The following is a 66,614-nucleotide window of genomic DNA, read 5'->3' as shown; positions in this document are numbered from 1 at the left end:
ACTTGGAGAAGATAAAGGAAGCTCAAGGCACACAACAGAGAGTATATTACTTAGTGTGCAATGGAAAGATAAGATAGCCCTAGAGTGATGGGTGTATATAGAATGCACTGGAGAAGAAAAATGCTCCAGCGGTCCCTAAGTGTGTTCACACACATCACTACCACATGTATATGTAATAGTAGACTCAAAATAGGATAGATTATGCTTATTGAAAAGGAAAATACAATCTTAAGGGTGATATCATGGCTATCATGGGATATTACATCACCACATGCATCATCATCCTAGATGTAAAGCTACACATGCTATCACATGTATTCTTACATAGGTTCTGGTTGGACAAAAGGTTGTGCATACCAATATTTGGGGCATAGGCAAGGCCCACATACCCAACACCAACATATAAGCAACTTCCTCTCACTAAATAAGATTTCCCACAATCATATTCTTTAGAGAAGTGACTTCCACAATAAGCAAAATATGCTAATATGGGGGTCTTACTAGGGTTATGCCTTAGGTCTTCATGAACAACGCACCGTATGCTAACATGAGGCAGTCCTACTCAAGGGATATATAAGGTTTTCATAAGGAATGCTCCATATTGACCAGTAGAGAACTCTCATTAGGGTTCTGTAGTAGGTATGCATGAAGATGCTATTTCAGAGGATAGAGGCAATTGCTTAGAGGCCTATAGTGGACGAGCCCCGTATTAACTTTGCATCAGTGTAGTTTGACCAAGGCTTCATTTTAGTGCCCCCCCCCCCGCCCCCACCTCAAAAAAAACCTCTTCTTGGGTGGGGGAGCTCAAGGGCCATGGCCTCGAAGCTAAGAACATTATGTATTTTATTATGTTATTTTTGGTGTCATTTTATGCTACAAATTGGACAAAATCCCCATGAGCTGAAGGTCATACAATTGTGGTAGTTTGTGACTCCCTTTGTATGATGTAATTGTATTGCCACAATAGTTTATATTTGTGTCACAGTTCAAGGATGAAAGGCCTTGACTAAGAACGCTAGAAAAGTGTTTAGATTATAGAAAAACATATGCCACGTAGAACTCAACCAATTTTGGAACCTTATCTATTCTGCTATTTGTTGATTTATGGTCTTCATTCTTGATGCTTGGCTCTCGCGAAAAACCATACATGGAAAGTCTTAGTACTAAGGTGGCGACCTCTTTCTTGTACCCTTAGGGGATTCGCTCCTTATAGAGAAGTACATGTCATCTACAATATGGAGATACTAAAAAAACCCCCTATTTATATGTTGTATAAGATAAATATGACCTCCTTTTTTAGCGCTTATATGATTTGCAGTTAAAGATTTAGTATAACAAGCATATATAAGGTTTTCTGTGTTTGTATAAGATAAATATGACCTCCTTTTTTAGCGCTTATATGATTTGCAGTTAAAGATTTAGTATAACAAGCATATATAAGGTTTTCTGTGTTTGTTATATGTAAATTGATGTCATCTTTGTGTCAAGCCATGAGCTGTTAGACATGAATCATGACATAAACAATTATTTTTTTAGAGTAGAAACCAAATCCATAGTTTGGCTTGCTAACTCCCTATTAGAAGTGTTGGGAGATGCCAGCTGAAGACCATAGGAAGCGACTACACCAATTTTGATAGGAATCCATCTTTATTAATATACGTTCTCTATGTAAAAGCCCCAAATATAATATTGAGTTGTATTATCGACTTTAGAGCTGTATCAGGTGCACCCATGGTATAAATTTTGATTCTAGGTCACTTAAAGTGAAATAAGCCTTAGGTATATAAACAAGTTTTTAAAACTCGATGGAGAGTAGAGTTGCTGGAGCATAGAGGGTGTAACCACTATAACTTCATCCTTCCCATGTAACCTTCTCATTGGTAATACAAACCCTTTTCAATCCATTGCTATTGTGTTTAGGTTGATTTCGCCACAATTGAAGTGTCATTAAGTTGTGGTTAACTCTCTTCCCCTCCACCTACTAGAGATTATAGGTTAAGTTTTAATTGTTCAATTTGAAAACCATTTGCAAACTTGGAGTCATGGGTTCGAGTATAGTTTACGCATGTATTGAAGGTTAGCATGTGTGTCATAAATTTAATATCTAACTTTATCAAATAATTTTGTCATCTTAAACTGGCCATTTAAAATTGGAGGATAATGAGAACAAGAGTTAGAGTGCTAATATGTGTTGTTAGGCATATCTGTAAAGGGGAGCAAGAGGAGAGATAGTCTACCAAAGAGCAATGTGAACCCAATGAATCTTGAAATGAACTTAGATTAAGCTTCATTAAGCCTCCAAAAGGATGGTACTAAAGTTCATTGATCTTGGAATTAATGGGAAAGTCTAATGCCAACTCTAGGTATTTTAGACTATCTAAAATGTTTTCTAAGGTCACCATGAGACCCCAAGTGGGCAAGTGGCACCCCCCACTTGCAAGGAGCGAGCCCTAGATGTAGGGAGTTGAGAGAGAGAACACACACACACACACACAGGAGAAGTCACCTGTTTCGTATAAGGCATAAAGGACACATGTTAGGCTCCTAGCTATGTTACCCACAACCAAGACTGAATCCTATTGGATAGCCAATATGAAGAACTAATGAGGATTAAGCTTTATAAAAGAAAGCTTAAATCTCATTGGATAGCCCACAAAGAGAACCAATAAGGATTGAGCCCCACATGAGCTAGCCTTGATCCCATTGGATAGCCTACTAGGGAAACCAATGAGAATTGAGCATCCCATGAGCTAGCTTAAATCTCATTGGATAGCCTACCTTGAGAGCCAATAAGAAGTTAGCTTCATTAAATTAAAGAATTAAGCTCCCTTTTCAAAGAGGGATATAAAGGACACTTGTCACAAGACTAACCCTCTTGCTTGATATGAAGAAATCCATTCATAGACTAGCCCCAAGCCTTCAAGCTAGTGTATTCTTGGGAAAATCTATGAGAATACTCACTCTTGCACCACACACAAGCACACTCACAAGGTGAAAGTCTCCTTCTCATGTGTGAGAGAAGTGGAGAAGCCTACACCAACATCACTTGGCTATGGAATGAAAATCCAAGAAAGTGCCAAGCTCCAAGCATGCTCATCTTCTCCTCCATCTCCATTACTAAGCTATGTTATGCTCTATGAGTGAACATATGTGAGAATAATACTTCTTTCTAGTAAGAATACTTGGTATGCAATCCTCGTCAAAATTTATGGTGCTCCTAGGTAGGAGACTTTACTGCTTTTTTTGTGCTCTTTAGGGTATTAAGCACATATGAAGCGTAATCAATTTGCATTGGTTCAGTGCGGCTGTAAAGGCTAATGCCATAGTGTAGTTGGGGGTTGGTGTACATTGGCAACCGTTTTGCTGAGAAGTTAAAATATTGATGGTAGAGTCGTGTGGGGTTTTCAGCAGGCTTGTGAATCATGTTAGCAAAGGTGGCGGTGGCAATGTTTTTAGTGATGTTGACTTCAGTGGAATACCCTATGGAATCATGTCAGTAAAGGTGGCAGTTGCACTATTTTTAGTGATACTGACTTTAGTGGCCTACCCTATGGAATCTGTGATGCAGGTTGTGGCATCCTCCTGGATTGTGCTCAAAAGTTCATATGATCTTTGTAAATCCACTCTGCATGGCTCCATCTTGTAGAATGGGAGCAATCCCAACATGTGGCTTGCTTCTTTGGTCTCTAGTACCTTGGCTACATCATGTCTCTTTGGGCAGAAGCAGCAATTCCACAGCTTGGTTGTCAACAATTCTGGACCTGCCATGGAAGATGACTACATGATGCTCTTCTAGTTGTGCTTCTCCCCCATAGGTCTCTTTTGCCATTGTAATACCTCCTCCAATTGGTAGGGTGGGAGTTCCTATAGTTTTTGCTTCATTGTTCTTTTCTTTTGAGCAACAACTGGCACGTTGATTGCATTGAGCCTATAGGCACACAAGATTTTGCAAGCCACTTATATTTTAGAGTTTTATATTTATTTCACTTCATCCTTTAACCCCTAAAATGCCAAATTCAATTTCTTGGCTTAAATATTATCACTAAAACACATGAAAATAGGATACAACTTAAAAACCACTTTTGGACAAAACAATTCAAAGCAGTATAATAATCGTGATTATTATTTAGGGCTTGATATGAAAATTGGATTTTGGCTTTGCACATGGGTTCAGGGCATCATACATAGGCAAGATTTGGTTTTTGGGAAATTTTGGGTGAATTGATGCCAAGCTGGGGCCATTTTTTGAACAAAAGGCTTATAAAAATGACTAACTATGAAAGGGAGTGCTCTGGTAGTCCAAATTCTTTCAAACTTTGTGTGTGGGCTTGTGATGACATGATAAAGTTGTAGTAGGTGACACGAAAATGTGAAATTGGGTCCATTCTGGCACAAAGGATAATAAGTGTGATTGATATCTCCTTGCACTTTTGCAAGTTTCACCTAGTACAATGTTGAAGCATGATGTAATGAAACCCTGAATGTGGTTTTGGTAAAATTTGGAAATTCCAAGTGCCCCTTAAGTCAAATTTTAGAAATTTGAAGCCTTTGTGTGTTTTTTTATGAAGAGACCAAGAGAAAATGGACTTTTGTAGTTTTTCTTGACCTATAGGTTCAATATAACATTTACAAGCACCTGTGATAGGGGTTTGGCAAAGTGAAGCTTATCTTGGCAAATTAATAATAAGCACGATTATTATCAAGGCTTGGGAATCTTTGCAAAAATTGACCTTTCAAGTTACAAACATGTTCACTAGGTATATTACATAAACTTTAGCCCTTTTGAACTTGAATTTGGATCCCCCCACTTTGCTCTATGATTTTAGTGGTCTTTTCCTGTCTCTTGAAGGTGGTGACTTTTTCCACTTTGGATTGCATGGTCTTGTCTCATAGTGGGTTGTATAGATCCGCTCTATCAAATTTGGATCACTTTGGAGTCAATTTGTGGCCGTAGGTAAAAAATGGAGCTTTGCACACTTTCAATTTGTTTTCTCATGCCACAGGCATCACTTAATGTTTTTAGAAACTCCCAAATTGGGTTTGCATTCAGAATGCATCCCCCCCTCCTAGTTGGGAGTCCTCTGGGATGGCACTGTGTGGTCCGGGTCATACTATGCATGGGTAAAAAATTTGTGTTTGTGCATAGCCCAAATTAGCTCTACCATGCTTGTGATGTCAATGCATTGTAAAACACTATGCTATGCAAGGGGAGGGTCTTGAGCAATTTGCTCATGGCATCCAATGTCAAGGTTTATTGTTGATTGTATCTCTTGAATAGAGGATTTTGTAGCAATTGAGCACGTTTCTTAATAGTCAGCTACAAACCACCATCTTTGTCATGTTGAGATCAATCGGTTGCGAGATTGGCTATTGCTATGACTATTGAATATTTAGTGGTTGAAGCTTCGACACCCAATTATAAGACAATTTGACTAGTTTCCTAACTTTTGGTCGTTTCTTCGGCTTCCAAGACCATCTAGTCGTAGTTGATTGCACTCTTTGCTTGCTCTTTAGAGTAGATGGTGGAATTTCATGCTTGTATGTAGCTTGGTTGCTATGGAATAAATCTTGGGTACCCAAATTTTTTAGGATTGAGCACCCAATATTGTCTGGTTCCTTGCACTCTTGTTTGGTGAGGGTAAATCTTGTGGTGAACATTGAGATGTGGATTGCCATTTGATATATGTGTAGTGCTTTGACATGGTTTTGTCAACTTGGAGGCTTTTAGTTCATCCTTCCATTCCTCTTTATTGTAGGCAAATGGTACTTTTAGTTGTCCACCCTTGACAGAGAGTTCCAAGACTTAGTGTCCCAATCTTGAACTGCTTTGTACATCCTCATCCAGGAAACTTCCATACCATGTCTTTGTTTATATGTTTCTTTGGGATGTAGATAAAAGTGTGCAGATAGGGAAATCCATGCATGAGAAAGTTGAGGTTGATTGTACCCAAAGTCGGAGCGAGTTCCTCGTGACATGCTTTCGCTTTGGCTTGAAAGTACTCCAAGAATTGTGTAGTGGCTTTCTTGTTAGTGGAATAGCTTATTGCATTGATCCTAGCACCTGTATCATCTAAGGTATCAACTCTAACTCCACCTTTCAATGTCACCGTGATTCTCATGTGAAGTCTATCCAGCCACTCATCATCTATTTCTACCTCAGATTTGGGGCTAGTCGCATTGCTAATTTTCTCTTCAATGCCCTGGTGCAAGCTACTTCTTGAGATTCATCAATAATTTGTTGGTGTTTGATCCTACATATTTTTATTGCACGCGTTCATTCTAACAGTTCATTGGTCAGTAACATATTATATTTGTGTAAGCGATAACCCCTTATCAAATTTTCCATGACTTCTTGTAATAGCGATGTTTCCTTACATGCTCCTGATACTCTGTTGGCGGCAGAGTTTCTGCTTCTAGCTCATCCATAGCATCATAGTAATGGTTGGAGAAAACTCGTGGATTGTCAAGCTACACTATTGATTCAATTTCAACTACAATCTTAGAATCAAATTCTTGGATGGGTTTTTTCAAGACATCTGATTCTACTTGCTTCTAATACAAGTAGTCATTTTCTTAATCTTGGAGCAATCGAACCTGCTCATAAAGGGTCATTGTAAAGTGATTTCATAGTTCAGTTTCATTCTAAAAACTACAATGTAAAAAGTATGATGGTAATCAATTCTGCAAGTGTTGACTATCACATTTTTCAATAATCCCATTGGTCCTTCAATGTGACCATTTGCTGGTTGCAGTTTCATTCTTCTTTGCCTTATTATTGGTCTACCCCAAGATTCCCATATTGCTTTGTTGGCTATGGCAATGCAAGTGCCATTATCCATTACTACCATGGTTTTGATTCCATTAAACTCCACAAGAAGAGTTGGATGCCCTTTGTTTCCTCTGCAATAGTCTCCTACCTTGTTCATCAGAATAGATTTAACAAGTTTATCTCGAGATTCTTCTGGTTGTAATGCTTTGGTTTTTTCCTTCGTTAATCCGATAATTTCCACTTTTTCCAATGTGTTCTGTAAATCTTTCCATATATAAGGTCTGATCATCAATAGTTCTATCAACGTAATGGTACACTAGATGAGTGTTGACATTATTTACTGAAGGTTTTCCAATTATGAGGTTTATTTTGCTTGAAACTTTGTGGCCCTAGACAACATAGATTTTTCTTCGTTGTCTCCTACATATGAGGGTAGAGTTTTAAACGTTTGGGCTTTAAAGAGGCTTGACTGCTCTGATCCCCAATCTTCATACACAGATTGTATGTCCAATTCTATAAATGGATGGTCTAGCCATACTTCTTCAATTGGAGCTAATTTCAAGGTGAGGCTTCTATGAATAACCTCTCACACTTTTTTGCATAGATTTTCAAGCCAATCTTCATCCACTAAGGGGATTCCCTCTAGCCCATCTTCATTATCAGGCCCTATGATTTCAGGTTCTTTCTTTCCAACTAGAGACTCCCTCAATTCTTTAGTGTCTTTCATCTCCGTAGATCCCGATTTTATTTTGCCTTTTGCAAGATTTCCAATTTTTTCAAATTTTGTCTTTTGTGCTTCAAGCATTGTTTGTGTGATTCTCACTAGATTCTAATAGGCCTCCAATTTTGTGGCTTCCATATCATGGGCCGAATAATTTTTTCATTTAATTTCCATTATTTGACCCGCTTTCAATCATGCTTGGAAGGCTTCCAAATCTACGTTGGGTACATAGATTTTATCGACAAGTACTGAACCACTTGATTTTGGTTTTGGTTCTTAGAACTTTGTCAAAGTTGACTTGGTTCTTTCTTGAAACAATCTTTGAGCTTTTGGTCTTTGAACTCTTTCAAAGTTGACTTGTTTCTTTTAACTTAGTCGAAGATGACTTGGTTCTTTCTTGAAACAATCTTCGAACCTTTTCCTTGATTTCCCTTCTATGTTTCTGTTTTCTAAGCTCATAATATTAATGTCTCCTTCTCTTGGAATCTTGAGAGGTTTTTTTATTGCTTTTTGACTCACTTGCACTGTTTTGTTTGTGTTTTCCATTCTTGAATTAGGTATTTGTACCATCATGGGTACCTTAGGCCCTTAATTGGCAATGAAGTACATAGGTGCTGCTTTTGGAGGTGCCTAGTAAACTGCTTCAGTCATGGTAGTTTGTGGGTGATTATACCAACCTTCGTCTGCTAGCGCAATAGACGACCTAGCTTCATTATATGGTGTGCGTAACCAATATTATGGCTTTCTCTTCCACTTTTCCTTCAAGTTGCATATACTTGATTGGTATTGCATTATTTTTTGGTAGTGGTGGTTCTTGACCTAGCAAAGGTTGTGATCTCCACAGCCATAGGTGGCTTTTGCATTTGGTCCATGTTAGGTGGATACATGCACATATGTTGTCCTTACAATCTCACTCGCACATATTGAACATTTCCATTGTACTTTGACTAGTAATAGCATTCATTAGTCTCATGGTTGTCCACTTGCCCTCTAGAGCACACCTTGTAGGTGGCCTTGTTGGTCCCATGGGTTTCCCTTGTGGTGGACCTTGTCTTGGCTCTCTCATCGGGATTCCTTGCATGTTGCTCATCATGTCATTCATTTGTTTGATCATATCCTCTATGGCATCTAGAAGAGCTACCATAGTCGACCCTACTTGTGCTGGCATAGTAGATGTAGTCCTCACACTTTGAGTGTCTCTCACAATGCTCTCTTCATTGAAAATATCACAGTTATCTATTTTGTTCAACAAAACCGTCAAATTTCTCAATAATAAAACTCCTTACCTTTTTCCAAAGAAAAACATCACCAGCTTGTATTTGTGGATGTGTATAGGTACCCATCCACAAGCTAGAGAGCCACCTGCTTTCATACCAAATGTAAAAGACACTTGTTCACAAACATGGAAAACTCATGGACTCCCCTTGCTCTTAGAGAAAATGAGGCAAGAATGTGAAAGATGGGCAACTTTCACTTTCCACCCAACCATAGCTTATATAGAAAAAACCTTTGCCCTTCTAGAACAATCCATTAGACCTTGCCCTTGAGGCTCCCCTGGAGCATCCTCCATTACCCCTTGGAATTTTTGTCCCATTTTTGCAACTCTTCCTTCTTATAAGCTCCCCCAAGCGTAAGCCACTCCTAGCAGTTACTAAAGCCCATGGCTAATCTTGGCAACTTTGTCCTTATGTGTTGTTGTCACACTTGACATGCCTAGCAATATAGCCTACTTACACACTTGCTCTTGGTCTATCTTTAGGACCTATGCCTTGTCCAAAGACCCTAGATATTTCTAGATCTTGTAGATTTTCTAAGTTTTTACCGCTTGTCTTTGTAATATGCTACGTTTTACCAGATGTCTAACAAACATGAAATGGGAGGAGCTTTTGTTCCAATCCCCCTATGGACCCATGTTAGAGAAGAATGATGGTCATTTAGCGATTCAAGGCTACCATGACCTTACTTGGTGAGAGATCCGATGCCTATAAAAAATTTATATACTCACAATCACCACCAAAATAAAACGATTAAGGACTTTACACTTCCTACAGCCTAGGAATCTACCACCTATAAGAGGATATTTGTGCTCTCTCAAAGCTATTTAGATTGAAAACTTTTAAGGAAATGATTCAAGAATACATAGCGTCTGGTGTTATCTTGAGTATAGATATGAGAGGTTAAGAGAAGAAAATATGAAGCGAGTGTGATGGAGGAAAACCGTTTATATAGTCATACAATTGTTTAACAAAGGAAAAAATATCAAATCATTTCAACACAATTAAAATCCTAAGCATTCAAGGGTATCTATTGGTGTAGTGGATCCCTAGACCATTTAAGCACCAACTGGGTATCCATCCAACCCGCTTCCCTATTGATAAGGAGAATTTCACTTTGCTGGGAGCAAGCCTATTCATCACCTATGCCAATTTGGTAATAGATGCCGCTTCCCCTCCCTCCATCAACCCAAGCCTTAAGAGGATTCCAACACCCATATGTGGTAGGAATGAATATCTACTGATGAGTTTAGGCATCATCCTCTTCGAGGATCACATGGAGTGTAGCTAATACTTTACAACAAAAGAAGGGACATTAACATGTATATCAATTGCATGGTGTATATCTTCAAACACCACTTATAGTAGGTATCTATCCACTCTCTTTTACCAACTATGAGTGTAAAAGAGAGTGTACACGTGCAAAGTTGTGCATAAGGATGAAAGAAAGGTATATACAAGAGAGATATTCATTTCTATGAGCATAATAGGTAGCCATGCAAAGAGCTATGTTGGTAGAGATGAAAAACTGCAACATGTGTAACTTATGAGTCTCTCTTTTACCATCTATGAGTGTAAAAGAGAGTGGGCACATGCAAAGTTGTGCATAAGGATGAAAGAAAAGGTATATAGAATAGAGATATTCATCTCTATGAGCATAATAGATAGCCATGCGAAGAGCTATGCTAGTAGAGATGAAAAACTGCAACATGTGTAACTTATGAGTCTCATTCTTCCTTCTTGTATAGCTTGAGTTGATTCAAGAGAGTATCTACATACATAAAATCACTCTCCATGCATAATAAAAGCTGAGGAAGACTATGGAGATGGGTGAGCATAGAAGCACCTCTAGAAGCCTTTGTAGCAAGAGGAGGAGTAGGCCTCATGAATAAAGAGCGTGACTTTTTTTGTCCTCAATCCCTATTTATAGTTTTCAACCCCATAGTTCACATTGGATATCCATGCAAGTGAAATGACTCATTTTTTATTAGAAAACAACATTTTATAACCAAACAAGTGTTTTGTCTAGTGTGAAAAATCTGGCATTGTGGGACGTAATACTATTAATCCATAATCAGTAATGTTTTCCTGTCATGGACCTTGAAACATATAATTTACAGGTTTCAATTGTCTAAAATACAATTTTTGCCATCTAGTGGTTTTTAAGTCTTGCTTGGAAAATTATTGTATATATTTGAAAATCAACATAAAAATTTCTAAAAATTACAAAATTGCGCATTTATACAAAAGCAACTTGATTTCTCTATTTTTTGGTCAAAAAACCTATTTTCAAGCTTTTTCTATGCAAATGTCTAAATATGACTAACATCCAAGATCATCAACAATATTTAGACATAAAGTGCTATTTGATCTTAAAAAAGCACACAAGCTTTTTCTATGCAAATGTCTAAATACGACTAGCATCCAAGATCATCAACAATATTTAGACATAAACTGCTAGTTGATCTTAAAAGAGCACACAAGCTAAAAAGCAACTAAGAAAAGAAAAAGTCAAACCTTAATGTCGAGCTCAAACTTACTTTGAAATTTTTTAAGATTTATTTTAAAATAATTGTGAGATTGCTCATACACAAATACATTGAGAAACACATGGAATAGTCCCATTTGATAATTGGAATGCACCAATTAGGCCACCCAAGTTAGCAAAATTGTGCAGCCTATTGATAATTGGAATGAACCAATTAGAATTGTGTTTTGATTCTTGTCTTATGTTGCTCTCTTTGTGTGTTGTGATTATTCAATCAAATATTTTGTTGAATTTATTTTGATGTAATCAATCAAAGTTGTGTTGAAAGTGTTTGGGAGATTTCAGGAAGCCAACATCGGTATCAAAGCTTTGAAAATGCTATAGACAACATGTAGAAGCAAAGAGTGCTTCGTGTGGGCAAATCAAATATATTTTGGCTTTAAGACTCTCAAGAAGATCACTTTTGGAAGGCTCTCTCTTTGCTAAAGATGCAAGAACAACAAGATTCCTCATCTCAATAGTTTCGATCACAATTACGATCAACTTATTTTGAAGAAAATGATGTAAGCGGTTGAAGAAAAGCAACAAAGACAATTCATGCATCTCTTACACTCTTAAAGAGCAATCACAAAGTGTTGAAAATTAGCCTCAAAGTCAATCAAAGTGCCAAAAATTACCAACAAAACAAGAACACGGTCTCTTACCTGCTTTTATCCACTGTTTTGGATTGTTCAAAGGCTTTGTATATTAACTGGAAGTGTTTTTGAAATTTTTTTGGCTTGTTCAACATACACATATATCATCTTATTCACTTTCTTATGCTCTTTTTCCTTTTTGAAATTTAACTCTTGCATACGATATTTTAACTTTTCTTTTGCTTGAGTTAACCAGCTATGACCACCCAAGATTCTCCTGTTATGGATCAAAAGATTGATCTCCTTTTTGAAGATATTGAAAAGGAACTCACTGCACACACTCTCCTTCAATAAAATCTTGAGAAGTTACAAAAGCAGAGTTTCCACGAGCATAATCATAAGATGACAACAAAGACAAATGGCTTATCAAAGTGATTAAGCATACTTTGGATGCTCAAGCCAAGACAAAATAAAACAAGATCTCGAAAGAGGTGTTTACTTTTACAAAGTATAATGGAAGAAAAGATACGCATATATTTCTCTCTTGGTTATATCCTTGGATGAACACTTGCAAAGAAAAAAGTTTAATGAGTGAGACAAAATCAAGTGTGCATCAAACCAAATGATGGAACATGCTTCTCTTTGGTGGAATGTGACTCACAAACGACCACGAACTTGGAAGAAATTTCAAAGAATGGTAATGATGTACTCTATCCCTTCTTAATGCAAAGAGAAAGTTAGGCATGCATGGGATACTCTTCAATCTAGAACATGGAAACTATTACACAATACACATATAGATTTTGGCAAATTCTATTTTCTCTTCAAAATGTGGAAAAATTTTCTGACTCTACTATCAATCGCAATATATTGGAGTACAGTTTGTGTGTTGAGGTCAATAAATTTGGTCCTCATACATTGGAAAGAGCTAGTTCTTTAGCTCCTGATGTTGAAGCTACGAAAGGTAAAGATCCAACAATTCCAATGGGGCAACAAATCAAAAAGGCTTATTCTTCTCTTCCACCACCACAATGTACAAATCCTATTATGCCTCAACTAAGGACCAACTGCACCAATAGACAACGATGGATGCAACATTACAATTGATATCGACCACAATCAAGCAATTCCAATGAAAATGGTTTTGAACAAAGGAAGTTAGATAACAATGGTTTAAGTAATGCTTCTAAACCTTCATCTTTTCCTTTCTTGAAGTCACAAAACAAGGCTCCACATAGTCACAACAACAACAATAACGGTAACAAGAAAAATGAAAAAGTCAATGTGAAGATTGTTGTTTGCTACACTTGTCACAAGATTGGACATACAACTAACAAGTGTCATGAAAGCAAGTCAGCACCTTCCTCACACTTTGTTGAGGGGATTGAAGAAGATAGTGATCATCAAGTGCACAAACATGGAGATGGATGTCAACATTGCCAACACTTTTGAAGATAGCAATCAAGAACCTCAAGGTAACTTGAACTATTAAGATTATACAATTACTCCTACTTCTCAGCTACATAGTCTTTCACGTATGCAAGTTAAGATTGGTGATGATGATTTTAAGTTATTACATGATGATGGGAGAACACATGATTTCATTTCTACACGTGTTACACAAAGGTTGAAATTGCATATGACTCCCACTAATTATAAAGTAAAAGCAGCTTTCTAATAAAGATTGAAAGGTTAGCTCAAAAAGTAACAAATATTTTTTATTCTAATCAATAAAATAACAATATATGAAGACCAATTGTTTTCTATTCAAGATTTTTTTTTAATGAAATACAAACAAATTTTTACTGAAGATTTACCTTTAGGATTGCCTCCTTATAGAGTGGAAGACCACCTTGTCAAGTACCATTTCATCAAAATCAAATAAAACAAAGAGAAATTCAACATCAAATTGAAAAATTATTATGGTTTAATTAAACCAAGTAGTTCACCTTTTGGTGCACCAATTCTCTTAGTCAAAAAGAAAAATAGTACCTATTGTTTGTGCATTGACTATAGAGCACTTAATAAAATCATGATAAAGAATCATTTTCCTATTCCTTTTGTTGATGACTTACTTGATAAGTTAAGTGGTGCATCCATTTTTAGTAAGATAGATCTTAAATCTAGATATCATCAAGTGCGTGTGATAGAAAGTGATGTTCATAAAACTGTATATTCTGAACGCAATTTGGTCATTATGAATCCCTTGTAATTCCTTTTTTTTTAACAAATACACCTACTACATTTTCATGCATGATGAATCGTATCTTTTTGAAGCTCAATAATGTGTTGTGGTTTTTTTTAATGACATTTTGGTTTTTAGTAAGAATGACAAAGACTATTATGCACATTTGATTTTTTTTAAAAAAATTGTTACATGAAAACCAAATTTATTTGAATCCTAAGAAAAGCTTATTCTTCAAAATTGAAATCAAATATTTAGGTCACATTGTCTCTGGCGAAGGAATCCGTGTGGATTCAAAGAAGATTCAATGAATCAACGAATGGCTTAGACCTGAATTTTTCATAAGATTTGTTATTTTCTTTGTTTGTGTAGCTATGATAGAAAATCCATTCAATATTTTTAATACTTGGCTTTACCACTTACAAACCTTTTGAAAAAGAACACATCTTTCCCTTGGAATGACCAACATCAAAAATCTTTTGAGACACTCAATAATGCACTCACACATGCCCCTATCTTACAACTTCCTGATTTCGAAAGACCCTTCTTTTTGTTACAATTGATACTAGTGGGCGTGGTATTGGTTTTGTACTAATGCACGAAAATCATCCCATTGCATATAAAAGTAGAAGGTTGAAACCCAATGAGTTCAATTATAGCACTTATGACAAAGAATTGCTAGCTATTGTGCATGCTTTGAAATTGTGGAAACATTATTTGAATTCTTCATTAAAAATTATCAACAAAGCATTCATCATTTGCTTTCACAACCAACTATCTTTGATCGTCACATTTAGTGGAAAACATATATTCGAATTTTTCATCCACTCATTCAATATCAACCAGAGCATGAAAATAAGGTTGCAGATGCACTATGTCGCATGCCATCATTTAATAACCTTTCTGTTGTGTCTACTAAAACTTTCTAAAAAATGATTGATAGTCATGCTCATAACTCCAACTTTGCTGATATTTATGTTTACTTTTGTAACCATACATCCTTTGTTCATGCACAATAATATTTTCATGATGGGTATTTTTTCTTAAAAGCGATTGTGTATAACCATTGCATTTTGTCAACTTATACTTAAAGAGCGTCATGAACCACTTATATAGGCCATCTTGAGATTGCCACAATTATTCACATTGTAGAGTCAATTTTATTTGTCGTCCCTTCGAAAAGATGTTGTTATATATGCTGCAGAATGTTTTGTTTGCCAACGAATCAAGTGTCATCATGGTAAGCTATAGGGTTTGTTGATGTCTTTATATATTCCTGACTCTTCTTGACAACACATTCCTATGGATTTCATTATTAGATTGCCACTCACTGTGCACAAAATGATATGATTTGAACCATTGTAGATAGATTTAGCAAGCAGACATACTTTTTACCTTATAAGAAGAACCTCTCAGCTAAGCAAGCGACTCTATTGTTTCTTAAGCATATATTTTGTTTTGCATGGAATGCCTAAAATCTGTCAAATTTGATTGAGATAGATGTTTTTGCAATGATTTTTGAATGACGCTTTTCACCAATTTAAGCACTCGAATGGACTTCAGTATTGTATTTCATCCAAAATCTAATGGAAAAACTAAAGCAACCAATAACACCATTCTAGATCTTTTACGAACATACACTTATGAGAGGCCAAGAACTTGGGAGAGATACATTCACTTGCATCAATCTACATACAACAACACTCCTCATTCATCCACAAAGAAAATCACCATTTCAAATTGTATATGGGTACTCATTGTCTACTCTTTTGTCTCTCACTCCTTTTAAAGTACTATGTGCATCTGAAATTGCTTGACAACACACCCAATTCTTAGAGCAAGTAAAACAAGCAATTCACAAAGCACAACATGCATAAATCATACAAGCAAATAAAAAGAAACAACCCATGGAATTCAAAGAGAGAGAGAGACATCTTAAGAGTGTAGAGACCAATCCTATAATCAAACGAACCCCACGGTATTATGATACATTTAAAATCACTAATCGTATTAATGCTAATTCCTTTCGATTAGCTCTTCTTGACTCTTGAAAACTTCACCACACATTTCACATATGTCTTCTTCGTTCTTTCAAAGGTTCTCTACCATCACTCCCTATAATTGACGATCCACCTTTTTTAGAAGAAAATTTTGAAATCCTTGTACTTGAGACCATCAAGAGACTTTGATACGCAGTGGTATGTTGTATCATAAGTATTTGCTTAAGTATAGGAATCATGGCCTTGAAAGCGCCAAGTGGATGCCAATAAGGTTTTGCCGCTTTCATCCTAGTGTCCTGGAAGCATATCAAACTTCTATTAGCTTAAATTTTTTATTCTTTACTTGAGGTTTGCCCTTGGGATGATACCTGTGGGATTATTCAATCAATTGTTTTGCTAAATTTATTTTGACTTAATCAATCAAAGTTGTGTTGAAAGTGTTGGGAAGATTTTAGGAAGCCAGTAGAGAATCTTCAAATGATTCTAACCAATTCACCTTTTTTCGAAAATCATGTGGACATACCTAGTCCTACGAGTACTTAATACACCACTTCATTAACAACTACAATGGAGTTGAGGAAATGGGAAAGAAAAGAGCAAGCAAACTCCGAGGTGATAAAATTAAGAGGCTTGCCACTTAGAGAGAAATAGTGGCAAAGATTCTCCGCTTGAATGCAACACATTTATCTCTTGCCACAATTTCATTCATACAACCCTTCAAACATCACCCAAACAATTTTTTCTTAAACATGGTCTAGTGAAGACAGTCCTATCTGTGAAGTGTGAGCATTGTCCTAAGGTGTGAGTCAAGGAGAGGAGAGTGGATTTATCCCACATACTGTGGAGCAAGGCTATAGAGCTACTTAAAGCTCATGTCTTGAATCAATAAACAACAACTTCATTTTGCACTACATGCTTGTCTATGGTGAGCTTGTGCTAAGCTAAGTCAATACTCAAGACTGTGTTTATGAGTCCAAGCTAATTCTATCTTGGAACCTAATTCACTTGAGTGATAACCTTGCTTACACACACTCATACACTTGCACCATGTTTCTCTTTCATCCACCATAGCTAGCACGATCCCATTCCTAACATATGGTATCAGAGCTACGGTGTGCTAGCTAGGATTGTTGTTGTACTTTTGTGTGTTAGTTTGATTGGCATCTCCTAATCATCATTAGGATCCTTGGTATTTCTCTTCTTCTCTTCCCAGTGCATACCTTGTGACTAATTAGCATCAATTAGTCAGTGGGAGCACGCTCTTGGGTTTGATTCACTTGGGCCACTACTCTCCTGGCTAATTCTGAGGTTAATTAGTATTATGCTTAATTATTAGGTGTTTCTCTCAATACTTTTCTTACCATATTTTGTGTTCCATTACTCCCAAGTACGACACTACCTTGTTTGTCACTTATGAGCATCCATAGTCAATGTCATGAGCTTCGGAATGCATCCTCCCATGCTCCAATTGGACATCTTATGAGGAAATCATTGCTTAATTAATTGTGAAAGTTTATGCTACTATTTCTTTGTGCTCTGTAGCAGGGAAGTGTGTTTAGGTGTGTGTGTGTGCCTAGAAGAGCAGGGAAGTGTGTTTAGGTGTGTGTGTGTGTGTGCGTGCGCGCCTAGAAGAGCATTCAATGCTCACCACCCTTTGTGGAAAAACAAGCCTCAAATAGCCTTGCACGTGGTGGGAACACCTTGCTTAGAGGGGCCTTTGACCATTTTTAAAGGGCGGCCACACTCAAATAGGGCGTCCACTAGGTGGACTTCAACCGGCGCTCAACCGCTTCGAATTCGAATTTCGGGTCCGAACGAACCCCGACCAACTACCTTTTGCGTGCGCCCGTCCGACGACAATTCTCACTGGCTGGCCACCGACTGCACAAGCGCGCCCCTCCGACCGGCTGACGAAACTCAACCCCACGTGCTCAACCGCTCTTAAGAAACTTTTCGGGCCCCCCCCTTTAGGGGGCCCCTTCCCATGGCGCTGCCTCAAGTGTCTCAAGGGCTTCAACCTCCGCCCTTGTTGGGCCTCCCTTCCCACGTTGCCTCAAACTCCGAGAGTCCAAGAAGCCCAAAGCTTCCAAGCTCAAGGCCCTGCTCCCACCAAACTACAGCAAGGCAACCGAAAACTTTCAAAGCCTCAAAGGAATCAAAGAACTCCAAGTGGAAGAAATAAAGCAACCAAAGGCGAATTTCAAAAGGATTCATCAAGATTCTCCAAAGCACTCAAAGAAATTCTTCAAAGCATCACCAAGCATCCAAAGGAGCATTACCTCCCTGTGAAGAGGGGCTTCACCGACGCGACGGTGAAGAGGAGCTTCACAAAAAGGGGGATCTCTCTCTCTCTCTCTCTCTCTCTCTCTCACACACACACACACACACACACACACACACACACACAATGAACCCTTAAAATTATTGCAGCGAAGCACAAAATTTTGCAGATAAATTTTTCTATCATCAATTGTGCACCGTCTAAAGAGGTAGACACTGGCTAGGAGAGTCTCCTAAGCTAAGACCCCTCTATTGGCACAAATGGGGGACAAGGGAATAGAGAAATTCAATGGGGAGGGATTTCACACTTGGCAAACGAAGTTAAGAGTCTACCTTATGAAAAAATGTTTGTGGTCTGTCATTAGCACTGCCTTAGAGCAACAAACCGAACCTGATGGAGTGCACACTAGGGCATCTACACTCATAGCAAGTGCACAAAATTTGTCCAAAGATGAACAAGCATTGGGAATCATCATCACCTTCTTGCATGACAACTACGTGCATTTCATAGATGAATGTAAACATGCACATGAAGCATGGCATGTCCTAGAAAGTAATTTTGGAGCTAGGGCCAAAAGAAGCAAAGTTAGTCTTAAAAGACACCTTCACAAAGTTACTATGATTGAAGGGGAGGACATTGCTAGCGTAGTGAACAGGCTTAAGAGCATTGTCACACAACTCACTTACATCCAAGTTGACGTACCATAAGATGACAAAGTGGCCATACTGTTAAGTGCACTTCCACCTTCTTATGACCACCTAGGCACAATTCTTGAAGAAAAAGAACCAGCACCACCATTCCAAGATGTCATCAACTCAGTCCAAGCAGAAGAAAGAAAGCAAAGAGGTTCACTCACCTCATCAGGAGGAGTTTTTATCGCAACATCTTCAAGGGGAAGGCATTCGCCATCAACATCAACAAATGGAAGAAAGTATTATGAATGTGGAAGAATGGGACACGTAGCGAAAGATTGCTACACAAACAAACCTTGTAACAAATGTGGTAGGAAGGGACACCCTCCTTCTCGGTGCTACTCAAGTGGAGGTAGTAACAGTGGAGAAAGCAGCAGCAGTAGAAGCAACAGCAGAAGCAACGAAGGCAAGAGACCTGACAGAGGATCATCTCACATAGTAGAAGACAAAAAGGATGAAGGCGAAAGCAGCGTTGTCTTTTATGAAGATCCATTTTGAAGATGCAAACTCTCTACTTGTAGGGGAGGACTTTTTCCCATATGGATACCAGCTTATCATCTTGTGTGGACATCACCATCCTTTGTGGATCTTTCTTGTGTGGATTTTACCATCCTGTGTGGATATCACCATCCTTTGTGGACTTTGTTTTCTTGTGTGGATATCACCATCCTATGTGGATTTTGTTAGCCTGTGTGGATCATGCATCTTCAGTATCTTGTCTTAGTCCAAACCTCAAGGGGAGGATTGTGAAGTGTGAGCTTTGTCCTAAGGTGTGAGTCAAGGAGAGGAGAGTGGATTTATCCCACATACTGTGGAGCAAGGCTGTTGAGCTACTTAAAGCTCATTTCTTGAATCAATAAACAGCAACTTCATTTTGCACTACATGCTTGTCTATGGTGAGCTTGTGCTAAGCTAAGTCAATACTCAAGATTGTGTTTATGAGTCCAAGCTAATTCTATCTTGGAACCTAATTCACTTGAGTGATAACCTTGCTTACACACACTCACACACTTGCACCATGTTTCTCTTTCATCCACCATAGCTAGCACGATCCCATTCCTAACACTATCTTTTAACAAAATGAAACATCCACTGTTATAAATTTGCCACTACATGCGGATTTTCATTGTCTAACCAAGAAAGCCTCTACAAGGGTTTTCTTATTCACTAACTGCAAAGCTAAAAATATATTTCCTTTATGCTAACTGCTAGGGGTACTCACTCACCATGAGATACAAGAACTGTCAATGTTTTCCCCAAGAATGTGATTGCTAAAGTTTTATATCTCTAGCACACTTTGTGCTAGAGATTACACACTAATTCTAAGCTCTTAAGTGACTTGGAGGTTCACTCTTACATATTCACATTGGATGTGGGAAAGAGTTAATGTGTGCACAAGACCTTGGTGTCCCATATAATCAAGACATACTGCAACTTATTTCCTAGTAACATCCTTTACAAAAAAGTTACTGGTAAATACCTGCAAGGACACACACACAAACACATACTCTTTTCCTTCCTAGGAGAAAAACCAAAACCTCACAAAGACTAGGATGAATATGCACAATAGCTAATAAAGGCAAAAGCATTCCCCAATAGTTGACGATTTACGACTTTTAGTTACCAATGAAAAGATCAATGCTCTCAAGACTATAGGCCACATGATCATATGGATCACCCTTACTATCAATAGGCTACACAATCTAGCTAACTTGGGTACCAACCATCCCCCTCAAGCGATATGATTGAGTATTTTTCTTCTACCTCTTTATTCATCTCATGGAGCATGAATTACAATAAGATAAATGTATGAAAGATAAGAGAGCAAGAGCTACTCAATCAAGAGAGTGTATGCGATGATTAAGAGAGAAAATTATCATAAAAAAGGGCAAAAGTGTATCTTTTGCAGCTTTATTATGATGGAGGTTCTGATGGCTCTGTTAACTTTGGAAGGGGGATAAAACACAAGGTCACCTAGTCAGGATGCTCTCGTAGTGTTCATCTTGCTCGTGAATAGCCAAGAAGTTGATTCCTGCTCAAAAAGTGTTGTGCGTGCAAAGACCAGATTTTGGGATTCTCTTTCCCTCTTCATGCATGCTCCCAAAAATAGAAGTGGTTGGTTTTCACTTAAACCCTAAGAATGGTAAGTAAAGGAGAGTTCTATTTACATTGCTTCTTTTGAATGGCTTTTGAGAATAGAACAGAAGCAAATTGATAGAATGTCCAAAAGCAATAATAGTGATAACATTTTCTCTCTCTATGTGTGTGTGTGTGTGTGTGTGTGTGTGGAGCCGTCTATCTCTTTCTCTTTCTATTTGTGGAGGCCAATTGTTGCCTTCAACTCTCTCTCGATCTGTCTCTCTCTTGCGACGTCTAGAGTTTGCATGCAATTTTTCTCTCTCATGTGCTTGACATGGTCTCTCTCTCTCTTTCTCTCTCTTGTTAGTAGGGGGATGTTGGAGATAGACATGCAGGGGGTTGCAGAGGGCGACATTGCTCTCTTTCCCTCTCTCATGTGCAGGTAAGAGCCAATGGTGGTGTTCTCTCTCTCTCTCTCTCTCTCTCTCTCTCAGGAGCAGAGACCGCTCGTGCGAGAGACTACATGAGATGGCAAAGCAGAGGGATCTCTCTCTCTCTCTCTCTCTCTCTCGTGCGAGCTCTCTCCTGAGAGAAGGTATAGTGGAGGGTGGGGGGGAAGGTGGAATAGGCAAACAATGTCTTCTCTCTTGTGCGTTCGAAGCAGAGGTAGCGCTTAGGTCATGCTCAAGCGAGGGTGACGAGTTGCGAGATAGGGCAGGGTGCAAACATGGAAGGGGAGGGGGCCTTTGGGGAATGTCTGATAGAATTTGAGTCTTTTTTTGAAGTCAAGCGAGTATATGTATACACATATACCAGGGCCCGTGCCACACTAGAGTAGGGAACGTCTGACCATGCTAAGATGGCGTGCAACCATTTGCCATGCAAAAAGTGAAAGATGGCCTCCAACCCATGTTGTAGCCGGATGTGGAGTATTTACCACTTGGACAAGCAAGATTCGCCAAAGTGAAGCGGCCGTTTGTAGCACATATGACATTGACTTCTTGCCCACAAACGGAAAGAAACTGCGTGTGACAGCGGCCTAGGTAGGGCAGACTGAGAAGGTGACATTTATCTACTGGTAGGACCAGGATGAGACGGTGAAAATAGCACCATTTTATCTACTCTTTGTAAAGCAAGTCCGGTTTTGGTTAGAACCGTGGGCCTGGGCTCCTTTGTCTGTCCTGCGTAGCTCGTGTAGCAGACGACTTTGATCTACATTCCCTGCAGGCAGGAGGACGCTGCCGCCCCGGATCATTGTTGGGGTCCAGGGATGGTGCAGAATGGTAGATTAATCAACCAGGAAAGTACCTGGGAGCTGAATCGAACGGTTCTGCAGCGTATAGACCATCACATTGAAGATATTCTCATCACTGCAGGGCATGTCACTCTCTACGAGTTTGATGTGGATGCATGTCAATGGGTAAGCTGCCTGTGTTCTATCTCTTTGCTTCTTTTCAATTCTACCTTCTAATTAGTCGCAGGGCATTCTTGAGCATATGCTGAGTTTGCTCTTGCACATTTCCTCCTTTTGAAGTATCTTCTGCACCCTTTAGAGGTATGCGTATGTGGCACGAGTTTGGTAGTCGGATGTGACATTAGGGCTGTTGATGTGAGTTGGTGGGACGACAAAGCTGATTTTTTTACTGTTCTCTGCTGCACTCTACTTTTCTGCTGGATTCTCATGTTTCATCGAAGTGCTCAGACAAGTTTGCTTAAACCCCCTTGCATTAATTCCAGTATGTGAGGCTCTCAGCTGCAAGTGTTCTCTACAGTTTGTGATTATGTTAAGGAAATCGTAAACTTTGTTTCTTATCTCACATTATCTTATTTGTTAACCTATATCAACACATTAGATGTTTTGAAATGTTACCTTGTCAACACAGATAAGAAGCATTGTCCGTCGTTTGCGTACCATATCTTGAGAGGTATTATAAGTGAATTTTGACAATCCTTTTAAGCTTTTCTTTTTCGCATGGCCAGTTAATATCAATATTGCAAGTTTTTGCTCTTGGCATTGACCATATGATCAAAGCTTGCTTGCTCACTTTCTTGGTGGTGTGATGCGTCTCCGTCTTCATTGCTAGACCTGCTTACAAATCATCAAGGCATTGGTCGTTTTCTTCGAGGTCAAGATTGAGGGGTGCTCATCTGGGAAATATCATTGTCTGAAGTTTAGCATACCATACCTCTGTTTTTGAGAAGTACATCATGAAAATGGCACTCGGCTTTCATGCAATAATTTTAATAAAGCTCAATGACTGCAATGTTTCCAAGTTCTATTCACATTGCATGTCACTATATAGTGACAAGAGGGATCGTCACTTAATCTTACATTTTGTTATGGTTTGCATTTCTTGCCTCTATGCATGCAACACAGTTGTGAGACGTTGCAAATTCAAGGATGAAATTGTGTTTATCAGAGTGTGCTTTGTGTCATTCATCCACTAGTTGGTCGTGTGTCAATTCTTAAATGCTTTGAAGTGTGCAAAGCTACTTCAGCTGAATCCTCATTAAAAGATTTGCAAAACTACAATGGGCTAGTCATGCACATGCTTGCACACCACCCGCTCCGTGATTCTTGCTGGTACAGGACCGTGACTTTGCATACGGCTAGTCTTAGGCTACATTGTAATGGCGTTGGGGGGTGAAATAGGCTTGAATAAATGAATGCAGCTTGTACAATCATTTCTGTAAAGTGGTAGGGTCCTATTTGTCTGACGGATCTCTAAGGACATGTAGGTTCACAACGGTTTAGGTACTGCATTTCTTGGGCTTTCTTAGTTTGGGAAGAAGCCAGAGAGCTTGAAGAGGAGGCCACAACCACCACCAAGATGAAGGTTTATAAGAAGATACTGTTGCAAAGGGACGACTGCCCATGGACATTGAAGAAGACAAAAAGATGGCTCTAGGTTGTCACAAATCAGCCCTAACAGTGGGGTGCCCTTCTTTTTATAAGCGAAGGGACTGTACAATTGCACAGCCAAAGGTCTGAGAAATGAAAAGCCAAAGGTCGAACAAATGAAAAGGGAAAGGTCAAGCGAAAAAGGAAAGGTCGGATAATTGAAAAACCAAAGGTCAAGGGCAACCAAAAGGCTAGGCTAGTACTTATATAAAGGTTTCCTAGGGGCATTTGTAACCATCATTAGTTTTTGGGCGATCATTCTCTTTGAGCATTTGTGAAGACGAACAAGGCATCGAGATTTCTCGAAGAGGACGAAGGCTTGAGCACTTGTGAAGACGAAGAAGGCCTTGAGACTTGTGACAACAACTTGTATTGGCCATCTTTTGCAATATAAAAGAAATCCCCTCGGGGGTGCTCGTCTTGAGGGCCAATGCTTCTGGGAAGGAAGTTGGCCTTTCTGTGTCTCTTATGTTTGGTCTCTCTCTCTCTCCCTCTGTCTTTCTCTCTCCAAGTTGAAGTGTCCTCTATTGTGATTCACCATCTGTTCTATAATCACTTTCTGTGAGGAATCAAACAGACACACACATATAATTGCAATCTACACAACTTGGTAACACTTTATCACTTAAAAAACAATTTTAATAAGAGAGAGAGAGAGAGAGAGAGAGAGAGAGAGAGAGAGAGAGAGAGAGAGAGAGAGAGAGAGAGAGAGGAGTTACACCCCAAATGGCACTCAAATTTTGGTGCTCCTTTCGGTATATTTCTTTACATTGCTTCAACAAAGTACAACTCACAGTGGCTCTACTCTACTTCCCCACGCGGTAGAATGCTAGAGAATGAGCCAATACCACTTATTTGAAAATCCTTGGCCTCATCCAAAGCAGGACATGAAAACTAGAAGATTCCAAAGCATCAAGTCTCAAAAGTAAGCGTCCATAGGGCTGCCTGTACTCGTTGCCATGTCATCATGGATTTTGGTGCTTTGCGAGCTGATCCGTGATTCCGTACATGCTACCAAGTCATCGTCTCTACGCAATTTTGCTTCGCGTGTGTTGCTTTATTTTAAGGTTAAGCCCCATCATCCAAAGTTCTATAAGTTATAAGTTGTTGGGGATTAGGATTTTAATCCTAACGCATTTAATTTTTAGGTCACTCAACTAATGTTCTGAAAGTTGGTAAACCTTCTATTTTCTTCTTCTTTTGCCAGGGTTTAGGCCTTTCAGCTGAGATTTGCAAAACTCTATTAAATTACTCCAAAAACCAAAGGTCGCTGAGATGTTGCTGGTGTTACACAGATGGTTATCGATGCGAATACAAGACATGAAAGGGAAGAGAAAATTTAAGCACGACATAGAGTATTCTTGCTTTCACAAAGAGATTGGCATGGACCACCTTTCTAGGGGTCAAACGAATGCAGTGATCAAATGTGTCTATGATCCTGACGTCAAATCCCTAACCCTAAAGCTCATCACATATGCCTTCTAAAATCAAAGCAATCGTCCTCAATTGCAGGATAAGGTAGAGAAAGAAAGGAATAAAATAATGTGCATTCTTTTAACATTTGGATAATTGATATCGTACTTTATTAGTTGGGCATGCGTACTAATGCGATGTCTTCATTATGCAAAAAAAAAAGAAGCTAGCTACAGACACCTTGATTGCGTTCGAAAATTTGTCAATTGGCCAAAATAAGATCTTCATACTCTCAATCAAATATAAAAAGTTTGTCATGGGTATACACAGGTCCAATGCATATGCAAATGACATTGGATCTCATCAGAGTGCAAGTTCCCAACTCATGTCTCTTTGGATGCGATCGCCCATCCAAAGTCTGTGGAGAGTCACAAAAGTGAACATCTGCCTCATGGTATGATGGATGTATGCCATCGGCCAAACCATGATACAATTGCCAAGGAGTCGCTCTATAATCTGACATTGATTTGTTGAGTGACCCTGTTGGCCACTTACTTAAAGGCACGCAGGCCCAAAAGCAACTGTTACAAAAAGTTGGGTGTCCCCAAAAGCTTTGACACGCTTAGAAAGCCAACTGCTTTCTTAACTCGATCGAAAAGCACCCACGTCCCATGTTTCTACGTCATCTGCATTGGTACCTGCCACATCAGCACATGGTCCTACCACATCACACCGTGAATCTTGCAGGAATTTTCTCAATGATTCACGTGTTGTTGGGCTTAGATTTGGGTCTCCTCATCTGGTCCTGCTCTAGTGCGACTCCTTCTGTACTCTTTGGGTGTGATACGGTTATCATAGTTATCGGGGATTGCCACCTCGTGGGCTGCCTCGATTATGCTTGCAAAATAGATATAGGACAAAAACTAGTTCAACAAACATTGACTCTTAAGTACCGACATACTATACCACATATATCCAGCACTTGCACGAAGACGACAATCACTGAACATTCACATCACTATCCCCGTTGAGATCTTAGATGAGAATTATGATCATTGTAACTTATGTCACAAGACGAGCACCACATGCCAATAGAAAAGAACAGACTGAACAGAATTTTAGCACTTCAATAACAACTGAACAGAGACGACACACGACACGGAGTGGCGGAATTCCACCCTAGAGAATATTGGCCCCAAACCTTGGTGCCCCTTTCGGTATTTCTTTATATTGCATCAACACAGTACAAGCTGGTACTCGAGACTCTGCACCTTCTTCAAGAAGCATGCCAGAGAATGAGCCCTAGCCTCATATTTAAAGGCCCTTGGCCTGAAAAGCAATTACAGTGAAAAGGTTCAAACTCAAAAGCAACTGGCCCAAAAGCAATGCCCAAAAGTTCAGCGTAAATCACGGAAATCCGTACAGCTGCCACGTCAGTAGTCAGCGCAAAATGTGAAAGTCCGTACAGTCTGCCACGTCATCATGTCAACGCAAATTGCGGTACATCCGTACTGCTACCACGTCATCAGCTACATGTGTGTGTGGGTCTTGCTTTATTTTAATTCCTTTGTCATTGGGGGCCCATCGGACGGGCTCCCCATAAGTTGGTAGGACTTCTTCTTCTGTTACTTGTTCTTCTTAGGGTTTAGGCCCCTCGGCCGGGATCTGCTAGTTGGCTCCATTCTTCAGGGCTTTGACACGTCAGCAGTTTGTGACATCCCCCTTCTTGAAAGAAAGTACTTTCGTCCGCGATTACAACATATTTGCAAAACAACTCAAGTTAGCTCAAAAATTTCCGAGGGTCATTTCGGGGGGCATTCTGTGGGACAATCAGTTTGCTTTTTTTTTTTTGTTAAGGAGTTGTCTTCTCCTTTCAGCTCTTTTTGTAAACAGATTTGGACACTCCAAGTCAAGAATCAATCGTGACAGCACCAAATAACCACTTCAAATAATTCACAGATCACAATAGATTTGCATTGGCCCGGCAGAGTTCCGTGCCTAGGGATATTGGCCCCAAAGATTGGCGCCCCTTTCGGTATTTCTTTTATATTAATCAATTCAAAGTACAAGAGAGTGGGTCGGGATTCACTCTCAGACTTTGCGTCCAGATGCTCTGAGAAGTGAGGCCCTCACCACTACTGTAAAGGTTACAAGGGATGCCCAATAGCAGAGTCCCAAAAGGTTCAAATCAAAAGCAACTGCTCTCTCTCTCTCTCTCTCTCTCTCTCTCTCTCTCTCTCTCTCACAGAGTCAAAACTTGAAAGCAAAAGCATTCTCTCTCTCTTTCTCATTGCGTAGAGAAAAAGCAAGATTTGCGTCGCTCATCATTAAAAAAAAAAGCCTCTGCGATTTTCAAAAATTAGGGTTTGCAAGAATTTTAGGGTTTTTGGCAAAAATCAGGGTTTCTTCTGTTCGTAGCCACGTCATCACTTTGTGACATACCCCCCTTTTGAAAGCATTGTAATCGACCGCGATTACGCCTGCAAAACCGACAAAAGCCATAAACCGTCTTAGCAGACATTGACTGTTAGAACCTACGTACTAGGAACACACTTCTAGCACATGTACAAAATCGACAGTCACATCACATGACATCACAGGATATCACCAGACATCACAGGACATCACATGACATTCAACATTAATTCGGATCTTAGACATGATTTATCGGCAATGTAGCTAGCAATCACATCTAGGTCCAATCGGGACCTCATCGATGTCCGATTGACTAACCCCTATTGCAACCATGTCTATTCGAGATCAATCAGACCAAAATGCTGCAGTCATTTCGGCTATCAGTTCCTGCACTCAAAAGAAGTCAAGAACAAATCAATATCATTATTAGGAATTCCATTTCATAAAGTCATCCAGCAGAATACTGTCAGCTCGCAGTATCCCTGAAGCTCAAAGAGACATCAGTGACTTTAGTATCAAAATCAAGGCATCTGTTGACAAAGGAGCGGAGTAACTCCCCTCTTATGCATCCCACTGCACCAAATCTTTGGCCAAGCTGAATTTCTGGGTTCCGTTTGGAGTAGACTATGCTAAACCAAAACATCGAGGTAAAGTTTCAAATTTCGAGGAGTATCTGCTAGGTCCTCCTCCATCATCCACTTCGCATCAAATGCAGGAAAGTTCTTGAACTTAACCAAGAACCGCCTTCAGACTTTACCTTTCTTCGTATCTGTATGTGCCAAAATTTGTTCAGGAACAAGGGTCTCCTCGTTTTCTTCCACTACGGGTTGCTCATCAGGCTCCCCATCATTAGGCACATCACCCTTAACAGGTTTCAAGAGACTCACATGCAATGCATGGTGAATCCTTCAAGTATCTGGCAGTTTCAATCGGAAGGAGACATCATTTATCTTTTCAGTAATCTGGAAAGGTCCGTAGTATCGCATACTAAGCTTTGGAAAAAAACCTCTCCTTTCCCTTTTTCTTTCTTAGGCGTGTCTTCTCAAAGCGTAAGAGCACCCAATCATCCTCCTTCAGTTTTAATTCGCGACGATGGCGATCCGTTGCCTTTTCCTTTCGTTCTTGAGACTTCTGCAAAGTCTCGCGAACCTTGGCAAAAGCCGTATCCAAATCTCGCGAATATTCATCGGCTTCAAATATCTAATCTTTCGTGCTCAGGAAGGATGGAACCTTCGCAGCACTTTCAACAATCTCAAATGGCGTCTTCCCCGTCGAAGAGTGTATCTTGTTATTGTAGGCAAATTCCACCAAAGGTAAGTTCTTTTCCCATTGAGTCTTCTAATCTGAGATACAAGACTTCAATAAAAATCTAAAACCACTGAATTGGCAATCTCAGATTGCCCATCAGTCTGCAAGTGGAACGATGACGAGAACTGCAACCGCGTGCCAATGTTCTCCCAAATTGCCTTCCAAAACAAACTCATAAATCTGGGGTCTCTGTGAGAGACAATCGTCTTAGACGTGCCATGTAATCGGAAAATCACCGTGATCATTTTGTGCTCTCGGGAGATAAAAAATGAAATCCATTTCAGCGTTTTCCCAGGGGCGGGTGGGTATGGGTAAAGGGTGTAACAATTCATGTGCCTTATGCCTGTCAAACTTGACCTTCTGGCATAGTGTGCACAAACTCTTCCACATCCTTTTTAAGTCTCGGCCAAAAGAAGTATCTCTCTACCCCTTCATGGTGGTAGCAATGCCGCAGTGACCCGTAAAAGGTGGACAGTGGCATTCAGTCATAACCTTTTCCTGCAACAGCTGTGTAAGGTACAACATAGTCTTTCTCATCAAGTAGCCTTCCCGAAGGGAGTATCCAGCTACTGTCTCCCCATCCCGTATCCGTGTGAAAACAGCTGCAAAATCTGTATCTGTGGCATACTGATCGACAATGTCCTCGAAGCTCCTATGATGTATCGCGGAAATAGCCAGAACCAACGGCTTCCGAGACAAAGCATCTGCCACGACATTCTTCTGTCCCTGCACATGGACAATCTGGAAGTGAAACTATGACAAGATGTTTGCCCACCGCATCTGCTCTTCCGAAAGCCGCTTCTGTGACAAGAAGTAGCGCAAACTCTGATGGTCTGTAAAATCCGGTCCGAGTAGGTAATGCCGCCACTGAGTAAGAGCATGGATAACCGCCAAAAGCTCTTTCTCATATATCTGTGTTGTCATCTTCGGCCTAGAGAACAATCGGCTCTCGTAAGCAATGACATGGCCTTCTTGCATCAAGACCGCACCCAGACTACGACCATAAGCATCACAAAATACTTCAAATGACTTCTGCAAGTCCGACAAAGTCAAATCTGGTCTTGTAGTCAATTTCTCTTTCAATGTCTGAAAGGCAGTCACCTCTGTGGATCCCCACAAGAAAGAGACTCCTTTCTGTATCAAGATATGCAAAGGGGAAGCAACCTCTGCAAACTTTCGAATGAACCATCTGTAGTACGAACACAGTCCCAAGAAGCTTTCAACTTCATGGGCATTCTTCAAATTGGGCCAATCACGGATAGTGTCTATCTTGGCCGGATCCATTTGCACTCCTGTCGCTGAGACAGTGTCCCAAAAAAAAAAAAGTATCTATGAAGCATATGATCTCTGTGGTCTGCTTCATTCTTGGAGAGAACAATGATATCATCAAAGAAAGTGCCAACAAATAGCTTGTGCTCTCGAAAAATCCTGTCCATCATCCGGTTAAATGTCACAGGAGCATTGGTTAAACGAAAAGGCATCACCAAAAACTCAAATAACTCAAAAGTCGTCCAAAAAGCTGTCTTGCAGACGTCTTCCTACGCGATTCGGATCTGATGATATCCACTCTTCAGATCAATCCTGGTAAAGCATGAGGATCCCTGTAACCTGTCGAGTATATCATCGATCCTAGGAATCGGAAATCTGTTCTTTATGGTGATTTTGTTGAGAGCTCTATAATCGATACACATTCTCCAAGATCCGTCTTTCTTCAAATCCAACAACAGTGGAGAGCAATACGGTGAAGTACTATATGCTGGACAAGACCCTTTTCCAAGAGGTCTTTCACTCGGTTCATAATCTTTTCATTCTGTACTCGGCTCACACGGTAAGGTGGCCGGTTGGGTGGCGTGCTTCTAGATATCAGGTCAATGGTCTGATCTTCAGGCCCTCTGAAAAACAATCGGCATGAGTGTGGAGAAAAATCTTGGCGTTCTTTTGATCAGGTCAAAACATGTTCAAGCTTTATCCATCGTTCAATTCTCTCCCAAAAGAATGAGTAAAGAAACTGAAGTTCATCAAGTACAATCTCTGAGCCCTTCATTTATCAAAGTCGCTTTCTCGGCCCGGTAGTCAACCACGGCGTAGTTCTTGTGGTACCAAGGGATCCTGAGTAGAACGTCACTCGCGTGCCCTGAACACCCTTGTTTTTGCAAATGAAGTTTGCCAATGCTCGGTGTAATGGCAACATCCCATCCGGGTGCAAGTCGAACTACCTTCGCCTGTGGCATCAATCTGTCGGGCGTAATTCCAAATCGAGCTACCAATTCCAAGTGAAAAGAAGTTGGCCTTGGCTCCATCAATAGAGCTTCCTGTTCCTTCACTTTGCCCCAAAAGCGGCAAAGTTTGTACTTTCATTCATTAGATTCGGTGCAGGTCCCACGCCATGTGGTACCAGTTCTGTTTTTCTATCTTCCTTTTCTGCCACGTTCCTCAGCTGCTTTCGAACTCTCAGGCCTATCGTCGTCTTTATCATTTTGTTCTTTTTGTGCCTTTTTAGGACACTTCGCAAAGATATGTCCATGTTCCCCGCATCCAAAGCACTTCCCCTCTCTGATGAAGCGAGCTCTCTCCTCAGGAGTAAGCTTGGGGTGCATCCTTTTTCTTTGGGCTGCTCTTTTTCTTTCTACTTTCATTCATAGAAGTCTGTTCGGCTCGTTGTGTCATGGCCTCATCTGTGGGGTAGGTCGCCAGAGTGAATGGCAAAGCCTCGCTTCGCATGACTCATCAACTCCTAAATAGAAGCTGACTTCTGTTCCAAGCAGTGATCTCGGATCTCTGTAGGTAGACCCAAGGTTAACCGCTCAATCTGTTCTCTGAATGAGATCTTCTTGAATGAAGTGGCGGGTAGAAAAGAGCTCCAGAATCTTTCACAATAAGCATTGATTGTATCTTTCTTGGTCATCCGAAGATGGTTCCAAGCAGCTCGTATATCTCGTTCATATTCTTGCGTCAACCAAGAAGAAATAAAAATCTTTTTAAATTTCAGCCATTTAACTGGCGCACTCTTGTTTAAAAGAAGCGTGGACTACCAAGTACGAGCATTCCCCTTAAGGTAAGAGGTAGCTCTCCGAATCTCGGAGTGCTCTGAATAACGTCCTCCCGCGATAGCAATGTCAAACTGCTGTATAAAAGACAAAGCTTTCGAAGCATCTGAGTATCCTGAAAAAGTATCAAACTTGATCGAGTGGCCACCTTCCTTAAACTCTTGGACTTTCTTGCTTTTATCTTTGAGAAAGTCATATTGGTTGGCTTTGTAAAAATTCTTCTTGTTCGCATAAAAGTTTCCATGATCAGAATCTGAGAATCTGAGCTGTCTGTAGACGAGTCCTTAGTAGAACTGTCAGTCTCTAGGCGAGATTTAGTCTTCTTTGCCTTTTTCTTGCCCTTTCCGAAGCTTTGTTTCTTGCTTCACTTTTTACCTTTTCTGTCTTCTTTGCTCGAATCTGAAGAGCTAGAAGAACTGTCAGAAGAAGAAGAAGAAGAAGAATTGGGTACTCCTTCAAATCGAACACGCTTCTTCTGTTTCTTTGTCTTATCAAAAGTTGACTGACGACCCAAATATCCTGGGAAGTCAGTGCTTTTCTTCTGCTTTTTGCCGTGCTTTTTGGCTTTCTTTTGCGCGTCAAAAAGCTGAGCAATCCTTGCATCAACCACCTCTTCTAATTCCTTCTGTGAATATTTCTTGTGAGCAGAAGGTTTCTTGAGAGTGGGTGTAGTGGTTTTGTGCCACTGCTCATGCACTTCCTGAAAAGAAGTCTCGCTCATATATTTTGCAAATTTTGGATCCTTTGCAAAATTGAGCATCATCTTCGTTGCATCGACGATCAACTGGCGACGCTCCATTTCTCGCCGCTCCGCCTGAGTTGGCCAAGGCAGGCCATACTCTCTGTCGGAATCTTCGTTGTGATCCCTGCCCGCATCTCCAGATGTAGAGGGAGTCGACTGATCCTTGCGTGAAGCCATAGGTGCCGCGGAAAAAAAAAAATTGGGGATCGGATTTCCCGTAGAAGAGAAATCGGCCGTGCTTTGATACCACTGTAACAGACTTGGACACTCCAAGTCAAGAATCAATCGCGACAGCACCAAATAACCACTTCAAATAGTTCAGAGATCACAATAGATTTGCACTGGCCCGGCGGAGTTCCGGGCCTAGAGATATTGGCCCCAAAGACTGGCGCCCCTTTCGGTATTTCTTTTATATTAATCAGTTCAAAGTACAAGAGAGTGGGTCTGGATTCACTCTCAGACTCTGCGTCCAGATGCTTTGAGAAGTGAGGCCCTCACCACTAATTTAAAGGTTACAAGGGATGCCCAAAAGCAGATCCCCAAAAGCTTCAAATCAAAAGCAATTGCTCTCTCTCTCTCATAGAGTCAAAACTTGAAAGCAAAAGCATTCTCTCTCTTTCTCATTGCGTAGAGAAAAAAGCAAGATTTGCGTCTCTCATCATTAAAAAAAAAAGCCTCCACGATTTTTGGAAATTAGGGTTTTTGGCAAAAATTAGGGTTTGCAGGAATTTTAGGGTTTCTAGCAGAAATTAGGGTTTTTGCTGTTCGTAGCCACGTCATCACTTTGTGACACTTTTGATCAAGGAGTTGGCTTCTCCTTTTCGTCCGTATTGGAACTCTTGATATTCTGGCGTAGTTAAATTAGCCATCACTCCTAGACGGCATTGATCTTCCACGGGTCTCTTGATGCACTAAAATTACATACCCCGGCAATCTCATCCATTTAGGAATATTCAGTAGTTGGCACATCACTATGCAACACAAATGCTCACATATACAAGGTGCCTTATGCCGATCAAACTTGACCTTTTGGCACTGTGAACAAACTCGTCCACATCCTTTTTGAGTCTTGGCCGACTCTACGACACAAAGGAACGTTACAATTAAACTTGAGACTAGAATTCATCATGTCAAACAAACCAAGGCTTGGCACCTAGAATGCTCCCAAGCAGTCAATGACATCATGTTGGCCCAAAAGGTTGGCTCCCCTTTCGGTATTTTTTATTCAATTAAACTTTGGAGAAAATCTGTGACTTCCTACGTGCTGTCCCACCTCTATTGGGCTGAAAATGACCTACTCTAGCCCAAATTTTACAGCATAAATGCAGTAGGAGGCTTCATAGACAAAATCCCCATACCCTAGGTGATTTCCCGCGCACATCAGAGCACTTTGACAAGCCTGGCGAGAAAATACAGCATGCTGAAATCTCTGTTTTTCGCCTTTAAAATGCACCGGATCACTTGTTTTGCAGTTTCCTAGCTTCCCCAACGCTCTTGGGACGATTAAGGGTCAAAACCCTAAACCTGCAAAAATACACAGCAGGCTGTAATTCCCTGTTTTGCGTGCAAGTCGCTCTTATAGCAAGCCCTCGAGCTCCCGCACCTGTAGGGCTACTTGCCCTTTGGTTTGGACGAGATTTCTTGCGAGAAATCTCTCCGAATCAACTTGTACCCACACAATTGTACATATAGATGAGTAGCCCTTGAGTTGGGTGGGCATCACGTTTCTATATTCAAAAGGGGCCTAAATGACTTTGAATTGAGCCTAGCTAACCTTTTACTACTCGGATTTTAGTGCCGATTGGCCTGACCAACTCGTGGCGACTTGGCTTTCACTACTACGTGTTAAAACTCTCGGCCATCGGCTGTTTCACACTAGCCATACAATGATCGGCCATTTGTGACTTCAAAAGGAGGGTCCCAATAAAATCAAGGGAAAGAAATCAACAACTAAGGTTAGTGGTTGTCATAGCAAGGCGTCTTTTGAGATTATTGAGGGTGGCAAAAAGGTTCCTCCCATCTTGCACACAAAGGATAAGATTTTTGAAGCAGATCGATATGTAGAGAATATGGATGAAATGTCTAAGAAAATCAAGCTTGCCTTGGAGAAGACTCGGGCAAAACAGAATAGGGTTGTTGATCGTCACCGTCATGAACACTTCTTTTCAACTAGTGATTGGGTTCTTGTGCAATTTGAAAAGGCAAGGTTAAAGAAGATGAAGGGCAAGGAATGGGTGTTTCCGAAGTGCAATATGCATTATCGTGGGCCTTTTCAAGTACTTGACAAGATCAATGATGTTGTTTATAGGTTGAAATTGCTCGACACTTGGAACATTCATAATGCATTTCAAGTGAATCTTCTAAGACCCTTTGTGGGTGATGTGCCAGAAGATATGACGGATGAAGATCAACCAGAATTTGAAGAACTTGATGAGATCTTGGTATCTGAGCAGATTTTGGCACATAGGAAAGAAAAGTTAAGGGAAAAGTTGCACGACGTTATTTGGTGAAGTTCAGGAACTATCTACCTATGGATGTAAAGTGGATGGAAGAGTGTGAACTGCTAGTCACCGAATGTATTGTAGCTTTACCTTGAAGCTTGGGGGTTACAACCTACGTATGCCCCAACTCAACGTGTTCAAAAGTGGGGTGATGATGGAGCTAGCACATCATGCGTACATACGGATTTAGTGCAATAGAAGTGTAGATGGATGTTTTATGACCTTTCTTGCCGATACACGTGATGATAAAAGGATGCTAATCACACTAAATAATCTATGGCATGTATATTTGGCGTGCAATCGATGACATTTGCGATATCAAGAGGGGCTAATGTAATTCCAAGTTCCTATGCTTGTGTCTTTGCCGAAAACCAACCAAGGCTCACTTCTTGAAGAAAAAGTGATTCTGTCCCGGCAATGTCTCCCTGAAACTGGCCCATAGACTCGCTAAAGGGCAGTAGACTTTAGCTTTCACCCGATCTTTACACTGTTTAATTTTACGACACAAAGGAACTTCACGAATAAACTTGAGACTAGAATTCGACACTTAAAACAAACCACGGCTTGGCAACTAGAATGCTCCCAAGCAGACAGTGACACTGCGTCGGCCCAAAAGGTTGGCGCCCCTTTCGGTATTTCTTTATTCAAGTAAACTTTGGAGAAATCTTGTGAATTCCTATGTGTTGTCTCACTTCTATTGGGCTGAAAATGACGACCTCTAGCCCAATTTCGACAGCATAACTGCAATAGGAAGCTTCACATACAAAAATCCCCATACCTTACGTGATTTCTTGTGGGCATTGGAGCATTTTGACAATCCTGGCGAGAAAATACAGCACGCTGAAATCTCTGTTTTTCGCCTCCGAAATGCACCGGATCACCTGTTTCGCAGTTCCCTAGCTTCCCCGAAGCTCCTGGGACTATTAGGGATCAAAAAGGGTCAAAACCCTAAACCTGCAAAAATACACAGCAGACTGTAATTCCCTGTTTAGGGCTACGTTTTGCGTGCCAGTCACATCCGTAGCGAGCCCTCGAGCTCCTGCACTTGTAGGGCTACTTGCCCTTTTATTTGGACGATCTCTCCGAATCAACCTATACCTGCGGGGGACTAGCAACTAGCTAATCGGGTACCTGTACAGGACATAGTTACACCGGAGCAGGAACGGGGGCCTCCGGAACGTTTCCAGAAAGGGGGGGTTCGGGAATAGCGGAACGGGAACGGGGGTCGGAACAATAAACCTAAAATATGCTATGGGGGGGCTTGTTTTTGACTCTTGAGGCTTGAGGGAGAGGGTTTGGATTATCTAGGAGAGGATGGGAAGGATACCCACCTTCCCCCCCAAAAAGCATTCAAACAACATTGCCCAAATGTTATTTTTTTTAAAAAAAGGACTAGATTTTTCAAAGTTTAAAAATCTGCCGGTTTGGATCCACCTTCCGAGGTTCCGCTTGGCGTTCCGTCCCTACGGGGGTTCGTTCCGCCTGTCGTTCTGGTTTTGCCTAGGGACGGAACGACGTTTCGTTCCCGTTTCCGTTTCAAGGGAGCCCGAGGATTGGGAACGCGTTTCGGGATCGGGAGGAACCCGTTCCCTTGTTCCTTGTTGCCTTGGTACAAGAGGCGTTTGCCTCGGCAATCGCACATGAACCCACACAATTGTACGTATAGATGAGTAGCCCTTGAGTTGGGCATCATGTTATTGTATTCAAAAGGGACGAGAGATGCACAAGAGCGCGATCATCGTGCTACATAAGACAGGGGAGAAGGTAAGCTTTCCATTAAAGGTGTGAGCACGTGCACCCACTATTCACACAGACAATAGTTCATAATGAAGTCAATTCAGCTTGTTCTCCTCCCCAAATGGATTTTGGGCGCCCCCCATGCCAACTTGTCCTTGTAGAATGCTTTGGAGCCTCCATGCGTCCCTTATGCTCTTATGAGCTAATTTCCTAGTACCCACCAACTTATAAAGTGTCGCATGGGGCATAAATGACTTTGAATTGAGCCTAGCAAACCTTTTACTACTCGGATTTCAATGCTGATTGGCTCGACCAACTCGTGGCGGCTTGGCCTTCATTGCTACGGGTGAAACTCTCGGTCATTAGCTGTTCCACATTGGCCATACAACGTCTGGCCATTTGTGACTTCAAAAGGAGGGTCCCAAAAATTAAATAAAAATCAAGGAAAAGAAACCAACAACTAAGGTTAGTGGTTGTCATAGCTTCATGACACTCCCCACTCTGCAACCTGTCAAAGATGTCTACAAAATCTGGATTTGTGGCGTATTGATCAACCATATCCTCGAAGTTTTGATGGTGAACTGCCGAAATAGCTGGCTTGCGAGACAATGGGTCTGCCACCAAGTTCTTCTTTCCCTTAACATGGATGATCTGAAAATGAAATTGCGACAAAATATTTGCCCATCTCATCTATTTGTCCAATAGCTCTTTCTGGGATAAGAAGTATCTCAAACTTTGGTGATTGATGAATACTAAAAAATCGGCTCCGAGTAAAAAAATGGTGCCATTGAGTAACTTGTAAGAGCATGGATGACTATCAATAGCTCTTTTTCGTAAATCTGTGAAGTCCACTCTGGGTGTGAGAACATTCTACTCTCGTAAGCTACAATATGGCCCTCTTGCATTAAGACTGTTCCCAGATTGCACCCACATGCATCACAGTAAACGTCAAATGGCTTTTGCAAATGTGGTAGTATCAACACTAGACCAAGAAAAAGGAACCCCTTTTTGTGTCAAAATGTGAAACGGAGAAGCAATCTCTGCAAACTTTCTAGATGAATCGCCTATAATACGGACAGAAACCCAAAAAGGTACGAATGTTATGTACATTCTTCAAATCTGGCCAATCTCTAATGGTTTCAACCTTGGCCGAGTCCATCTTTACACTCTCCGCGGAGACAATGTGTCCCAAAAATTGTATCTGAGGCAAAACAAACTCAACTCTTTTTCCCATTAACCACCAATCTATGTTGCCACAGTACCTGAAAGATGTGTAAGAGATGGTGTGTGCTCTGCTTCACTCTGGAGAATACGATGATGTCATCGAAAAAGGTGCCCACAAATGGCCAGTACTCTAGAAATCTTGCCCATCATCCTATTGAACGTTGGACGAGCATTCATGAGACCGTAAGACATCACCAAATACTCGTGCAATCCAAAGGACGTCCTGAACGCGGTCTTGTACACATCTTCAGGAGCGATCCTGATTTGATGATAGCCACTTTTTAGGTCGATTCTGCTAAAGCACGTAGAACCTTGTAACTTGTCCTATATATCATCGATCCGGGTTATTTGGAACCTGATTTTGATTGTGATTTTGTTGAGAGCTTTGTATGTAGTCAATGCACATTCTTTAAGATCCGTCTTTCTTTAATACCAACAACACTGGCAAACAGTAAGGTGCTGTACTTGGCTGAACTAGACCCTTTTCAAGAAGCTTTTCACTTGGTTCATAATTTCCTTATTCTAACTCAATAAGGTGGCCAGTTCGATGGCGTGTCGTTGGGAATCAAATCAATCGTGTGATCTTCAGGTTGTTGAGGAGGTAACTCTCCCGGTAAGCCTTTAGAGAAGCAATTAGCTTGAGCTTGTAGAAAATCTTGTCGTTTCTTCTCAAGGTCAAACAAATTTGATGTTTTATTGTCATTTAATTCATTCAAGTAGATCGAGTAAACAAACAGATTAGATTTCACTAATTTTGAAATGGCCAAAACCGATATAAGTGGGATGAACTTGCCCTTTAATTTTACATCAAGTATTATATTTCTAGCCTTTTCATTCTTAAGTGTCGCTTTCCTAGCCCTGTAGTTGACCACAACGCCGTTCTTATAGTATCAGGAGATTCCCAAAAGGACGCCACACCCTTCCAAAGGCATGATGTAGAAGTCCTCATGCCCTACATGCCTTTGACAATGCAACCGAAGTTGCGTATGATAGGTGTAATGGCAACATCCCGTCCCAGTGCCGCTAGAATTGCCTTGGCTAGTGGTCCCATTTTGTCGGGCGTGATCCCAAGTCAAGCCGCCGATTCAGTTGAGATGAAGTTAGCCTTGGCTCCTCTTTCAAAGAAGATAAGAGCTTTTGATCTCGTACTTGGCTCCACGCTTTGCAGAGTTCTGTACTTTCATCCTTTTGTTCTAGGTCAGTCCCCACAAAATGTGGCACCAGCCTTGCCTTGGTCTTTCCTTTCTTTGCTTTGCTTTGGAACTCTTTGGGTTGTCCTTGGCCTGATCATTGGATGCTTTGTTAGGGCACTTAGCAAGCACATGCCCTTGTTCCCCGCATCTGTAACATTTGCCCTCTTTGTAGTACTCGGTGCGTTGCTCTATTGACAATCTACGGCCTGATGGTTTCATTTTCTGTTGTTTTCTCTTCTGGGTTACCTTTAGTCAATTCTTGTCCGGTCCTGACTGCCACAAGTCTGACTGTAGGGTCATAGCAAAACCCTGTTTGGCATGTCCCACGAGATGTTGCATGAACTTTGACTTCTTTTGCAAACAATAACTCCATATCTCTATAGGGAATCCACAGTAGTGTTAAGACTTACACACTCTGTTGCGTCACATAGGTCTAAGGCATACTTGCATGGCTAGTATGTCTCCGGGCTGGCCACCCATAGTCTAGGTTGTACCTAGTCCCCCGGCCGTCAGAGTTTCAATTTGTCCGGGCGCCCCACTATATTCCTTCTTTTTATGCTGTGTCATGGAGGCTTCCTCATACTCTACTCGACCTCCCCTTAAGGCACCTATTTATGGAGCCAGGGGGCTACCCACATATCATTTGGTTGTTGTATTGGGTCTTCTGCTCATGGTAGTCATGGGGGGCGATCAGCCCCCTTTGGGCCTCTTCACCATATCTTGCGTTGTGGTCTCTCTCTCTCTCTCTCTCTCTCTCTCTCTCTCTCTCTCTCTCTCTCTCTCTCTCTCTCTCTCTTCTCCTCTCTCACGCTTCTGCACACGTGCACTCACATGGTATCAGAGCTTCAGGCTCATTCGCAACAGGTATTCCTCTCAAGGCATCAAATCATCAAAGTGTGTGCAAATGGAGCAAAGGTCTGCCAGCGTTTTCTGCATCAGCCAGGCAAGCGACAGGATGCTGAGTTTTCGTCGCGGAGGACCCCTCTCCACCTGCGTTTTTTTGCAGATCCACATGGCGATCACCTTCGAGGTGCAAGCGCTAGCCTTCTCAGGCTGTTTCCTCGCCGGAACACCCCTCCCTCTACCTGCGTTTTCAGCCAGCAGATCTGTGTTTATTAAACAGCAGCACCTGCGTTTTTATGGCTGAATTGCCAGCGTTTTCAGGACAGCAGGTCAGCGTTTTTTGCAAGAGGGGGACAGTGCTGGGCTTTGCCCATTGGATCTTGCTTTCCCACACGGCTTGGCATCCGGTGCGTTGCCGTCGAGAATCCTCTACATCTTGTACAGATTTCAGCCATACATACCTGCTTTTTTCTTTTTTCTGTTTTCAGCCCTCCTTGGGCTGTGCCATTGATTCCCCCCCCTCTCTAGACCCTGCACACCGCTCCGGACCCTGCCGGGAGCGTACGAGCACGCTGAAAATCACTGGACTTCAGTGTTTTCATTACCTCGCAGTTGCGTTTTTGGGTGGACAGCAGCCTCATGTTTTTTGTTTTGTACAAAGGATGAAGTTACCTCCTGCCAGGATGTCACGTGCACAGCTAACCCTATGTGCATGTGGACAAGCTACTTCATGACAAGGGTTCAGTCAGCCTAGCTTAGGAAGCGTTCTGGCACTTTTGTGGGTCTATTCGTAGACCGTGCATGTCCAGACACTACTCGTTATTTGAAGGTTATCTTCTTCAAGGAAGAAACAGGTAGAAAAGTATTCCAAAATCTCTAGTAGTAAGTATCCAGTGTGTCGTCCTTGGTCATCCTCAGATGATTCCAAGCGGTGATCCCATCTTGTTCGTATTCCTTATTGAGCCACGAAGAGGTGAAAACTCGCTTGAACTGCAACCACTTAGTCGGTGCTTCCCTGCGTAATAGTAGGGTAGACCACCATGTCACGGCATGCCCTTTTAGATACGACGTTGCTCTTCATACCTTAGAGTGCTCTGAGCAATGCCCTCCTGGAAACGCGATAAACTGTTGGATAAAAGCAAGGGCTCTATGGATATCCCTAAACTCGAAAACGTATAAGATAGTCGTACTGGTTTGCTCAGTATAAATATTTCCTCTTTGTCGTGTACATCGGCTCATCGGAATCCGAACTCTTAGAGGACGAAGAATCTTCATCCAAACTGTCGATATGCTTCCGAGACTCCCTACGGGACCCGCTCTTCTTTGCCGTGTTCTTGCCTTTGTGTTGTTTTTCTGATCTTTCTTTGCTTCCTGCCTTTTTTGCTCTCATCATTGGAGTCAGAGGAAGAGGAACTCTCCGAGCTGTTAGAAGAGGAGGATGAGGAATTGGGATATTCCTCAAAGCGATCACGCTTCTTTAATTTATTGGCGGCCTCAAAGGTAGATTTGCGACCCAGGTAGCTGGGATCATCTCGAAGTGAACACGCTTCTTTAATTTACTGGCTGCCTCAAAGGTAGATTTGCAATCCAGGTAGCCGGGATAGTCAATTGCTTGACTCTTTTACCACGACTGCCTCTTGGTCTTCACGAGTCTATTGACTCGTCGCTCAACATCTTCATTAAATTCATCCTCTTAGTACACTCTCTGTCTAGATACCGACAATCTAGGTTTTTTTTGGAGCCGACTTGAGAGGTGAATGGATGGCGGCACGCCATCGGGAGTGCACACATGAAAAGCATCGTGAATCTTTCAAGTTTCTAGCAACATCAGTTTGAAGGACACATCGTTTATCTTCTCTTGAATCTGGAAAGGGCCATAGTATCGCATACTTAGCTTTGGAAAAAGCCGCTCCTTTCCCTTTCGTTTCCTAAGGCGTGCCTTCTCATACCGTAAGAGCACCCAAATCATCTTCCTTCAGTTGCAAGTCGCGTCGAATCTTGTCGGCTGGCTTCTTATGCCGTGCTTGAGACTTCTCAAGAGCCTTGTGCGCCTTGGTAAAAGCAGTATCCGGATCTAGATCATACTGATCTGCTTCAAAAATCTAATTCAGGGTCTAGGGAATTCTTTGATCTACGAGTTGATTCCCTCTTTCCTTTCTTTCCTTGTGCGTGTAGCTTCTTTAGCTTCCCCTGTCCATTGGCACGTCAGTGGCAATCATTGGAACCCTAAGACGCACTATCATCTGATCCCCTTTCTCTGGAATCCTTTGATGAATTTGCATCTGGTTCTCTTAGTTCGTTGGAACCTTCGGATGTGTTACCATTTGATTCTCCAGAATCCTGCGATGAGTTCTCATCCGATTCTCTGATTCATTCTTTTCAATGTGGCAGACTCTTTGCCTTGTTGAGATGGATACTATTCTATTCGTAAGATAAGTCAATGAGCCGACATGCATTCCAAATCGTTGCTTAGCATGTCCCATAAGTCTTTGAATAAAGTCAGACTTCTAGTTTAGACAATAGTGCCGAATCTTTTTTACCAAATCACAGCAAAACCGATCAATCTGGTCTCTTTGGTAAATAAGTATCCCGAAACCTATGGCAGTAGTCGTCCAATGTGTCATTCTCAAGTGATGCCAAGCTGTGATGACATCTCTTGCATATTCATATAATATCCAAATTGTCACGAGTTTTAATCACGTCGCATGTGCTTCTCTACCATGTCAGTACAGTTTCTTTCAAGTAAGATGCCGCCTTTCACACCGTGGACTCGATGGGTGTCCTGGTAGCCTGAGTACGTCTCAAACCTGACGGCGTGACTCCCGTCTTGAACTCCTTGGTTTTCTTGTTGATCTAGTCAATTTCAAAAGAGGATGAGCTCTCCTGCTCTGAATTGCTAGATGGCCTTCCATGCCTTCTAGACCTTTTTAAAACTTTGCTTAGAAATTGAGAAACCTTCTAAGCACCCTCCAATACTTCAAATGGCGCCTTTCCTGTGTGTCGTTGTAGGCAAACTCCACCAAGGGCAAATACTTTTCCCATTAAGTCTTCTGATCCAAAAAATAAGACTTCAACAAACTCAAAACCATTGAATTGGCCATCTCAAATTGCCCATCTGTCTTCGGGTGGAACGAGGACGAGAACTGTAACTGCGTGCCAATGTTCTCCCACGTTTCCCTCCAAAACAAACTAGTAAACCGGGGATCTCTATCCTAAGCAATGGACTCAGGCATGCCATATAGCCGGAAACTCTGTAAGACAAACAGACTAACAGTTTTGCCCAACAATCAGGCTTAACTGTCTTCTTTACCGTAAAGAAGTGAGCCCGCTTACTGAATCTATTGATGATTGTCCAAAAGCCATCATGCCCACTATGAAACTTGGGGAGATCAAAGATGATTTCCATAGCAATGCTTTGCCAGGAGTGGGTGGGAGAGGGTAAAGATTGTAAGAGTGCGTGTGCCTTATGCCTGTCAAACTCGACCTTTTGGCATACGAAACAAGTGCTAACAAAGTCATCCACCTCCTTTTTAAGCCTCGGCCAATAGAAGTAACGCTCCACACCCTTCAAGGTGGTATGTATGCCGCGGTGGCCTGTAAAAGGTGGACAATGGCACTTTGTCAAAAACCGTTTCCCTCATAGGTTGTGTAACACACATCGTTTTGCGCATCGAATAGCCATCTCGTATGGAATATCCTGAAACTGTCTCCCCGTTCTGAATCTTGGTAAAAATATCAGCACAGGCAGGATCCGTGGCGTACTGATCAACCATATCTTGTGATGAATTGCGAAAAATAGCCAGAACCAAGCGCTTCCGAGACAGTGCATCCGCCACTGTCCATGAACATGGATAATCTGGAAGTAAAACTGTGACAGGACGTTAGCCCTTTGTCACGAGGCTGTGGCAACCACTAACCTTAGTTGGTTTCTTTCCCTTGATTTTTATTTATTTTTTGGGATCCTCTCTTTGAAGTCACAAATGGCCCGACATTGTGTGGCCAGTGTGAAACGGCCGACGGCCGAGAGTTTCACTTGTAATCGAGAAGGGCAGGTCTCCATGAGATGGTGGGGTGAGTTGGCACTGGAATCCGAGCAGTAAAAGGGTGTCTAGGCTCAGTTCAAAGTCATTTAGGCCCTCACTACACTTATAAGTCGGTGGCTACTAGGAAATTAACTCAAGAGAGGCAAAGTGGACACTTCTCCAAGCCACATCAGCTAGGGGCGCCCAATTTTGAGAGAAAAGGTTGGTCTGGGCTGCCATCTTATTCATTAAGTGATCCATAGTGTGTGAGTAGTGGGTACAGGTAATCACAGCTTTAATGGAAAGCTTGCCTTCTCTCTTGTCTTATGTAGCGCAATGATTCCACTTTCGTGCATCTCCCCCCTCCTTTGAATACAGAAACGTGATGCCCCGCTCGAGGCCTTTTCATCTGTATGTACAGTTGTGTGGGTTCATGCGCGATTGCGAGGCAAGAGCCTCTTGCACAGGTACTGGAGTAGCTAGTTTTTAATCCCCCGCAGGTATAAGAGAATTTGGAGAGATTTCACGCGAGAAATCTTGTCTGATTCAAAGGGCAAGTAGCCCTACAGGTGCGGGAGCTAGAGGGCTTGCTACGAATGCGACAACACACGAAACGAAGCCCAAAACAGTAAAATACAGCCTGCGGTGTATTTTTGTAGGTTTAGGGTTTTGACCCTAATTGATCCCTAATACCCACAGGAGCTTCAGAAAAGCGTTGGGATCACTGTAAGGGTGATTTGGTGCATTTTCAGGGCAGAAAACAGGGAATTCAGCGTGTTGCAGATTCTCGCCAGGTTTGGGAAAGTGTCCGCTAGGAAAGTCACCTTTGGCATGGGGATTTTGTTTGTGAAGCCTCCTACTGCGGTTATGCTGCGGATATCGGGCTAGAGTAGGCCATTTTCAGCCCGGTAAAGCGGGACAGCTCGCAGGAACTCGCAGATTTTCTCCCAAGCTTATAAGAATAAAGAAATACCAAAAGGGGCGCCAGTCTTTGGGGCCTATATTCTTTGGGGCCTACAGGGTGTGGCTGTCTGCTTGGAAGCACTCTAGCTACCAGGACGTGCTTTGTGTGAAGTATTAATTCTAGTCAGATGTTTATTCGTGAAGTTTTCCTCTGTGTCGTAAAGTCAAGTTAAGTTTGTTGAGTAAAGAATCAGGTGAAAGCTAAAGTCTACCGCTCTACGGGCCGGGCTTCATGGTTTCTTCACCGGGACGCAATCAGTTTTTCCTTGAAGAGCGAACCTTGGTTGGTTTGCGGTGAAGACATAGAGCATAGGAACTTGGATTACACTATGGCTGACAAGGAAAACGACGCCTGGAAAGAGGGTTCCTCTTCACAGAATAGACAGGTTGTTCCTCCTCTAGTGTTTGAGGATGGCGAGAGTTCACGGCCACCCCTGTCTGTACCTTTTGTTGATTTGAATGCTCCACAAGGTCAAGGGTTTATGATTGGGCAACTAGACGAGGATGCGTTCTGGACACAGTTGGTTGCTGCTATGAATGTGTTCTCTCGGTTGGTGTAGAATCCTAGGTTTATGGAATATCTGCAAGTGCCGCCAGTGCCACAGCAGACAAGGCAACCATCTCATGCAGTAGAGCCTGTTGAGGCTCAAGCCCCAAGTCCCTTGTGCGTCCTAGCAGGGCGGGGAGCACTCTCATGTTTTGGAGTCATGTGGGGCTCCAAGACAAGTTTCTCTGTCCACGAATAGGTGGTTAGGACGCCTGTTCCACAAGCTTTACCAGCTCAGCCAACCACCTCTCAGAGTCCGCATGTTGCATTAAATGGATAGGGAACCAGTCCAGGTTATGCAACAGGTTTTTCCACCACCCGCGGTACATCCTGGGTGTTTCGTGGGTGGATCAATGTTTCAGAGCATGGCTGGTTGTGCGCCTGAAAACCAACAATATATGCTAGGAATAGTGTTTGGGGGTATGCAAGGCATGATGCCAAACCCCATGTATGGAGATATTGGCATGCAGCAAGGGTTTCGGTGCAACCAAGACCAGTTTGGGGTGCCTCAGGGCAATTTTGGCATGGCTGGTTTTTCCGACTAGCAGCCACACAAGGCACCAATGACGCAAAATGTCAATAACCAAGGGGCGCCGATGATCCCTATTATAGTGCCCATGTTGCAGACGCTCTCCTATGACAATTTGGGAGCACTGGAAAAGCCAAAAGCCTACAAAGAAGGTGGTGCAACTGTGAAGTTTGATACTTTCAGCGGCTTTGAGGACAAGGCAAAGGCTCTTACTTTCCTCCAACAGTTTGATACAGCTTATGCAGTTGATACAACTTATGCAGGGGGGGAATTTTACAGAGGCCTCCAAGGTCAAGAAAGCTGCCACTCTCTTGAGAGGCAATGCACTTACATGGTGGACGACATTGTTGATGCAAGGACAGGCACCTGCCACATGGGTATACTTCAAGAAAGTGTTCGCATCTGCATGGCTGTCAAATGAATTTGAAGCCGATGTCATGACGGATTTGCACCAACTCACTGCGGCTACTTGCAAGAGCCTACGGGAGTACAATCGGAGGTTTTGTAAAGCGTTGCCCTCAGTAACCTCCTACATGTTTGTGCCACTTGCAAAGCAAATTGAGAAGTATTGCTGTGGGATGCCTAAAGGGCTTCAAGATTAATGTACAAAGAACAGAGTGGCTACCCTCACTCAACTTATGGAAGTTGCCAGCAGTGGTCTTGCCTTGTTGAAGGGAGAGGACAGTGGGTTTCCGGGCAACGTGAAAGTGGGTCAGCAAAAGAAAAATTCAGCAAAGAAGCCCGTCGTGAAAGTGACTCCCAAAGTGTCCCCGGGGTCCAAAAAGGTAAACAAAGGTAAGGACTCAGCCGAGACGTCTGAAGGACAGGCTAAGAAAAAGAAATGGAAGCCTTTTGTGCGCAAGTCATTCGAGGAAAAGAAGGCTTTAATGGCTGAGAACAAATGCTTTATATGCGAGCAGCCTGGCCATTTTTCCGTAGATTGTCCCCCGCGGAGGAGGCCAACTGACTCAGAGGACAGGAAAGGCAGTTCTAGTGCCAAATATGGTGGGTGATAGGCCAAGTTCAGACGCCAGTGAATTATGCAGAGCGTGGGGTAAAGTCAGAGACCAAACAATACTCATCTTCTTTGATCCAAGTGCTAAAGCAAACTTTATCTCACCAGAGTTGGCCATCAAGCTAGGCATCAAAGCTGAATAGATGGGGTACACAACAGAGGCAGGGTTGGCATGTCCTGTCCACATAGAGGTATTCTATATCATGTCATTGGAAGGGTGCATGTTGTGTTGGGAATCCCGTGGATGTTCCATATACCTGGAGTGCTGGATGTCTTCAACAAAAAGATCACCCTTCAGCATAGGGGCAAAACTCACATCCTTGATGTAAAGCTTAAAGGGGAGTTTGTCCCTATTGTATCTGCTTCAACTATCACTTTTGTAATTAAGAATCATCTTTCTGCGTACTTGATTTTTGTACGTGATGTTTCAGATAATTGTCAGTCAAATTTATCTGTGTTAGATAAAGAAAGGTAAGCATTTTTGCGAGAGTTTAGTGACTATTTTTCTGACTCATTACCGTCTTGGTTACCGTCGGAGAGGCTTGAGGATCAGGCGATAGATTTGGTGCCAGGTTGTAGCCCACCAAATAGGCCTCCCTACAGGGTTAGTGCGGCTCAATAGAAAGAGATTTTGGGCCAAGTAGAAGAGTCGCTAGAGAAAGGGCTGATTCAACCTAGCTCTTCACCCTTTTGCTCCCTAGTGCTTCTAGTGCAGAAGAAGGATGGTTCTTGGCACGTGTATTGATTACCGTGCGTTGAATAAGAATACCATCAAGAACAGGTTTGCTATTCCAAGGATTGATGGTATTCTTGACCGACTAGAGGGTGCTGCAATTTTCAGCAGGATAGACCTTAAGCGTGGGTACCATCAGATTCGTATTAGGCCAGGACGTGCACAAGACTGCGTTTAGGACGACATTTGGTCTATATGAGTTTTTAGTGATGCCGTTCGGTCTTACAAATGCTCCTGCTACGTTCAATAGGATGATGGATCGGATTTTCCACCCACATCAAAAGTTTGTCGGCACATACTTTGACGACATGATAGTCTATTCAAAGAATGAAGAGGGCATAGGTGTCACTTGACCGTTGTCTTCGAAGAGCTACATAGTCACATGTTGCTTGTTAATCCTAAGAAAAGTGAGTTCTTTTTGGAAAAGATTCACTTTCTTGGCCACGTAGTGTCAAAGGATGGTGTCCGAGTGGATCTTGCCAAGGTTGAAGCAATGAGGACATGGCCAGATTTGAAGATGGTGCATGATGTGCCTAGCTTCTTACTACAAAAGGTTTAGTAAACTTTGCCGAGATTGCCCCCCCTTCATGCTTTGCAAAAGAAAGAGGTCACGTTCAAGTGGACACAAAAGAGATTTCAGCTTGCAATCTCTTAAAGGAAAAGATGACTTCGGATCCAGTAATTGTTTTACCAGATCTCAGGAAGTCGTTTGTGGTTCAGTGTGATGCGTGTGGCAATAGTATTGGGGCAGTGTTAATGCAAGATGTTCGGGTGGTAGGTTACGAGAGCAGAATCTTGCAAGGGCCAGAAAAGACTATGCAAATCTATGAGAAAGAGCTACTGGCCGTGATTTATGCGCTGTCTAGTTGGAAGCACTACCTGTTAGGTGCTGATTTTTTTTTCCAGACAGATCATTAGACATTGCGACACTTCTTGACACAGTCAAAGTTATCCGAAAAGCACATGCAATGGGCAAACATTCGTTCTATGTTCCACTTTGAGATTTTGCATGTGGAAGGCAAGAAGAATGTTGTGGCTGATGCGTTATCAAGAAAGCCACAAATTTCATCTGTGTCAATGCCTTATCATCATGAGCTTGATGACATGAAGGAACAATATGCTATTGATTAAGATTTTGCAAGGACCTTTGAACAGTTGCAAGATGGGCAACGCCACAGGCACTACCTCCTCAAGGACGGTTTTATGATGATGCATGGTAGACTATGTGTCACTAGGCCATTGCGACATAAGGTTATGGTAGAAAGCCATGTCCCATCGTATGAGGGCATCGTGGTATAGATGCGACAGTAAAAGCGGTCGTGACATTCTTTTATTGGCCTATTTTGAGGAGAAATGTGGATGCCTTTGTCAAGCATGCGTGATTTGCCAAAAGGTCAAGTTTGACAGGCAAAAGGCACCAAGGTTATTACAGCCACTGCCTATTCTAGATAGGCCATGGGAAAGCATTGCTATGGATTTTATCTTTGATCTTCCAAGAACACCGACAGGGAATGATGGTATATGGACCATTATTGGCAGGTTCAGGAAGCAGGCCCTTTTTAGTCTTGTCAAGAAGAAGATAAAACTGACTAGATGGCACGATTGTTTATCTACAATGTTTTCGAGTACCATGGTTTGCCATAGTGTATTGTCAGTGATCGTGATCCTTGTATGACGAGCTTGTTTTGGAGCGCCTTGTTTGAAAACATGGGCACCACGCTAAAGTTTTCATCCTCATTTCATCCACAAACTGATGGACAGTTAGAAGAGACTAATTCTACTGTTTTGGATCTGTTGAAGTGCTATGTGTTAGATAATAAGGGCAAGTGGGAACAATATCTACCCATGCTTGAGTATGTGTACGACAATACGATGCATTCGTCAACAGGCAAGGCACCTTTTGAGATTGTTGAGGGTGGCAAAAAGGTCTCTCATTTTGCACACAAAGGACAAAATTTTCGGAGCAGATCGCTACACTGAGAAGATGGATGAAATGTATAAGAAGACAAGCTTGGCTTGGAGAATTCTCAGGCAAAGCAAAAAAGGGTTGCTGATCGTCACGGTCGTGAATTGCTGTTTTCACATGGTGATTGGGTACTCGTACGGTTTGAAAAGGCAAGGTAAAGAAGATGAAGGGCAAGGAAAGGTTGTTTCCGAAGCTCAACATGCGTTACTATGGGCCTTTTCAAGTACTTGAGAAGATCAACGATGTTACATATAGGTTGAAATTGCCGGACACTTAGAAGATTCATAATGCTTTTCACGTGAGTCTTCTAAGACCCTTTGTGGGTGATGTGCCAGAAGATATGCCAGATGAAGATCAGCATGAAGTTGTGGAACTTGATGAGATCTTAGTACCAGAGCAGATTTTGATACATAAGGAAAGAAAAGTCAAGGGACAAGTTGCAAGATGCTATTTGGTGAAGTTCAAGAACTATCCACCTATGGATGCAAAGTGGATGAAAGAGTGTGAACTTTTGGAGTCACCAAATGTATTGCAGCTTTATCTTCAGGCCTTTGGGTTACAACCTACGTATGCCCCAACTCAACGTCCTCAAAGGAGGGGGTAATGATGGAGCTAGCATATCAGATGTACATACGGATTAAGTGCAATAGAAGTGGACATTGCTCTACAAATGCTAAAGGTAATATACTCACTTCTATCGTAGATGAAATGACAAAAGTATGAAGGTCTCATTAAGTCATTTGTATCTATGTTTCATGACCTTTCCTGCGGGTACATGTGATGATAAAAGAGTGCTTATCATACTAAATCATCTATGGCATGTATGTCTGGCATGCAATCAAAGACGTTTGCCATTTCAAGAGGGGGGTATGTCACGAGGTTGTGGCAACTGTCACAAGACGGGCACCACGTGCCAATAGAAAAGAACAGACTGAACAGACTTTTAACACTTCAATAACAATTGAACTAAAAGAGAGAGACGACACGCGACACTGAGTGGCGGAATTCCACCCTAGAGAGTATTGGCCCCAAGCCTTGGCACCCCTTTCGGCATTTCTTTATACATCAACACAGTACAAGCCGGTACTTCAGACTCTGCACCTTCTCCAGGAAGCATGCCAGAGAATGAATCCTAATCTCATATTTAAAGGCCCTGGCCTAAAAAGCAATTACAGTGAAAAGCCTTCAAACTCAAAAGCATATGGTCCAAAAGCTATACCAAAAAGCTGTCAGTGTGAATCACGGAATTCCGTACAGCAATCAACGCAAAACGCGGAATTCCGTACAGCCTGCCATGTCATCATGTTAGCGTAATTTCCGGAATCTCAGTACAACTGCCACGTCATCAATTGCTACGCAATTTTCAGTGTGAGTCCTGCTTTATTTTAATCCCTTTATGTCACTTGGGGCCCCATCGGACGGGGTCCCCATAAGTTGGGAGGACTTCTTCTGTTACTTGTTCTTCTTAGGGTTTAGGCCCCTCGGCCAACTCCTGCAAGCTGGCTCCATTCTTTAGGCTTTGACACGTCAGCAGTTTGTTACATCTCCCCTTCTTGAAAGAGAGTAATCGTCCGCGATTACAGCATATCTGCAAAACAACTCAAGTTAGCTCAAAAATTTTCGAGGGACAATCAATTTGCTCTTTTTATTAAGGAGTTAGCTTCTCCTTTCTGCTCTTTTGGTCAAGGAGTTAGCTTCTCCTTTCGGCTTTTTTGATCAAGGAGTTAGCTTCTCCTCTCTGCTCTTTTGATCAAGGAGTTAGCTTCTCCTTTCGTCCAGATCGAAAATCTTGATATTCCGGCGTAGTAAAATTAGCCAATCACACCTAGACTGTACTGATCTTCCACGGGTCTCTTGATGCACTGAAATTACATACCTAGGCAATCTCATCCAATTAGGTATATTCAGTGGTTGGCACATCACAATGCAACACAAATGCTCACATATGCATGTTACAAGACACAACAAACAGCGCCGTTGAGCACTCCCCCGAGACAAACGGTCTGCGGTATGAAGCTACTCAATGACTACCCCGTCACTCCCCCCGCAAATAACCTAAAAAGGTTCGGGCCATGAGCTCAGAGGACTGTACAACCAAACGCTCCCCATACCGCAGTCTGCGTCGCTTGGAGATTCAAGCATACAACCAAACGCTCCCCAGGCATCGGCCTGCGTCGTTCGGAGGTTTTCTAGCATACAACGGAACTTTCCCCAGGCATCGGCCTGTGTCGTTTGGAGGTTTTCTAGCATACAACGGAACGCTCCCCAGGCATCGGCCTGCGTCGTTCCGAGGTTCAAACAATACCAAAATAGTATTTTCACTTCTCCACCCGGGAGTAAAATCACCAATCATTGAAACCAGTGTTTAAAACCAGAGTCAAACAATTCAAATCGGCACCAAGACAGGTTCAAAACAGACACCATCCATTTCAAACAAATCCCAAACAGGATCACCAAACAAGTTCTCAAACAGAACTCAAACTTAAAAAGCAATCTCGACATCAGTCGAGCTCGAAAAGTCGATTGACTTTCCATCCTGAAACCTTCACCAAAAATTAGGGTTAAGTTCGTTCCATAAGGTCGTAGCCGAGCACAGCATGGTCCATCAGCTCTTGGACAAACAATGTTTCTTTGACGGCGATCGTAGTCCCAAAATAGCAATCGCACTGGACCTCCTAGGTCATCTGCTTATGAAGAGACATCTACTGGGATATGTCGAGAAATTTTCAAGTTATAATCTGCTAGGGTTTCCATGGCAAGCATTTCAGGATACCCCCACTCTGCCAGCAGTTGCATTCCGAAGGAAGATGTCAGAAACCATATAACTTCGGGCAAAAATTTTTCTTGAAATCTTGCCAAGTCCTTGGAAGTGTGCGGCTTGGTAGCTATAGACATCTGCATGGTACTGTCTCTGAGAAAAATAGGAGGTCAAAACAAATCTTGGATCCTTCTCTTGCAAGTGATCTTAATGGCTTCTGCCCTGTAATACATGAGCGGTGAAGACGGGAGCGCGCTCGATGCACGATGAAGTAAGGGCGGGAGTGGCTAATAAGTCTTGGTTGGAGGACGCAGATACCTCGAATAAAATTCCAATAGCTCTGTCTGTTCTTTTGTAGGACCGGTATACTTTCAGAAAAGCACACGCCTGATGCTCTGATACCACTGTCACAAGACGGGCACCACGTGCCAATAGAAAAGACCAGACTGAACAGACTTTTAACACTTCAATATCAACTGAACTGTAAGAGAGAGACGACACGCGACACGGAGTGGCGGAATTCCACCCTAGAGAGTATTGGCCCCAAACCTTGGCGCCCCTTCGGTATTTCTTTATATTGCATCAACACAGTACAAGCCGGTACTCCAGACTCTGCACCTTCTCCAGGAAGCATGCTAGAGAATGAGCCCTAATCTCATATTTAACAGGCCCTTGGCCTAAAAAGCAATTATAGTGAAAAGCCTTTAAACTCAAAAGCATCTGGTCCAAAAGCAATGCCAAAAAGTTGCCAGCGTAAATCACGGAATTCCGTATAGCAGTCAGCGCAAAACGCGGAAATCTGTACAGCCTGCCACGTCATCATGTCAACGTGATTTCCGGAATTTCGGTACAGTTGCCACGTCATCAGCTGCTACGCAATTTTCAGTGTGTGTGAGTCTTGCTTTATTTTAATCCCTTTATGTCACTTGGGGCCCCATCGGACGGGGTCCCCATAAGTTGGGAGGACTTCTTCTGTTACTTGTTCTTCTTAGGGTTTAGGCCCCTCGGCCAATATCTGCAAGTTGGCTCCATTCTTTAGGCTTTGACACGTTAGCAGTTTGTTACAGCAACCACTAACCTTAGTTGTTGGTTTCTTTCCCTTGATTTTTATTTAATTTTTGGGACTCTCTTTTTGAAGTCACAAATGACCGAATGTTGTGTGGCCAGTGTGAAATGGCCGACGGCCAAGAGTTTCACTCGCAGTTGGGAAGGGCAGGTCGCCACGAGATGGTTGGGCCAGTCGGCACTGGAATCGGAGCAATAAAAGGGTGTCGAGGCTCGGTTCAAAGTCGTTTAGGCCACTCACTACACTTATAAGTCGATGGGTACTAGGAAATTAACTCAAAAGAGGCAAAGTAGACACTTGGTGGCTTGTGAGCCATTCTGCAAACCACATCAGCTGGGGGTGCCCAATTTTGAGAGAAAAGGCTGGTTTGGGTTGTTATCTTGATTCTTATTCATTCCAATGTGTGTGCGTAGGGGGTGCAAGTGATCACAACTTTAATGGAAAGCTTGCCTTCTCCCTTGTCTTATGTAGCGCGATGATTCCACTCTCATGCATCTCTTCTCTCCTTTGAATATAGAAACGTGATACTCCGCTCGAGCCCTTTTCATCTGTATGTACAATTATGTGGGTTTATGCATGATTGCCGAGGCAAGAGCCTCTTGCACAGATGCTGGATTAGCTAGTTGCTAATCCCCTGCAGGTATAAGAGATTTCACGCGAGAAATCTTGTCCGATTCAAAGGGCAAGTAGCCCTACAGGTGTGGGAGCTGGAGGGCTTGCTATGGATGCGACCGGCACGCGAAACGGAGCCCAAAACAGTAAAATTCCGCCTGCTGTGTATTTTTGTAGGCTTAGGGTTTTGACCTTTATTGATCCCTAATACCCCCAAGAGCTTTAGGGAAGCGTTGGGATCACTGTACAGGTGATCTGGTGCATTTTCAGGGCAGAAAACAGAGAATTCAGCGTGTTGCAGATTCTTGCCATGTTTGGGAAAGTGTCCGCCCAGAAAGTCACCTTTGGCATAGGGATTTTGTTTGTGAAGCCTCCTAATGCGGTTATGCTTTGGAAATCGGGCCTACTCTGCCCGGTAAAAGCGGGACAGCTCGCAGGAACTCGCAAATTTTCTCCCAAGTTTTATAAGAACAAAGAAATACCGAAAGGGGCGCCAGTCTTTGGGGCCTACAGGGCTACAGGGTGTCGCTATCTGCTTGGAAGCACTCTTGCTACCAGGCCGTGCTGTGTGTGAAGTGTTCATTCCCATCACATGTTTATTCGTGAAGTTTTCCTCTGTGTCGTAAAGTCAAATTTGTCGAGTAAAGAATCGGGTGAAAGCTAAAGTCTACCGCCCTACGGGCTGGCTTCACCCTCTGCATTTGCTTTTCTGAAAACTACTTCTGCGACAAGTAGCGTAAAGTGTGGTGATCTGTGAAGACTGTAGGACGTGAAAGCATCGTACTCTCATAAGCAATTACATAGCCTTCTTGTATCAAGATTGCTCCCAAACTCATCAGAGTAAACTTCGAATGGCTTTTGCAAGTTGGTAAGGCTAACACGAGTCCAGTAGTCAACTTTTCTTTGAGAGTTTCAAAGGTTGCAATCTCTATGGGTCCCGAGTAAAAGGAACTCCTATCTGAGTCAGCAAAGGCAAAGGTGAAGATATCTCTGCAAATGTCCGAATGAACCACTGATAATAGGAGCAGAAGCCTAGATAAGCTTCGATCCTCATGAACATTCTTCAAATCAGGCCAATAGTCTGAATTTTAACTGCATCCCACATTTATTCCTTCTGTTGAGACGATGTGTCCCAAGAAATGTATCTCAGGGAAGAAATATTCGCTCTTTTCCGCATTTTTAACCAATTTATGGTTCCGCAATGCTTGGAAAATTTGCAAGAGGTGGTGTCTGTGTTTTGCTTCATTCTTGGAGAAGACGATAACGTTGTCAAAGAAACTGTCCCCAAATGATCTGTACTTTCTGAAAATCCTATGTGTCATGCGGTTGAGTATAGTCGGAGCATTTGTGAGACCAAAAGGCATCACAAAATATTTATACAAACCAAAAGTCGTCCTGAAAGCTATCTTGTAGACATCTCGAGGAGCAATTCGGATTTGATGATAACCACTCTTTAGATCGATTCTGCTAAAGCAAGTAGACCCTTGAAGTCTGTCAAGTATATCATCGGTCCTAATCCATTCTTGATAGTGATTTTATTGAGAGCTCTATAATCATTGCACATTCTCCAAGATCCATCTTTCTGGTTCATTGTTTCTTTACTTTGGGCTCGGCTAACTCTGTAAGGTGGCCGGTTCTGTGGTGTACTACCGGGAATCAATCACGTGGTCTTCAGGACACGAAGGAAGCAACTTGCTTGGTAAGCCCTCTTAGAAAACAGTCAGCCTGAGCTTGTAGAAAATCTTGTCCTTCCTTTTCGAGGTCTGACATTTCGACCTTTGATCATCATTCAGTTCTTTCAAAAAATCGGGTAAATAAAAACTGGATTTCATCAAGTGGGACGGAATCGCCTTTCAGTTTTCCATCAAGTACAATCTCTTTGCCCTTCTCATTCTTCTAGATGGCTTGCCTTGCCGTAAAATCGACCACGGCACTGTTCTTGGGGAACCAAGGGATTCCTCGGAGGACGTCACACCCTTCCAAAGGCATGATGAAAAAGTCCTCGTGCCCTAAATACCCTTGACAATGCAAACGTAGTTTGCCAATGACAGGTGTAATGGCAACATCTCGTCCGGGTTCCGCTAGAACAGCCTCGGCCTGTGGCCCCATTTCCTTGGGCATAATTCCAAATTGAGCTACCAATTTGGTTGAAGTTGGCCTTGGCTTTTCCATCAAAGAAGTTAAGGGCTTCCTGGTTCTCGCACTTTGCTCCGTGTTGTGCAAAGTTCGGTATTTTCGTTCATCTGATCAAGGTCGGCTGTCCCCGCAAAATCTGCTACCAATCCTGCTTTCGTCTTTCCGTTTCTTCCGCATCTGGCTGCTGCTTTGTAACTCTCTGACTTACCTTTTGGCTGTCCTCTGGTTCATCTTCTTTTCAAGAGTTCTGTCTAGCTCTTTCTGCGAGTACAGGTTTCGCTTGTCTGCACTTGTCTGTCCTTTCAGCTTTTGTCTTGACTTGAGAGGAGAATCAATGGCCTCACGCCATCTCGAGTAAATCTCATCAATCGGGTAATTCTTTAAGTGTTTCGTAAATCTGGGGTCATTGGAGTACTTGATCAATCTTTTCACACATATGCCAACCTGTAGTTGACGGTTGTACTCTGTTCTGGCAAACTTTTCTGCCAAAAATTTGTTGAAGTATTCATTCTTTTCTTCGGTTCCCGCGCCGGATTTCAACTTTTCTCTGCCTACCTACTGAGAAGTGTTATCTCTGTCAGATTTTCCGCAAGAACCCATGTGTAATTGTGGAGTTCTTTATGGCTTATGCCTTGTAAGACAATGTAGATGGAAAGGCTCTGTTCTGATTTGAGGGCTTCAAAGAATGTTACATCTGCAGCCACTATATTGTTGAATGCATTCTTCTGTTTTGCGGATGCTGAATACACTTCAGAACACACCCAAAAGTTTGTTGTGCAGCAAGTAACTTTTGTCTCTCTAGCTCTACATTTGCGGCTCACTAACCTTTTTTTATCAATTTTCAAATATAATTTTTGAAGGGCTTTTCCCTTTCCTAGAAGTTCTGACTGAATGTTTTTTACCTTTGCAGAGTCGTAAAGATGTTGAAGGCTCACTGTTTGTGGTGAAAAGGTGTGCTTGGTTTTATTGAAGGTCATGTAACAGTGTGACATGCCCTTTTTTTTCTGATTTTTGAATGGCTGTTATAGGAGAACAAAGCCTCGGTTTCAATTTATTGTGATGAACCGAAGGAGTACAGGTAAACCTCGTAAGCTTAGCTTGATCATATCACTGTTGCGTCAATTGATTCATTTCTTTTGTTTGGCTTCATGGTGGCTTTGAGCATTGTTAAGGGGTATAGATGGTGGTGGTGTGTGTGATTCTAATGGTATCATGGTGCTTTCAGAAAGTGGTGGGATGCTGGGAGACTGAAAGATAGACTTTGGTTAACAAATTTTGTTTGTCAATCTGACTCAGAAAATTTAGTAGAGGACTTGCTGGATGATTTTGAGTACGAGCTGCAAGTACCATATCTGCTGTATCGCAATGGTGCACAGGAGGTGAATGGCATCTGGTTTTATAACCCTCGAGAATGTGAAGAGGTTGCCAATTTATTTTCACGGTAAAAGTCATCGTTTCAATATTATCCCTTTGGAATCTGTGGTCAAAAGCTTATCACTTGTATTTCTCTCATCTACTTATTTGAGGTAAATTCTTGGTTTTGAAGGATTTTGAATGCTTATTCCAAGAATCCTCCAAAGAGAAAAGTGTTCTCGCCTCCCCAAGGGTAAGTCCGCTCTTGCTATTGACGGATTTTTTGAAATTTGCATTTGACTTTTGCAGATTATTGATCATTGCTACAATGAAAAGTGGATGTCGTTGTAGACAGCTAATGTGATAGTTTATGTTTTAGTTTTCCCTTATTTGCTGTTGAGTGCCTTGGAAGGGAGAGTATGCATCTGCAAAGTTCATTTTATTTTCTTTGTATGTCTTTCGTAAGTGTTACCTTTTTGTGAATTGTTACTTGCGTAAGAAATTGGTACTTGCTCTAGTCTTGCTAGAGGCTGCTTGTGATGCTGGATAGCTGCCAGCCGTTTCGGAAACGGGAAACAAAAACGGTTGGGAAACGGGTGTTTCGGGCTTGGGAAGAAACGGGGAAACGCGAAACGGGAATATAAATTTATATATAAATATACTAGATAGTATATATTAGATAAAGCGTGTATTGAAAACTTACAATACCGAACAATTCTTTACATACACTTGTGACCAGTGACCGCGGAATCGACCATTCGGACTTCAAAGTTCACTTCACAACAATGATACAACATACAATCAATTAACCACGATTCACATTAAGAGTTGAAGTCTAAAGACCGAAGCATACTGTAGATTACCATTTGAACAAAAGAGTACATATTGCTGTCCACATAGTCGCATGTGGCATGAACATGAAAGCAGAATGGCATGAACATGAAAGCAAAATACAAAAATGATAGCAAGAGTGTGTCTGTGTGTGGTGGTTGTGGGGGGGTGGGGGTGGGATGGAGTGGGCAGTATGCAGTGGACTGTAGGAGGTATGCAGAGTGTACTTTGCAACAAAAATCAAAAGCGACAGCAGAAAAAATCCACGTAGTATCGCCTCAAAAAAGGACCCGCAAAAATTAAATGGCCTGAAATGTGTTTCGGAAAAGCAGAAACAGCAGGAAACATTTCGCTGTTTCCGATGGGTCTGAACCGGCATTCCATGCGACTAGGCTGGATATTGAAGTGCTTATCTTTGCTTTTTAATCTCCAAGGTGTCACAGGATGGGCGACTCAAGCATCACTAAGGATTTGTTTCATAAGTTTGGGGATTGAGAGACCGAGATATGAGCATTTCTGGTGTGTCGTCAGGTGGGTAACGAGAGCACCAAGACAGGATTGTCTCTTGGTCTGAGTAGATACCGGATTGGGTGTTGTGCTCGAGATGGCTTTACGAGCTTCCTGGAAATGCACTCGCTTTTTTATAGAAGAAGTTGGCTACAGAAAAAGCAGTTGCTTTTCGGGAAACACAGGTGATTTTTTGCAGAGGACCTAAGTGTTGTTTTACGTTGGAGTATGATAAGACATCGGGGGACTCCATGTGTGCATAAATGCACATAACTATAATGTGATTGAGAATGCAGGTAAAAAGCTCAACAGAAAAGCGTTCAATTTAAATCTATGTATTTCTTTTGTACATAGCTATGGTTTTGACACATTTGGATCTCGGAAATAAGGAGAGGTAGGAACAAACCCTAAGAAAATGAGAAATTCACTGGATGCTGAATCTACCTAACCGTCACTACAGATGAAGAATAAGAGTCAATAGTGAAAGGGAAGAGAATCTTATGCATTATGAAGTTGGAGTCAACAAAATGTTATCAAATTCAATCATAATTCACTTGTGGACACAAGGCTTGCACATGGAGTCAAGAGGGGACCACCTGGAAGACTCTTGAGATTTTTCTCTAGTTTTTCCATTCCGAATTGGATTTTTTTTTTTTTTGCAAAAAAGTTGTAAGCATTGAGCTGATCTTTTTGTCCCTATTTTTTTATTAATTTTTGGAGCTACGGTTTGGGAGGTATGGCCAAAATGGTGGAGCCTATCTCTTCACATGGGAAGAAGTCATGGTTATCCAACTCTACACACAATTTCTTATGGGTTTCTCTCCATTATTGCTTGATTTTCTCTTATTTTATCAAGATTCTCTTAATAAGATTCTCTTAAGTATTATGAGTGTTGTGGTTGTTAAAAGCAACTTACCAAAAGTCAATTGTGTAATAGTCTATGATCACACCGATCAAAGTAGACCCAACAAGAGAAATCAGAGCGAATCCATGCGAAGATACTCACAAGTACCTTGCTTAAGTTTTGTCATGAACTCATCGAAACAAAAAAGTGAACATATGGCATACAGATCGTATAACATTTATCAAATACATTTTTGTCCAACATTCACATTGGACTTATCGAGACGTAAAAACTATTCATTTCACATCAACCTCATCATTTTATTGATGCACGAGTTACACACAGATGCAATGGTACAAGTCCTTAAAGGCTTCTAACTCAAGATGAGTGGCACTAGGTGATAACACTGCATGTGGTCGACAAGAAGTTGCATCAGCCACCTTGTTATTTTTCATGATTCATTCAAAAGAATCATGAAAAAAGTTCGTTCATTTTTGCATTGTAGTAAGTTTATTTTTAGTGTTTCTTCCTTTGGAATGTTCAAGATAATCAGTAGTAAATTCAATAGAAGTGGGGAGCTAAAAAGCCCACTTATTGTTTGACTTAATAACACCTTATGTTGTTGTTTTGATCTTTAGCGCTTCTAGTATTTTCACTATAGCTTGACAATTGCTAGCCTTTATCATGGCTGAGTATGTCCATCATCTCCGGAGGGTGATAGAAACTCAGCTCGTTGGTTTTGTAGAGTACGTTCAAAGCATGAATGACCTCTATATAAACCTGCACCTACTCTTGGGCACTGACGACGTGAGTAGGGATGTCATAGCTGTTGTCCAAGCTATGCATGATAAAGGTGATAATCTTATTCTTTCTGTTTGGACAAGCAGTGAAGTTGAGATCACATATTGTCAAGTTTGGTTCTTTGCTCTTCGTAGGTTTGTAGTAGTATTCATTTTTCGATTTCATATTTAGCTTACTTGAGGACTTAAGAATGTGTTCCGTTAGAAGTTGTTGTGTCAAGTTTGAAGTTGTTGTGTGAAGTTTGATTTCTAGGATTAAGTTTTTAAGATGTCTTATCCTTTTTTTTTTTTCTTAAAGTTGAGTACTTGTTTTAAGCCAAGTAAGTTGCGTCAACTTATTTTACACATGCCTTTTCTAAAAATATTTTTAAGTTAATAATGTTTTGTTTTATCTAGTTTTGTTTCGTAGCAAACAAAGTGATTTCATTTGTTTGTTTGTTTGTTTTTGTTTTTCTTTTCTTGTGTCCCTTGCTTTTATAGTTTTATGAGTGCTTTATTCCCTCTTATAATTCGTGAGTTTAAACTATTTTGAACTTATGAAGGTATACCTTGTTATTTTTCCCGTCTACGTAAAGAATCTGCTGGAAGAGAAATAGTAGGAACATAGTGTCACAAGATGGTGACGTGGCAGTAGTCAACCGCATCAGAACCATGAGAGCAGGAGCAAAGGGAGTAGCAAAACAAGGGCGTAAACATTTGAGATAAGTTGCCCACAAATAGTCCTACAAATAACGGTGCAAAGGTGGGATTGTAGTAGGCTGCCGAAGTGGCAAAATTAATGCTTGGATGGTTTTCTAGCATCACGTATATTTAGTAGATGATTTGAGTGCTTTTTAGCACCAGTTATGAATAGCACACGATTTTAAAGGTGCTTTTAGGCCAAGTGCCTATACAATAATGGCTAAGAGCCACAACCAGATTATGTGAGTGGTCTCACTTCACAGCTGTAATACAATTTTAGCAATAATATATAAATACCACCAATCGTGCTCGAATTGGGGAGCAATACCTCGGATGGAGAACTCTTCCTCTTCCATTCGTCTACAAGTTTTCAAGTGTGAATCTTTCTTTTCTAGTTGTGTTTGAGTCAAGTGATTTTCTAGTTGACACAAGGTGCCAGTGTGTTGTAGTTGTTAAGAGTTTTGGAGGTCATCTTGTGGGTTTTCCCGTCTAGATATTGTGAGTTAGGGCTTCTTTGTGGGTGTGCTTGGCCTTGTGAGGTTTTCCTAGATTCTAGGCATATGGGGGGGATATTTTAGATTTGGTCCAGTTGGCGCCCTCCCTTTTTCATTTAGGGTCACGGGTTGGTCGGGAAGATTTTGTGTCCACCTAGGAAGGGAGGAGGGGGCGACCACATTTCGGCATTGTAGAGTTGCAGAGCCTTGTACTATCTTGAGATAGCAGAGTAGGCCTCGTAGGGGCTCTCTCTCTCTCTCTCTCCCCCCCCCCCCCCCCCATTGATGCAAATGGACTTTAACTGTGATCACCTCCAAAGAATTAGGGTTTTAAGCAATAAGTCGAGATTTTTGGAAAAAAAAATCAGAAAATGTTCTATTGATATTTCTCAATTCTCTTGTTGTTTGTTCATAGTTAGTAGGTAAAGGGAATTATTTTGGGCCCAGTTGCCATTGTAGCGGTTTTTTGTATGGCTGGAAATATTCCTAGATCCATAACCCAAACCTTGTGTAACTGTTAGACCGAGTCCAAGACCGGTTGCGACTTTTACCTGGAACGATTGATTGAACCTGTTCTACCCTAGACCCACCTTTAATGGTTGGACACACGTCCAAGACCCAGTCGACCATCAATAGCGCCGCAGATCATGGCTCAAAAAGTGGGACTGTTGCTGACATCACAAAATTACGCTAGGATGATTTTCTAGCATCACTTACTGTTAGCAGGTGATTTGAGTGCTTTTTAGCACCAGTTGTAAATAGCGGACAATTTGTACGTTGCTTTTATGCCAAATGCCAGATGCCATTAAATTAATGATCAAGAACCAGCTCATGTGAATGGTTCAATAGTTGTAACACAATTTTGATTGATAATAAAGAAGACATCGCTAGGGGCACCCGACTTGGGGGCCAACACTCTCTCTGAAGGGGAACTTTGCCTTTTCGGTGTTGTCTACAAGTTTTCAAGCGTGAAGTTGTTTGAGTTCTTTTGCTATTGTGTTTGACTTTGTTATCAGTGTTTTTTCCGTGGCTGCATCTCAGGCATTTTAGATTGCTTTATTAAGTAATGAAGTCTCTGATAAACTCATGAAAAGGACCTTGCCATTATATGATCCAAGTAAAGAGGGGAGTTTAAAAACTGGAATTCAGGATTCTACTCTTATATGGTGGTTGTGGTTCAGATAATTACCTCAGCTAGTTGTTGCTTTTGTGGAGCGTCTTAATTTTTGAGAGCTGCAGATGGGCAATGAGAGTCACTGTCACTGCCTTATGTAGTATCACCAAGCCCACTTTGTATTTCATATAGTGAACCTTGAGGTCAAGTCGTCGTGTAGTCACGACTAGAAAACCGTCTCTGATTGCATATTACATAAGCTCCTTTCCGAATGATCTGTGTGTGTGGCAATTGCATGACCTTTCCCTTTCTATATGAAAGGTTTCTCTTTGCGTTGCCTGTGCGACATGTTCAAATTTGAAAATTGGTCTAGGTGAATTGAATAATTATTTCATCCTGAGAAAGGTGGTCCAATACAGAAGCTTGTTTTTAGGCACGGATATCAAAGGGGAGCTAGTATAGAGCAATCATTTAAGTGCATGGTTCTGTTTCTCTGTCCTCAGTGGCATGTGCACAGGGGCTTATGTTCTATGTAGCCTAAATTATTTTTCTGAAAGATTTTTCTTCCTTTTGTTTGGCTGAGACTGGGGATAGGCTACATAATGCTAACTGTTTCTTTCAGGGATGAATTCCAAGAGCTGGAAGCTGTCCCAACACCTGCAACTGTTGAAGGCCCTTTGGAACCCCAAGCAGTGCCATCGGCTGCAGGGGTGACGGAAGGTTCTCTGGAACGGTTCTTCAATGTGAGTTTTCCTGAATTCTCTCCTGAAACCTCACCACGGTGTACAGATTAGCAGATACAATGTAGTGGTTTTATGACAATCTCTGTTTCTGTTTGTAGATTGCTACACACCTGGGTTCCCATGATTCTGCATCCTCTTGTGCAATGAGACCGAATGTAGTTGTTCATCCTTCTCCGGTGCTTACTCCTGTTGGGGTCATTCCTCCCTTTTCTCCAGTTCTTGCAATGCCGCCCCCGCCTCCGCCACCACCACCACCAGTACCGTTATCTACATCCCAGCCTGTCAGTGAGGCAGGAAGCAGCAAATCATTAGAAGTACCTCTAAAACCTTACTTTTTTGTGCCTCCTCCTTTACCTTCATCTCAACCTACCTTTCTCCATCCTCCCCCTCCATTGCAGCCGTCAGTTGGTGCTCCTCTTCTGCAGCCATTCCCTCCACCTGTGCCATCACCATCTCTGACACCAAATTCCGTGTTGCCAAGTAAGCCAGTTATTAGTAGGGAAGGAGTCCGTGATGCTCTCTTCCGACTTGTGCAGGTGAAGATCTGTTTGTAGTATCTTGCTTCTTTGTTGGTCTTTTTTGGAGAATGTAGATGAGGCGGCCTAAAGCTAATTGCGTTACTGCTTGCAGAATGATACATTCATCGACATGGTCTTTGAGGAGATGTTGAAGGCACAAAGGCTACCAGCCTAGTTTAAGGTGTCACTCGTACGTTTGGTGCGGGCTTCGCTCAGTTTTGACGCTTTCATGTATATTTGTACCTTGCTAAGCTGTATACTTCTATGCGAGAGAGAGTTTTATATAGAGCTTCGCTACCTAGGTTTCATATTGGGCCTCGGGACCAGCTTTTGGGTCTTACATGTTTCTAGTGCTGTAACACTACCATTTTCAACTCTCTCTCTCTCTCTCTCTCTCTCTCTCTCTCTCTCTCTCTCTCTCTTTGTGTCTTCTTTTTGCAGAAAAGGGAGGTATATACTGTGTACAAGAGACCTCTGGGGATGCTCAATGGGCCTATCTCCCAGAGGAAGTAGGAACTGGAGGAGTGCAGTATGATTGCTAGCTATAGATAACAGTGGCATATACAAAGATGCAGTTTGAACCATCGAGGAGGTGCGTAATGGCATGTGATGTGTCTCTGATCCAGACTGAGAATGCGGAAGACTTCGCTCATAGCCAAATAAAAGAGTATCTATGCCGCTCCGTTGCCCTGGAGGAGCCTACTGATGTATCCACCTGACACAGAATAGTATGCGACAACTTTGATGAGATAGCTGTCAAGGTGGTAGATGTTGGGGAAAGCTGTTTGCCCAAGATGCGATGCAACGAGCCTTCCACCTAATCTGTAATTTATTGCAGCAAATCGTGGTACAAACTGTATTCCACGAAAGGAGATCACACTGATGCATAGTGGGAGGAGGGCCTCGTCTATAACCAAAGATGTGAGCAAGAACACTGGATATGTGGAGGCATATCAAGAGTGCCTCATCTATAACCAAAGATGTGAGCAAGAAGACTAGATAGTCATATCAAGAGTGCCTCGTCTATAACCAAAGATGTGAGCAAGAAGACTAGATATGAATTGCAAGTCATATCAAGAGTGCCTCGTCTATAACCAAAGGTGTGAGCAAGAAGACTAGATATGTGCGACCCTGTTAATTGCAATAGTCATGCAACAACTTTACGTCATGAACCCATCATGAATGCCAACTTTGATAAGCAAACAACATACTGTGTGCCAAACCGATTGTACGTAGGGCATATCCGAATTATTTCAAATTCAATATTATTGGATACATTTATTATTTATTGTTTGTTCCATTTTCATGTTTAACTTAAAGCAAGCATGCTAGGAGAAAACCATACATATGGCTTGGGAGTTTTGTGTTCAATGGGAACAATCTTTAATAAGCCTTAGTGTGCATGCATGGTGATTACAGCAAGTATAGTCAGTCAGGAAAGAGGATTTTCCAAAACGAGCTGCATCAATTCGATATATTTCCTAACTGATCTCCTTTGAGCATTTGAATAGGCTTATGAATTTTTATCTTATAATGGTTGCGAAGATTCTCATGAAGTTGACTGGGATGCTGATTATGTAGCTTGGGATGGCTTCAAGTCGCAAAGTGATATTGATATGAGCATTCTGGAGTAGAAGAATTATTTTTGAGCAATCGAACTACATAACACATTGCCTAGAGCCTATCATGCTCCTTGATTTTGTCATGGTTTTCTTGTCTATTGGTGGTTTGAGTGTTTATCTAAAGCTATTTTTCTTTCTGTTGTGTTGTCATACTTTGACATGAAACGTTGCTTTGCATTCACTTACAAATTATGAAGACCTCAATTGATTTTTTGAAACAGCTTTTGATTAGCTTTGTGAGTAGTTGCATATTTTTCTTTTGAAAAAAGCAAATACCTTTGTTCCATTTCCAAAAAGATTAAATTTCTATG

At 41.8% G+C, this 66,614-nt stretch overlaps 1 protein-coding gene across 1 annotated transcript; it reads left to right on the top strand.

The window, feature by feature from the left end:
- The first annotated feature begins 22,266 nt into the window (after positions 1 to 22,266).
- On the top strand, positions 22,267 to 65,058 carry LOC147445111 (mRNA-decapping enzyme-like protein). The gene is made up of 8 exons (XM_086527588.1): positions 22,267 to 22,544; positions 57,707 to 57,747; positions 57,825 to 57,874; positions 58,093 to 58,237; positions 58,343 to 58,402; positions 64,043 to 64,163; positions 64,262 to 64,699; positions 64,794 to 65,058. The coding sequence occupies exons 1-8, from the start codon at positions 22,395 to 22,397 to the stop codon at positions 64,854 to 64,856; spliced, it is 1,068 nt and encodes a 355-aa protein (XP_086383714.1). The 5' UTR covers positions 22,267 to 22,394; the 3' UTR covers positions 64,857 to 65,058.
- Positions 65,059 to 66,614: the final 1,556 nt, after the last annotated feature.

The sequence above is a fragment of the Adiantum capillus-veneris genome, chromosome 13 (genome assembly GCF_014529385.1).
Source record: "Adiantum capillus-veneris isolate H3 chromosome 13, ASM1452938v2, whole genome shotgun sequence".
Lineage (NCBI taxonomy): Eukaryota > Viridiplantae > Streptophyta > Polypodiopsida > Polypodiales > Pteridaceae > Adiantum > Adiantum capillus-veneris.
This window is presented reverse-complemented; position numbering and strand designations above follow the sequence as displayed.

Excerpts from the sequence above, each read along its gene's own strand:
- LOC147445111 (XM_086527588.1), top strand. The coding sequence starts at position 22,395 with ATGGTGCAGAATGGTAGATTAATCAACCAGGAAAGTACCTGGGAGCTG. Across the intron at positions 57,748-57,824 it reads TCACTGTTTGTGGTGAAAAG|GAGAACAAAGCCTCGGTTTC; the intron begins GTGTGCTTGGTT and ends TGGCTGTTATAG. Across the intron at positions 64,164-64,261 it reads CTCTGGAACGGTTCTTCAAT|ATTGCTACACACCTGGGTTC; the intron begins GTGAGTTTTCCT and ends TTCTGTTTGTAG.